Source organism: Lipophrys pholis (assembly GCF_963383615.2).
Source record: "Lipophrys pholis genome assembly, chromosome: 19".
In the NCBI taxonomy this organism is placed as follows: Eukaryota; Metazoa; Chordata; class Actinopteri; order Blenniiformes; family Blenniidae; genus Lipophrys; species Lipophrys pholis.
The window spans coordinates 21,340,846-21,412,934 of NC_137647.1; the positions used below are offsets into that span (position 1 = coordinate 21,340,846).

The window sequence follows — 72,089 nt, forward strand, 5'->3', positions numbered from 1 at the left end:
ACCACTTCAGGAGGATGTCATTTACAAAGTCCAAGGCATTTCTGAATTGTCATTTCAAAATGATAGCCAATTGAAAGTTTGAACATGACCAAACACTCCACATATCTCTTGATTTAAAGTTGGATTATCTTCAAAATTCCTAATTATCATAAAGTTGTTCCTCATCACAGTGGTAGGGGACCATACCAGGATACCGTTCCGTTAATATTAGGATATTCTGACGTGTCATTTCAAAATAAAAGGTATTTGAAAATTGGAATATTGGAACACTTATTGCCTGATTAAAAGTTGGATTATTTGAAATATTTCTAGTTATCATATAATCCTTCCACATCACAGTGAGTTGAAAGGTTTTCCCTTCCACTTCAATGTTAAGAATGATTTAGGAAATTACATTTTTTTATTTTTTTTAAATGTATTTCATTCAAAAGTAAAAAAAAGCAAATAAACAGTCTTCGTTGCAAAACTTCCACTTCACATTTCCAGGGCCAATGAATCCAGTGGTATCAAAATAAATAAGCCACCACAAACTTACTTGACTGATATTTCCCATACTATTGAATGTTTTACAATACTGCAATAGTGATACACTTCTCTCTCAGGCAAGCGTGGAGGTGCTAAAGCTTTTATCTCCTGTTGGCTAGACTATTGTAACGCCCTGCTCTCTGGTCTCCCCAAAAAAACTTTATCAACACTCCAACTACTACTTCTTTTTATTAGTTTTTAAGTGTCTTAAAGGTTTTGCACCCTCCTGTTTATCTGGCCTACTTTTACCGTATCGACCCTCACGGGCCCTGAGGTCCTCCGGCGACGGCCTTTTAATTGTGCCTAAAACCAGGACCAAGACCCCCGGGGGGGGGAGCATTCAGCTCCTATGACCCCCGTCTGTGGAACAGCCTGCCGGGAAGCCTCAGGGCTGCAGAGACCGTTGAGGTTTTTAAAAAAAAAAGTTAAAAACTCACCTTTTTAATCAGGCTTTTTAACTGATTTTTATATATGTGTATATGTATGTATATATGTATATATGCAGATGCGTATCGCCTATTTATTTATCTGCTTTTATCTACTTTATCTATTATCTATTCATCTACTTTTATTAGGTTGTTAACTGAATCTTTTATCTCCAGTGATTCCTGTCAGGGGTTGCTACACTGGTGGTGGCCACGTTCTCCACTGGTGGGGCGGTCCCGTGGGTTCCCCCGTCCCGGACACCTGGTTGGTCCCCCACGTATGTTGTGGGACTTGCCGGTATGCACGGGCTGGGGGGATCTGTGGGGCAGCGCCCCCTGTGGTTAGAGGCTGTGCCACTCCCAATGTGGACGGCCCCCAAATGTGGCCTTTCCTCACCTTAAGTCCTCAGTGCCCTGCCATGTCTCCATACCAGTAGGCATGTCTGCATGTGTGTGTGTGTGTGTGTGTGTGTGTGTGCGTGCGTGCGTGCGTGCGTGCGTGCGTGCGTGCGTGTGTGTGTGTGTGTCTGTGGCTGTGTGTGTGTGTGTGTGTGTGTGTGTGTATCTATTGTACCTTTGCACTGTTTTTCTATCATGTTAAGCACTTTGTTTTACACTAATTGTATAAAAGAGTCCTATACAAATAAAGTTGATTGATTGATTGATATTGATTAGTATGGCCTTAATGACTAATTTGTCTTATTAAATGCCTCAACACATCGGCAACTAGGAGCATTGAATTTATTGGCCCTGAAAATGTTCTGTCAGAAACTTAGCTCTGGGTTATTTAGAAACTGAGATATTGATGAAAACCTTTTTTTTACAGCAGCAATTATGTAAAACCAAAGATGGCTGCCATACAGGACTCAGCAAGGGAAACATTGTTTTTGTGATTGTTCACACTATAAGGTTGTTCACACTATAAGGTTTCCAAAACAATGTATGTGATTAGGTTAGTTAGTTGTTAGTAACGATATTACATCAGTATCAGCTTTAGATTTATTGTCTATCTGATCAAAATGAAAACTAATGTTATTGCACATCTTCTACAGCATCAAAACAGACATTGTCAATGGCATTGATAAAGAAAGGATCACATAAGGCACTCACTAACATTCATCCAAACACATGCAGATGTGCACTTTCTTGCTTTTACATCCAATTATTCAGACTATCTCTGAACAAACCCCGGTAGCCTTGACAAGAGTCACGTGTCAAAACCATCTTCATCATCTGTTGCTCGACAACTCCAAGCTGCTGTGATCTCGCAAGGCACCTAATTGCAATTAAAAGTCCCGGGGGTGTCGAGCTGAGAAGTGAAGGGAAGTAATCAGAGCTGATTGTAGAGCCGGAGCCTGATCAGAGTCAATCACACCACTGAGTGTTCAGCTCCTCTCCAGGACCTGAGTCAGGGAACACACCACAACAGGGTCTGGGATTACGCTCATGGCAGCACTACTGACTCCAGCTCTTTGCCAGATTTGAAGGGATTATGGCACATGTGACACCGTGAGGGTTGACCTAATCATCTCCCGCCCGAAGAAACACACAAAGATGTTTTATGGGTCAAACAGGGATTCGCTCACTGCAGCTGCCAGCCAGCAAATTAATATTTTCACTGCCAACTGCCTCAGTTTCATTGGCCTGCTTTTAGATAAACTGCTTGTTATACCTGAGGTTATGCGCGATTCTTGCACCGTATCCAGTATCTTTGAAGGCGGTGCGTTAATTGATTATTCGTAAGTGCAATGAATCATTTCCCGAATGCAGACTGTTTATGAAGCGTTAAATGATCCATGCTGAGAGACAACCTGGTATTGATCCAGTGCAGGAGCAGAACAGGAGGCGGAGCAGTGTGCTGTCCCAATTGTAGGTGTAGTAACTCCACCAGTTCCCTTCATGGGGCTCTCCTGGCCCTCGATTACACGTTTCGCTTTACCTGGCAAAGCAGAGCTTGAACGCAGGGCCTCCTGTAGCTTCGTCTGTCCACAGCTGCGGTTTAATCCTCTTGATTCATCCTGCCACACCCTGGTGACTGATATCCTGCCCCGGATTGACATATTATTAAGTTTCAAAGCTTTCGTACTGATCTTTTTGTTTGTGGTTTATGGAGATAAAGCAGGAAGTAAATGGTGTAGGCTCTTTAAATAAGAATAATTAAAAAAAAAACACTTTGGAGCACCACTGACAAATCAAGGTTTTACTTTGAATAGCTCATGCAGTGAGAGGACTGAGGCCTCAGTAATCTTATTAAAACATCTGGATTTCACGGTGAAATTCGTGAGTTGTGTGTGTCACCTGGCTCTGTTGTGTGTAATGAATGCCTACAATTTCCTTCTGAAAATCATACTACGATTTGATTGTAATGTGTCATGCAAGTTAATTAATACTTGATTACAGCCACTAGTAACCTCTTCTGGTAAACAGGAACGTAGTGAAACAGTAAATGTTTAGGCAGCAGCTGGCACACTGAGCAGCGAGTTCTACAACTCTATGCAACACCTGACACAGATAATACCTGACTTTACATCCTGTTTTGGTGGGTACAATTTTAAAATTTTCTTTTCTTATCAAAAGTTTTTGGATTCATATTGAACGAGGCAACCACAAAAAGCAGCCAAAACAACAAACCCCTGCACATATGCAAGCGCTTGGTGTTTATTCATGGCGAGTGCTCTTGGCTCACAGTGAGAATTCCCTCAGTTTGTATGTGCAGTTTGCATGTTCTCCCTGTGTGTGCATGTTATTTCAAGGTCTCTTCAGGCTGCGCAGTCTGAATCCTACTGACAAAATGTACCAATGCAGCTGGAAATCTATTGCCGTTCCGTCAACAGGAAGGTTTGCCTGGGATTAATGTGTTGCTTAGTCATTCTTTCCCCTTGTTCAGACTCATTTATGTTACTTCACAAGACGTCAGTGTCCCATAATTGAACAACTGTGCCAACATGGAGCGTTTCCATACTGTTGTATTGCTAAACAACACTGACACCTAGTGGCTTGAGAAATATTTGCAATAGACTGATTTGCCAACTACCTTCATCCATAATCCCACTTTATCCATGAGGTAACCGGTCCATCATAATATATATGCACATTCAGAGTTAGGGGCGGCTTTGGTTAATCTATCAACCTCACAGAAATGCTTTTGGAATTTTGAGGAATTTAAAATATAAAACAGTTTTTGATTTATTTCACACTTTGTTTTTGTTTATTACATAATTCAATGAGTTCATTCATAGTTTTGATGCCGTCAGTGAGCAAATGTCATTAAAACATTTTTTAAAACATTTAAAAACATTGAATGAGAAGGTTTGATTGGTCGTGTTCATATGAACGACAATATTTCTTATCATCACACAATAATATAAAGTTTAAAATAATCTTAATTCTTACAATTCATCTGAGAGAAGAGTTTTGTGCTTGAGTTGCTGACTAAATATGCAACAAGTAACCAGCAAACAAGCTCAAATGAGGCACTTGGTTCCCACACTGGCCTGGCAGAACAATGGAGGAGTCAGCATGTGCACCCCTGTAAAAAGACAGTGTTCATATTTTAACAGCAAGAGTACCATGATTGTTTAAAATGGTTCAAAAGTGACACGCTTGAAAACAAAACAAAAACAAGAGCAGAGAGATCCGACATTGGCGTCTCAATCCAAGAGGTCCGGGAAATGTTCTTGGCAGTACTCTTCGAAGTCGAACTCCTTCACAGCGAAAGGAACTTTCTTCCACTTCTTCACGGTCGTTCGGCCATGAGGAGTCTCCAACAGAAAGTATTTTATAGCGAGGTTGGGCAGCACCGCTCTCTTCTTGTAATTGATCTCGTATCCCCATTCCTGTGAGTTGCCGGGGAGAATAACGGTCAGAGTGCAGGACACGCAGACAGAAGCCGTGTTGATACTGAGCAAGAAGGACCGACGTACCATGTTGCAGTTGTCCTGTTTACATACGATTCTACAGCCGGGATCCCAGTCCCCGAACTCCTTTGGCAGCGTCATCTGTCGGCCAGGTTTGTATTGTTCCCTGAGAGCAGAGACCAGAAGCTTTTAGAGATACAACACATTCCTTTATTCCAGAATTAGGATTGCAGAGGAAGGTCCACTCACTTGAATTTGTTGCTGACGTTGACGTAGTGCGTGTTGTCGATGACTCGGATGTCGTCGCCGTGCGCAACGGGCGTGAAGCAGTTTTGACACAACAGGTGGATGTTGGAAGCAGCGTTGCGACTCTTCTCCTCAGCTGCCAGTTTTTCTTTCAGTTTGCTGGAAAGGAGCGCTTCCTCTTGAAGCCTTGCTAACTGGAGACACGAGAGAAAAAAAAAGGAAAAAGTTGACGTCAGACCAGTTCTTTCTTTTTTGGATCAACTTTTATTGGAGCTTGACCGACGGAGGATCGGATCGTTGTTCTGGAAAGCCAAAGACGGAAGTTTTGCACCTTTTGGCGAAACTTGTGGCGCTCCATAGCCTGGACCACAGCGATGGCTTCACCGGTGAGCTCCTCCAGGCGCTCATTGACGCGCTCCTTGTGAACTTCGCGCCCCCCTTCCTGGGCGACCACCGAGTAGTGGCTGCCCTCAGCGCGGGCCCGTCCGCTGGCCTGCTGCTGGGCGATCTCGTTAGTGAGCAGCCCGTAGCGGACCACCAGGTTGCACTCGGGAATGTCGAGGCCCTCTTCGGCCACGCTGGTGGAGATCAGGAGGTTGAGCTTTTCCCGGCGAAAATTGTCGATCGTGGTTTGCTGCTGGCTCTGCGAGACAAGCGGGCGAATCAGCACGCGCGTCGAGGAGGGGAATAAAGGGGTCGCTGCAGAAGAAGGTTTGACGCCACACCTGAGTCATGTTGTAGGAACCGATTCCCGCCCCGGTGAGGATGGCGGACCTGACGCCCGCTTCCTGCAGGGCTGCGTTCTCCAAGACCCAGTTCTGCAGGCAGTGGGTGCTTTTCCGCGTTTTGGAGAAGAGGATCCCCTTTGACGCCACGCCCGAGCCAAACTTCTTCAGCAGAGTGCTCTCGAGCTTGGCCATCTTTGGGTTCTCAAAGCGAGAGGTGTTTGCCAGTCGCTTCAGCTTCTCGCGACTGTCTGCGTCACAGAGGCAATCAATGGAAATCACCGTGATCTACAACAGTGAATGAAGAAAACGACCGCAAACAATTGTGGCTTCTTACCAACGAATAGCTCCACCAGGAAGACATCGGTTCCGTCAATGACTGAGTCATACTTTGGTTTGTAGAAAACCTCCAGCGAGTGATACGCATCAATCATGCGCAGAGTGTCGTTGATGAGCAGGGCGTCGTTGTACTCTCTGAGGTGCTCGGCACATTGTGCCAACAGCCTGTTCTTGGCACATATTCCTGAAAAGATACACAAGTAATGCACAGAGGCTTCCTCAGAATATTTGATTCACACTCTACTGCAAGTGTGAATGAATTCACATTGTGATCACAAGGAGACACTTTTATAACTGAGGGTGCGTCTGAATAGTCCCTCCTATCTCCTTCCCTATCTCCTTCTCCTTCACCCTCGGAAGTGTTTAAAGTGGCGGCCATGATAAGGAACATTTGAATTCTCAATAAGCTGAGAAAAAGAGGCTCGAAGGAGACCAGATCATGCTGCCCCACAATTCCTTGCGGCGACAATATTTAAAGGGACCCGCACATCCGAGCGTTCAGGGGAACTCAACACAGATCATGTTAAGTTACCAAAGCAACAATCTGCCTTGAATGACTTTAAATAATCTAAAACCCAGATCCCATGTTATGCGAATGTTGTAAAACGAACACGGTAAAGTAAAGTTTTTCGTGCAGCTCATTCTCAGTTTGATTGGTTATTTATTCACCTGGCAGCTTCTTTTCCCCTGATTTCAATTGAAACCTTGTGATAATTGAGATTATATCAGTGGTTCGAGGCACAGGGGAAAGTGGTAGAAATGCGCTTTTTGTAGTTTATTTTCAGAAATTTGTGGTTTTTCCACCACAGCAGATGGTTTAATGTCATTTAGATCACAGTTCAGTTGTATGGGCTGCTGCATCCAACTGTCTTCTAAGGAAATGACAAGTGGCTCAAAACAAGGCTGCAAGACGGGTCCGTGGTTGTTGCAGAAATGCATGAACGTCTCGCTTGGCTGATTGTCAAGTATCTAGTATTAGACTATCTGCTGATATATTAATATACTTTCACAGAATTATTAACACTCAGACTCCTAAATGTCTTTATAATATAATTTACTGCTTAAATACGCATTCACATTACAGCAGAGGGGCGAATCGTCGACAGATCACTATACCCCTCCCTCAGTCTAACTCTATGAAGACGACTGTATTCTATTGGGCAACTGTGCTTTGGAACAATCTTCCAGTTGTGGTTCGTGATATTAAGGGAAAAATTGGTTTTAAAAAGAGACTAAGAAGGTATGTTGTTCTCAACACCATAATACAATCTTGATTATTGGATAGAGGGAGGTTATGTCACGTGATACAAGAAGGGCATGTTGCTTTTCTCTATTTTATTGTTTTTTATTTTGATAAGTGATTTTTGTATTGTTGTTTTTGTTTTTTTGCACTGTGATGATTGTTTTGTATGTTCTGTCTGGACCCCAGGAGAGGAGGGACTATTTGGACACACACAGGACAGAGAACTGTCTTTACCACGCTTCTTCAGATTGACCACGTCGGCTTCATAGTCCTGAGTGCCAAACTCTCTCGGAAGGAAGTCCTGAGGAGGGGTCATGAACTCATGGATCTGCTTCATCATCTTTTTCAAGTGGTCCCCAAATGGATCCTGGAGGACATTAGAGATGAAAACTGTCTTTGTGTTTGTCACACTGAATTGGTTCTTGGGGGTGATTAGGGTGGAGCAGTGGCTGGTGCCCTGCGTGTTTGCCCTGTGATGGACCGGCGCCACGTCCAGGGGGGCTTCCTGGGACGCACAGATGATGGGACCCAAAGGCGGCAGAAGTTTCCGTAGCAGGAGAACCCAGAACAAGAGTGTAGAAACTGTATGTACGTTCATGCTTACCTCAGGCCTCTTCTCCACTATGTCGTATATCTTCACCGGCCTCGGGACCTTCTCCCTCAGTTCAGAGGCGAAGTGTTCAGTGGAAACGATAGCTGAATCCAAGTTGGCGCAAATCTAGCGGAGCAAAGCACCAGCGTTGATAAAGAGTCGTAGAAGTGCGTGTTGGGTAACGGACTGACAGATTGAACACCGACCTCCAGCACATGCTCCACAGCCTCCACCCGGGTCTTTGCGCCCCCCGCGCCTGGTGACGCGGTGAGACCCAGGATCTGTGGCAGCCGCCTTTCTCCTGCCAGCTTTTTCTTTATGTAGCATCTCATGATTTTGTTGTACGCCATCTCCTTATGGGTGTGGTGACACTCGTCGATTACCAGCAGAGTGATGTCTGGAAGCAGAGGACAACCATGACGACGCGCATGACGACACGCATGACCGCACCACCTGCTGCGTTCACCAACCCGAGAGCTCGGCGTGTTTCTCCTCCTCCTGGTTGACCATGGCGTTATACAAGATCTGCGCCGTGCAGATGACCACATCTTTGTCGCGTATCGCCATCCCGAAGAAATCCTTCTCGTCGGTGTCTCCACTCACTGGCAAAACGGCGTATTTCGGTCGCAGGTGATTAAACTCCCCAGCGAAATGTTGATTAACAAGGTGAACCTAGGAGAAGAAAAATGGCATAAAAACTCGATTTTGACCAGTTGTGAGAAAATCGTTCTCTTCTTTGTGCTTTTCTTTACCGTGTTCACGATGACCACCACTTTAGCATTGGGGGTGTCCTCCAGGTGTTTCTGGGTCACATGCACAGCAGCAAGGGTCTTTCCACTGCCAGTCGGGAGCCAAATGATGATATTTTCTCCCTGGAGCGCTCGTTGGACTACTTCCTCTTGGTACTTGTAAAGTTTTAAATCCTTCATCTTGGGTTTTCTTCCAGCGTAATGAAAAAAAAAAAGGTTTGACAAAGTGAGCAGATTAAAGTGACATGTTTCTTTTTTTTAATATATATATATATATATATATATGTGGAAATCAAATTGAGAAAAAGTGACAGCAAACCAAACAGGGGTGGAACTTTTATTTTCTAACTTCTGCACGTGACGTTACGCTCAGCTTGGCTGAGCATCCCAAGGTGTTGCATACTAACGCGTCGCTGTAGCAACGCATAGCGAACAATAGTTATTATTGTTACACGATAAGCCTTCATCCTGCTGGATGCCTGAGTGATGAGAGATAGCAGTCATATTCTGAAACCCTTCAGACCAAAGCAATGGATTTGACTAGATTAGTGTTAGCTCTGCCCACTGACTATGACGGACATCACATCATTAAAGAGTGAAATTTTATATATATATTTTTTTTTCAAATTTGAATTAATGAATTTATTGAAATAATAATAATAATAAATAAATAATTATTGATAATCATAACAGTAATATTATTATCATCCTCATCATTATTAATTATTTAATGGTGTATTTATTTAATTTTGGCATGTTGACAGGTGTGTTTCTTAAACTGACCTAATCACATTTGACTTTTTGTTATATTTTCAGATCCATGTTTTTGCTGCTTACCTGACCCGTTGACTGTAAACACGTTGGAAATATTACATATTACATTTACCATAAAACATTCCACGATTTCTTTCAATATTTTTTTCAAACACACTGTAACCCTGCACTTAATTCAATAACTCAACTACATGGACACACACTGTTCCATCACGCTTTATCACTGTGCAGCATTTATAACAACATATCATGTCAACATCTCGGATTGTAGTAAAAAAGAAGTGGTAACACTGCTGGCAGAAGACGAGCTGACGTGTTCGTAAGTTACCGTGGAGATATTTCTAGGATATCAGCGATCGGTAAAGATTTTAGGCTTTTTAACTCACCTGTCGGCTGTAGAAGAGTTTTCAGAACTTCCCCCTGCCATGTCACTGCACGCAGCCCGCTGCCGAGAGGCTTTAAGAGGAGACGGGAGCAGAGGGAGGGACTGAGAAAGGAAAGGGAAAACGAAAGTACTCAACACTAGGTGGCCTTTATGAAGGAGACTCGGGAGCAACGACCACTGGCGGTGTAATGCAGTGACACTGAAGGACCGGAAACAAACTTGAGTAAAAAGAAATCATTTTACTTACAAATGCATAAGTTGTATATGATTGACCTTCACCGGGAAGTATTCACCAGTTAGTTAGTGAGTTACAGCTAAACTGAACTATTCAACGCAGCCCGGTATGTGCATGCCCCCCCTAACTGGGCCCCTTCCTTCTGTCAGGAAAGCAAAACTTAAAGTGAGTTGTGTTGAGATTTCTCAGAAGAAGCTTCTTCCTGTCAGCTGGTGTTTGTTGTCTTATTAACACGCATGCACATTTAAACTTTGGCCAAGATAGTGTGATTTTATTTATATTTTTTGACACAATCAACATAATCAGAATGTTTGTATTTATATGTTCGGTCAACATTGTTTTGATGCAGTTATGCCAATAAAGTAAAGTAATTGAATAAGCCAAAAAGCACATTTCAATTAGTAATCTATGAATAATGCGTTTTATAATATATATATAAGAGGAATATTTTCTATTAGGTGACACTTATTAAAACAATCCCGTGACAACAACCCAGGTAGTTTTTGATTGTTGGACTTGGTATGTTTTATTACTTTTAATTTTATAATTAAGAATTTACATTTTTTTGTTTACACAATCCGCATAATCAGACAACTCACATATGACTACTTTCTTCAGTAACAAGTAATGTAACACGTTACTATTTCCAAACCAGTAATCAGATTAAAGTTACTTCTCCAAGTCACCGGGCGTTGCTATTGTTGCGTTCAGCAGGACAAGCTTCTTGTCTGTAAAGAAACTATATTGGGATGTGTTGACTCCTGTGGTGTTTTTATGAAGCAGTTAAAGACATTTTTATTTCGGCAGGCCTTTGTCTTGTAGCTGCTCAATGGTGCTCAATTTTACTTTTCTGTATAACCATGTATGTTTTTCTTTTCTTCTTGCTTCTACACTTTCAATAATCATTTAATTTTAATTTTTAATTTAATTTTTTCTATCTTTAGTGCTGTTAAGCACCTCGTGACTCATGTCTGGGAAAGGTGCTCTATAAATAAATTCTATTCTATATTCTATATATTATTGAAAAGAACCGGCAGTTCTGGACACACAGGCAGTCTCGCATGCTCGCATGACCCGCCCCCTTCTCCACTCTCAGCCAATCACAGGCCAACTCATTCAGGCAACACGAAAGAATCGGAAACAACAAACGTCATCGTTAAACCTTAACATTGCAACAACAACACAACTGCAGAGACGCTATTTTGGTCATTTTCCTGAGTAATAAGATACATTGGCAGAAGCTCCGCCCCTCCTTTGGCAAAACCAGTTGTCATTTTTATGTTGAGGCGGTGGAGAGTGTTTTAGTGTAACTAAAAAGTAATTGTAATCTAGCTTAGGTACTTTTAAAAGCATGTAATCAGTAAAGTAACTTAGTTATTTTTTAAGTGAGTGACTATCAATCAGCAATTTGATTATTTTTTCAAGGTAACTGTGGCAACACCGTGTAGAACGAAGCACATTAATGGCCGTCAATGATTTCTGATTGGCTCATGTTTACCTGAACTTTTCACATTAAAACTCCACATTAGCACAACATACCTTTATGTCACTAATTCCACCTGCGAAGACTCAAACACGGGGATGCCTTAGAACAGCTTTACTGGCTTACAAAGTTATTTGGCTCCCAGACCCAGGCAGAAGACTGCGACGAGTAATGGATGCATGGACACGCTGATCTAGGATTAGTCCACCCCCCCGGAGTCTGGACACTGGTGGTGGTCAGAATGAGGATGAGGCCCGAGGCGAGGAGGCGATTCGATTCTTTTTAAACTGAGAGAAACCCACCAGAGCCATGTGAGCACGCGCGAGGGAGTGGAAAGGGGGAAAACTCCCTCTAACAGGAAGAGACCTTTGCAGAACCGAGCTCAGAGGTGGCGGCGTTCTGCTTCACCGGTTGGGTGAGGCGAGATGAGGAGGATGAGACAGACAGTCAGGTTGGGTACGGATGCGGGCTGGATGATGAGCGTCGATGGCGGCGTAGAGGCGAGACCCAGTGGAGGAGGGGTGGAGCCATGCAGCTGTGACAGGCGAGGCTCGAACGTGAGGGCGTATAAGGCAGAACCTGGCTGTCGTGTGGGGGTGTGGGTGGGGGTGTGGCTGGAGACCAGCGGTGGTTGGATGATGGCTGGAGGTTGGTCTTCCAGGTTGAATTACCACTTTAAGTTCCATATAACAGCTGCAGCCTCCTGTCTATGCTGTCACTACCGGAAACATCCTGTTTGGTTCCAGATCAATAGACACAATCACTCTGCACTTGGCTATTTTTCACCTTTTAAACTGCCTTTTGTTTGCGAACAACACACCAAGTGCAGTTCCAAAATAGACCAGCAGGAGGCACTGTGGGGACATGTTTGTTCTGTTTCTGATTTCTTGCTCAGCAGTGTCATGTGTTCTATTCATGTGCTGTAATGATGTAATAGACGCAGATTCTAATAACTTATTAGACCAGTGGTCCCTCTCTTTAAGTCTTCCCCCTGCCCACATACATGCATACAACAGTTCCTACCAATATGCTGCTTATCACAGATGAATAAAACACCATGAGATTTTGCAATCTCGGAAGATCTGAAAAATTTGATTAAAAAAATTTAACTCATTTAGATCATGAATGGGAAGAATTGAGCACGATCACTTATCTACGTCGGTGTCTCGCTTATTTCACCCAAATGCCTTTTCCCCCCACATGCAGTTAGTTCATCACTGAAAAGACACACAAAACTGCTGACATGGTAAAGAAGTTCTCCATGTCTGATTCAATCCCACATATTTTCAGTGTGTTTTTGGCGTCTTCATGAACTCGTTCTGTGACGATCAGCAGTGTGATAGTGAATCCTCTGTGTTTCACTTCTTTCTCTCAACTCTCCAAGACACATATCTTAACTTCATCTGTCATGAACTCTGAATCATTCTCCAGTTTAGTGATTTCTTTCTATCTTTTCTCCAGAGTTTTTTCAACACAACAGGTTGCATGTTTTATCACAGAATGAAAGACTTTGTTTGGAAGATTCCTTTTGAAAGTAGTTTTCAATTTTTTCTGTATTTTTCATGCAGTTTGTAATAACAAGGGTTGAATTGACGACGCAGCCCAACTCTGTGTTTTGGTTTTTGAAAATGACAAAGAATGAATGAATAAATAGTATATTTTGGTTACAGACTACAGTACAACACTTGAACTGTGTGCATTACAGCTTACAAAGAATTATTGTACATACTTGCACTGATGTATCTTCTCCCAGCAATATTGACAAGCTTATTGTTGCCGAACCTGTAGAATCCATAAAATAACCCATAATATTAATAATACAAAACAAGAAAAACCAAACAAAAAACAATGAAAAAGTCATTCTTCTTATCATTTCACATTTCACTCATTTTACTTTGTAATCCTCAATTATCTTTCCTTTCAATGTTTTTTTTTTTTAAACTTAACAGAGATCTACACAATTTCAAATTATCACTGAGTTCATTTCATAATATGACTCCCAAAAATCAAACACATCTGTATTAAACTATTTATTCTCACATTGCCTCTTTCAAAGACACCAGCCCTCTTGAATGATATATTCTTTCTCTTAATTAAAAATAAACAAAACCTGAAATCAATATTTCTAAACAACAACAACAACAAAAAAAACCTTTCGGACCAAACGGCAGCCATAGAAACTCAAAAAGACAAAATGGCGTGATCACTGCAGTCTTGACCACGTCAAGCGGATGAACCGGTACCTAGTGGTAGCCTCTCACCAAATCCACCTTAGAAAAAAGTCTTGGATGTGTGGAATAGGGGTCCGATCATGTGACATTATTGAGGTGCCGAAAATCCCCACAAGGCCCATGGGCTGTCGGAGCGCCGCACGATACCCAGTCTCTCCATAGTGGCAAACTGCTCCTCAGCAATCGCCAGCTTAGCACCATCCAGCCGGCGAGGGCGAGCAAAAACTGGCGGCCCAGCCCTGAGGATTTATGTTCCACTCCATGTTTAACGATGGAGGCTGAGAGGGTAGGGACTGTCACTTCAGGAAACTCAGCCAAACTCATTCCTGATGTTCTCGGTGCTCACAGCTGCTATCGAGTGCCAGGCCTGGCATTTCTCTGCCCAGAGAAGGAGCATGGTGGCGTGCAGCGCTGGGCTCTGTTCCCGAAATGCCGGTAGAAAAAAACACAGCTGGCGCTTCCTCCTCCGGCCGGTGTTCAGGCTGCGCCGGCAGGACAGCACGCACTGCGTACAGCACGCACTCCGTACAACACGCACTGCGTACAGCACGCACTGCGTACAGCACGCACTGCGTACAGCACGCACTGCGTACAGCACGCACTGCGTACAGCACGCACTGCGTACAGCACGCACTGCGTACAGCACGCACTGCGTACAGCACGCACTGCGTACAGCACGCACTACGTACAGCCATGACACGAGCAGATAATCCTCAGTGCGCACGAGCAGAGAGCTCGCCAGAGCCATGCGCACCTGAGCTGGTAGTTTCTGATTCCCAGCAGGAAAAGACCATGATGATGCAGTTCATTAAAGAAAAGTACAATACTACTCAGCCTTTGGACGGTCTGTGGTGTGAACGGGGCGATCGACCCCTTTACAGGACGTTTTCAATCCAGCTGTGAAGAGCAGAGGTTCTTCAGGAACGTCCTGCAGTAACTGCATCATGAGAACTCTGCTATCATTCCAATATTTCATCCATTTCTGGGATTAAAAACTAATCTCTTGATAAAAGGAGCATTTCAGTCTGAAAGAAAACAATGAAGATTTACTGCAGATTTTGTCTTTCTGTGTTTTTATTGTTTCCAATCAGAAACAAACAACGAGAGACAAGATGGTTATTTACCAGAAAGGAAAAGAAAGCAGTGAGAACTCTTTACACACAGTCCTGACAAAACCTTTCAACACGCTTTACACACAGAGAACATCTCCAGCTTGGCTGAGCGCACATTGAGAGTTTCTGTTTCTGTTGCATCAACAGTCCGACCCTGGAAATGTGAGCTGAGTGCTGTGGCCTCGGTCTTCTTCCACACAGGAGCTGCTTCAGGGAGCGACAGCAGGAAGAGAAGCCACAGGAAGCAAGGGCAACAAGATATACAACATAGAATCATTTTATTGTGAAAGAGGAAGATAAGGAAACCAGGAAGAAGAGTATGAGGTTCAGTTTACACAGTAATGGTTGTGCGTCACATCCAGAGAACCCTTGTTCGATGCTGGATTCTCACAGCTCTTCACACTGCACCACTGACACTCAGCAGATCTTCTGGTGGTTCCTCTGTCACTCACTGCTGGATGAGGCTCTGCTCTCCTCAGTGGATCTTCAGGACACACAGCGTCCTCTCTGCTCTCAGTGGATCTTCAGGACACACAGCGTCCTCTCTGCTCTCCTCAGTGGATCTTCAGGACACACAGCGTCCTCTCTGCTCTACCTCCACCTGCAGAGAGATGAGAGGTGATGAGGAGAGTCTCTGTGGAGCAGTCAGGACTTCAGTCCTGTCCACAGCAGCAGCTCAGAGCTCATGAAGGACCACCACTGTCAGACCAACACAACAAGCCTGAGGCTCCTCTGATTGGCTGACTGTGTCCTCTGCTGTCCAACCCTGAAGCTGCTCAGCGTTCTCCTCTCACAGCCTCACAGAGCAGTCAAACTCTGGATCTGCAGCATGGACTCACTCCAACATCTACTGACCAGAGAGTCTGCAGGCTGCAGTCTGGACTCTCCTGAAGACCAACAAGCTGCTTCACATCTGACTCCTGCAGGTTGTTGTAACGCAGGTCAAGCTCCTTCAGGTGGGTGGGGTTGGACTTCAGAGCTGAGACCAGAGAAGAACAGCTGATCTTTGACAAACTGGAGCTCCACAACCTGAATAAAGAGAGAAAGCAGCAGAATGAATGAGGAGAACCAATCAGATGTGTTGATGGAGAAATGAGCAGCTCCACATTACTGTGTCCTGATCAATGAGCTGTTCTGTTGTTGTGGATCTTCATCACACTCATCATCCTCATGTCAGCACAACATTCACACTCCTCATGTGCACACACATCAGTAACAAGCTGCTGAGCTCAGTCCATCTCTCACTGCAGGATCAGAGTCTCACATCACGAATATTTCTCCTTCTACAACAGTAACAGACAGTCAACTGACCACAAAGACTCCAGACTGCAGAGTGGACTCTCCAGAAAACCACACAGCTGATCAACTCCTGAATCCAGCTGCTGGTTGTAACTCAGGTCCAGATGTTTCAGGAGGGAGGGGTTGGACTTCAGAGCTGAGGCCAAAGAAGAACAGCTGATGTCTGACAAACTGCAGAACGCCAACCTGAATAAAGAGAGAAAGAAGTGAGATTAGAGGACACACACACACACACACACACACACACACACACACACACACACACACACACACACACACACACACACACACACACACACACACACACACACACAGAGTGTGACTCTTCATCCAGGAGAGGTCAACATGGACCATGTCAGTGGTTGACAGTGAATTCTCCACCGCAGCACCTTGCTTCTTTTACCAAGCTTTGAAATGTGGAGCTCCACACAGCTCTTCCACAGTCACAGGACTGAACCACAGAGAAGAAGTCTCAGTTTCTCGTGGAGATCCTAGGTGTGGATCATCTCATATCAGCCTGATGTCTGACCTTTAGTGTCAACACAACTTTCACTGCACACAAACTCACACATGGAGTCTGACCTCAGAGTCTCCAGACTGCAGAGTGGACTCTCCAGAAAACCACACAGCTGCTCAACTCCAGAATCCAGCTGCTGGTTCCTACTCAGGTCCAGATGTTTCAGATGTTTCAGGAGGAAGGGGTTGGACTTCAGAGCTGAGGCCACAGAAGAACAGCTGATCTCTGACAACCCGCAGTCCTCCAACCTGAATAAAGAGAGAAAGAAGTGAGATTAGAGGACAAAGTTTGATGTTGAAGTCATTGAGACTGAAGAAGGTTCAGACTGGAAGAGTTTAGAAATGTAAAGTCCAAACAGCTGAAGCCACCAGGAGGAGAAGAGTCTCATCAACATGCTGATCACTAACATGCTGCAGAGCTCCGTCCATCTCTGACCTCCAACATCTGGATCCTCCTAAACTCCTCTCAGTGGTTTGACTTCAACAGAGTCTAACTTCAGACAGTGAACTGACCTCAGAGTCTCCAGCTTGCAGTTTGGACTCTCCAGTCCAGCACACAGAACCTTCACTGATGAATCCTTCAGCTTGTTGTCACTCAGATCCAGATGTTTGAGATGGGAGGGGTCAGACTTCAGAGCTGAGGAGATCACTTCACAGTGAGAATCAGAGAGTTCACAGCCACAAAGTCTGTAATGGGACACAGAGAGGACAGGACATTGTTATGAGGACTTTGTTGGAGCTCAGAGCTTCAGATTGTCTTCTCTGAGTTTGACTTTGGCTTCATGTGGACGTGAAGGAGAGAACATGGAGGTCCACGTCTCTACACTCTCCATCTGGTGCTTTCTGGGATGGGGCGTGGCTCTCTGGGGTGGTTTGCTGGGGCCTCCCTGGGTTTGGGGGGCTGCCGGCCGCCGGGGTGACGGTGTCCGGGCCCAATGGCCTCGGGCCCCGGGGTGTTGCTCAGGCTGGTTTAATCTAGAAACTCATGTTACTGTCTAGATAGAGCTGCTCAGGCTGGTTTAATCTAGGAAATCATGTTACTGTCTAGATAGAGCTGCTCAGGCTGGTTTAATCTAGGAAATCATGTTACTGTCTAGATAGAGCTGCTCAGGCTGGTTTAATCTAGGAAATCATGTTACTGTCTAGATAGAGCTGCTCAGGCTGGTTTAATCTAATAACAGTTGGAAAGTATTTGGATCAGTGTGGTAACTGCAAATAATATATGTAGCAAAAACAAGGGTATTGTATGTTATGAATGAATGAGTGAATGAATGAATGAATGAATGAATGAATGAATGAATATAATTAGTACATCCAAAGTCTGACACATAGTGCTGAGTCACATGTTTCTTCATGACAGATCATTGGGGAACATCTGCACAGAGGAACTACAGGAAGTACTTTCTACAAACATCACTGAGACATGTGATCATGATGACATGTGGACTCACCGAGCTGTCCTGCAGTTCCTCACAGCTGGGATCAGTCTCCATCGTCCCTCCACTGATGTGTTGTATTTCTCCAGGTCCAACTCCTCCAGGACCTGGTCTGACATCTGCAGCATGTAGGCCAGAGCTGAGCAGTGGACCTCAGAGAGTTTCTTCTCTGATCTGTTCTCTGACTTCAGGAACTCTTGGATCTCCTGATGTACTGAGACGTCCTTCATCTCCATCAGACAGTGGAAGATGTTGATGCTTCTGTCAGGAGACATTTCATGGCTGTTGATCTTCTTGAGATTCTCGATGACTCTCTGGAAGGTTTCTGGACTGCTCTCTGTCCGACCCAGCAGACCTTCTAAGAGTCTCTGGTTGGACTCCAGAGAAAGGCCATGAAGGAAGCGGACAAAAAGGTCCAGGTGGCCGTTCTGACTTCTGAGGGATTTCCGCAGGACTGTCTTCATGAAGCTGGCCAAAGATGGGAAAGCATCCGATTTTCTGAAAAACTTTGACATTTTGTCAGCAACAGTCTTTGGTTTTAAATTAATAATCTGTTCCCAGTCCTCTCCAATGAAGGTCTTCAGTACGTCTGTCTTCCTGTTGTTGAAACAGTGGAACAAGTCGACTGCAGCCAGAAACTCCTGAACACTCAGATGGACAAAGCTGAAGACGGGTTTCTGGAAGATCACAGACTCTCTCTTGAAGATCTGAGTACAGACTCCAGAGTACAGCGAGGCCTCAGTCACATCCAGACCACATTCCTCCAGGTCTTCTTGGTAGAACATGATGTTTCCTTTCTCCAGATGTACTAAGGCCAGCCTGCCCAGCTTCAGAAGAACCTCCCTGTCAGCCTGTGTCAGCTCCTGGGGACCCGTCTCATGTCCTTCATGGTACTTGAGCTTCTTCGTGTGTGTCTGAACCAGCACAAAGTGGGAGTACATGTCAGTCAGGGTCTGGGGAAGCACTCCTCTCTGCCCTGTGGTCAACATGTGCTCCAGAACTGTAGCAGTGATCCAGCAGAAGACTGGGATTCCACACATGATGTGGAGGCTCCTGGATGTCTGGATGTGGGAGATGATTCTGCTGCTCAGCTCCTCATCACTCAGTCTCCTCCTGAAGTACTCCTCCTTCTGGGCGTCAGTGAAGCATCGCACTTCTGTCAGTCTGTCCACACAGGATGGAGGGATCTGATTGGCTGCTGCGGGTCGGGAAGTGATCCAGACCTGAGCCGAGGGCAGCAGATTCCCCCGGATGAGGTTTGTGAGCAGCAGGCTGACTGAAGACTCGTGTGAGACGTCGACCACCTGCTGGGAGCTGCTGAAGTCCAGAGAAAGTTTGCTTTCATCCAGGCCGTCAAAGATGAAGAGCAGCCTGCAGACAGCCAGTTCCTCTGCTGTCACCTTCTGTAAGGCTGGATGGAAAACATGGAGCAGCATGAGAAGACTGTAGGGCTGCTCTCTGATCAGGTTCAGCTCCCTGAAGGAGAGCACCACCAGCACACTGACGTCCTGGTTCTCCAGGCCCTCGGCCCAGTCCAGAGTGAACTTGTGCACCGAGAAGGTTTTTCCACTGCCGGCCACGCCACTGGTCAGAACCACTCGGACGTGTCTGTGCTGCTCAGCTGAGGCTCTGAAGATGTCCTGACACCTGATGGCAGTGTCATGGAGGCTCTCCTTCCTGGAAGCTGTCTCCAGCTGCATCAGCTCCGGTTCCCTCTGAAGCTCCTCACTGTGTCCCTCTGTGATGTGGAGCTCAGTGTAGATCCTGTTGAGGAGGGTTCCTCCTCCTGGTTCATCATTTCCTTCAGTCACACGTTCACACCTGCTCCTCAGACTCTTCTTATGTTCCTCGAGAACCTGCTGCAGACCAGCACCTACTCCAAGACAACAACAACAATCAGACTTCACACAAACAGCAAGCTTCCACATCTCTACAACACAACAAGTCCAGTGAAGACAGACGAGTCCCTCAGCAGACACATGTCCACTCTTACTTGGTGCAGCTCTGCTTCTGGATCTTTCTGCACACTGAGGACAGCAGGAGGCTCCTGATGAAGAACCCAGGTCCCAGTGTGAGCTGCTGCACTGTCTGCAGACCTGGTGTCCACAGCTCCACCAGACTGGATCCTTCAGGACGTCCTCACACAAAGCACAGCAGGACGGCTGCTGCTCCTCATCATCACTCCTCTTCTTCTCTCTGTGGCACCAAGCAACATTTACTGAGCAACACAACACACAGCGAAGACACAAAGATCCAGCTTCAACTCTCACACTGCTTCAAAACCCTGGAAGTGAATCTTAGAGTGAGCACAACATCTCTCACTCTGGTTTTGAGGAAATAAAAGAAAACAAAGAGTTTCTTACTTTGTGACTGAAGGTTCAGGTTCAGCACTGAAGTATGGTGTAAATTCTTTGGACTGGTCACTTTTCAAAGACAACCCGCTGGACACTGAAGTCTCTGCTGTGTGTCTCAGCTTCTGACCTCTGCGCGTGCGAACACACACACACACACACACACACACACACACACACACACACACACACACACACACACACACACACACACACACACACACACACACACACACACACACACACACACACACACACACACACACACACACACGCACACACAAAAATGCTCATAAGTGTGTGTGTGGTTTCAAGGCTCCTTAGGTCTCAGGTCAATGATCAAATTAGTTGTTATTCCACCTGAACTGGGTATTGGACTCTTAGGTGAAGAGATACCCGGCAGAACCAAGCAGTGAGGGCTTTTCCAGCGGAAAGAACCAGGGTCTAGCTCGGAGCCAGGGCCAGACTTGGCACCGCTTCTTTGTCTTTCCACCACCAAAGCCCCGGCCAATCAGGGGCTGAACGGGTGCTATGCTGGTCCCACATCGTTGCTCGGTCAGAGCGGAGCCAGACCGGGGCCTGACACGTCATCAGCTGGGGGCGGAGTTATCGCTACCTACGAGGCTGAAGAGACGCTGAACTGGCTTTCTAAAATGTACAGCGAACACGTGGTCCCGGAGTGGTTATAAAGAAAAATAATAATAATAACGCGTGGGAACGAGATCATTTAATCCGCGATCGCAGAGCCGTGGCTCTCGAGAGTCCTGCCATGCTCCAGCTCTGTCCTCTGAGCTGCGTCGGTTTTATAATTGAGCAGTTTTCCATTGTCGTTTTTTTTTTCACGCTTTTCATCGGAACAACATTGTAACTAACTGCACTTCCAGGTTGTTTCGTGTTCTGAGGTCCGCATGCGGACTGATTTACACTCCGCTAAGCCCCATTATTATTTTCTACCACACAGAACTTCTTTATAATGAAGCAATACTTTTGGTTCATCAGCAACTGCAAAACAAATTACATACAAGCTTTTGATTCAGACACGTCCAGAAATAAAGTGAAAGGAGCAGAAATTCACTATGTAACGCCGAAATGTTGAAAAATAAGACCCAAGCTCATACACGCATTGTTATTTTTTTTTTTTCCTCTATGGCCACTCCGGGGCTCCGGACTAAAGCAAGACGGATGTTAAAAAAAACACCAATAGAGCGACGAGGAGACGCAATGTTTTCTCGCTCTTTGGTCTTCATCCCGGACCAAACCGATGATTACAGTCCGTCTCCTTCTACCTGTATGGGCGCTTCATTGGTGAAATCAGTGACGTACGACGCTTTGGAGTGACACAATGACGTGGCTCTCACTTGGCTCCGTTGACAATGGAAAAACAACCAGTTCTTTGGCGGTGCACATTTAAGAACTGGCGCCTGGTTCCTTTTGGTGGAAAAGCCTTAAGTGAGGGTGTTGGGATCTCACAAGACCACAGGAAAGTTGACTATTTTCTAAGGAAAGACAATCTTCATATGTCGTGATATAAGGTCATGACAAGGGAAGACGTATCAGTTTCCCCAGGATGAGACCTGGTAAACGACACCTCACAGAACCTCTTGGTGCTTTTCCTCAACAAACAGGGAAAAGCCACCACAGACCGAGCGACCCGCCTCCTCGGGTTTGGACAAGGGAGCAACCAGGACGCTGCAAAGAAAGACTCCTGAATCATCAGCTTCAGCTTCGTCTTTCTTCCCAGCCTGCTCAACGCAGTCAACCAGAGTTAGCACGGATTTGCTTTCAGTCACAGAAGCCACCAGCTTCCCTGGACAACAACCAAACTCCTTCTTCAGGGACATTAAGGATGTGGCGACAAACAACTGGGCATTACATGAGACGATTAGTTAAACGTGATGCTATGCACCGAACTGTTTAACTTTGATTAAGATGTGTTGATTCTATTACAGTGATTGAGTTCTATTGATAATGATATTAGGAGTAGTTTCTCTCTCTCTCATTATAAATAGATATAATTTTTGGAATCATACTTGCTGTTTTATTGATGAGCACAAAGGTGAATGAAATGTCGACCTCTTCTGTGTCAAGAACTCCAAAATCATTCAAGCTTTACTGTTAATTCTGGTAATTGTAATTAATTTAACTATTAATTCTCATTCAAAATTAATAGTTTAGTATATCCTATGAGACTGATATAACTGAATTGGCTATCATTTCCTGTTGAACAGGTGGTGCTGCTGAGGTATCTGATTACAGATACAATTTTCAATACAATAATTCATAAATATCTTTAATGAATGAATGAATGAATGAATGAATGAATTATCAATTATTAATTATTATCGATAGCCAAACTGCCAAAACCCAACATAATTGGTGCCCTGTGTGCGGACTGCACTAAATAAATAGTGCCATGTAATCCTTATGGGGTAAGAAATCCCTGCAAGGGTATGGTGGGAAGGCAAGCAGACGACATCCACCTCCGTGAGAGTTTCTCCCATGTACCAGAGGAGGGTGGACACATGGAGTCAGAGTGGACTCTGTTCAAGACTTCCACTGAGGAAGTGGTTATGCTCAGCAGTGGCCAGCAGCTTGTTGGTGCCTGTCATGGCGGCAACTCATGGACATGATGGTGAACACCATTCAGGGCCTGGTTGGCACTAAGCAGACAGGTATTGTTGGCTGAAAGTCCTGCAGCTGTAGCAGTTGCTGAAGCAACATCTGTGACATGAGAGGAGTTCAATGAGGCCATGGAGAAAGACTTTCAGGAGGCCTCAAGGAGGCTCTGGAGCACAATCCAGAAAACACTCTCCAGGTGGTTGGAGCACCGTCGCCTGGTGGAGGAGTTTTTGTTCTGTTTGCTGTTTTTGTGGATTCTGTATGTCGACTCTGCAGGAGAATCTGACGTCTCTTACCTGTCCACTGACTGTGATCTGTCCTCCTCTTCATCCACGTCACACATGATGAGTCAGGCAGAGAGAATCAGGACAAACCTGTTCAACACACACACACACACACACACACACACACACACACACACACACACACACACACACACACACACACACACACACACACACACACACACACACACACACACACACACACACACACACACACACACACACACACACACACACACACACACCATTTCGTTTGACTCCCACAGAGAGAAGCTGCCCCACACTTTGACGTTATGATAAAAGGTGGACAAACACTCGCCTGGTTCTTCTTCTCCGACAGTCGTCTGTCAGTTGGAGTCTGCACTCACACAGTGACTTGACACGTCATGATTTCCTGGTTTGACTGGAACTCAGATCACCTGAACACAGCTGCTCCTCCTCCTTTATTTTTTTTTAGCAGAAATCCCACCCTGTCATTTCAGTAAGTGTGTGACTCAGTTCAGTGTTTCAGCTGCAGTGTGAAGAAACAGCTGCTAAACTAAAGAGATTCTCTTCACATCATGTCTCTGTCACTGACACACGTCCTCAGTGAAGAAGAGGAGGTCAGCTCCTCACAGGAGGAGGCAAACAAACACACTGAACCCAGCAGTAGGTGGATGTATCCTCGGGGTGATGAGACTGAGTACAGAGCGAGGGAGGAGAACGTTGTCACTTGGTGTGAGCAGAACTATCTGCAGCTCAATGTGATAAAGACCAAGGAGCTGGTGGTGGACCTGAGGAGGAACAGGGTGTCTGTGTCACCGTCTCCATTCAGGAACTAGTGTGGACGTTACAGAGGAGTATGAGTACCTGGGGTCCATTGTGACAATAAAGTGGACTGGGTGAGGAACACTGAAGACCTTTACAAGAAGAGCCAAAGCGTCTCTATTCCTTTAAGTTGGCTGAGGTCCTTCAACATCTGTCACACCATGTTGAAGGTCTTCTATGAGTCTGTGGTTGTGAGCACGATGCTCTAGGTTGTTGAAGCTGTAGCATCAGGCTGAGGGTGGCCGACACCAACCGGCTCCACAAACTCACCAGAGAGGCCAGTGACGTGGTGGAGGTGGAGGTGGACTGTGTACAGGAGGTCTCAGGGGAGGATCCAGTCTAAACTGAGCTCCATCCTGAACAATGTCTCTCAGTCCTCTGCGATGTCCTGGTCAACAGCAGACACAGCTTCAGTCTCAGACTCATCTCACCAAAGTGCTCCACAAATTCACAGAGATCATTTCCTCCTGTGGATATCAGACTCTGTAACTTTTCTTTTTTAAATTAGTGTTGTTCATACTGTTAAGCCCTTCTCTATACTTATCAACTGTGTTTCGTAGTGTTTTGCATTTAAACCCCAAAAATGCAGAGAACAGTTGAGTCTTTTTAGGTGGTTTATTATCCAAACAAACAAAAGGCATGTGGTGGCTGCAGAGTAGTGATGGGAAGTTCAGCTCTTTTCAGAGAGTCGGTTCTTTTGACTTCCAAACGTCTTGTATTTTAGATTAGTTTGTCGCCTCGCATTTTAGCCTCACCTGGCAAATACGTTTGTTCTGTTACAAAACCCACAGAACAGAATCAGCTGAGTACTGACGTGTCCGTGCAGGTTTGTGGTGGAACCTGCTCTGAATGCTGTTTTATTTATTTTACAGTGAAGGCACTGTCTTCTGCTATTCTCGGTGTGTTCAAATTCGTTTGCGGGTGTCACTCATGGTTACATGTTTTCTCGATGCAACACACTCTCCTCCTCACCGCTGGCTGCTGTCTCACTCACTGAGTGGGCGGAGACAAGACGCCATACCTGCCTGAGTGTCCCTCTCTGCTTTCACATAATGGATTTGATCCTCTATTGGGGCTCTGCAAACGTTACGACCAAAACAGCTGTTGTTGTCACTTTCCACCAAATCAAAGTTAAGTGGAGCTTCAGAATGAAGCTAAAGACCCGCAGCTTGCAGACCCCGTCCTATATCCTCACAAGTGATTGGCTGCATGGTTGCGATGACGTCAATCAAGGCAAAGTTCTGCCGTGAGCAGAGCTGAGCGACTGAGTGAGAGCTGAGCAAGGAAAGGAAAACGAGTTTGTTTATTCACTATTAAAGGAGCCGGCCCTTTACCAGCTACTGAGGGACTATTGACCCCAGTTTGACGTGGCTGACGGGCTGTTTGGTTCTCTGCATGCCACTCGTTTAGCTGTGTGATGTTCGATCCCTTTTTACGTTCATTTCCCCGGATCCCCAAAATCTGGACCTCCTGGCCTTTTTTCCTCTCAGGCTCAGTACCATACATAAGTGCAGGCTTTACGCTGTGCAGCGTCTGTGGTCTTTTCTGGTTCCTCACCACTTCCTGCCCTTTGTGTACTTTTGCTTTGCAGCGACACCTTTTGACAGAATCCAGGTTCTCCTGATGCTCAACTCGCTGCACGTGGAGCGACTCGGAGACGCGGCCAGCGAAGAACACGGCAGCGGCCGTCAGAGTCGTTCTCTGTGACTCAGGTTAACGTTTGTCATTGTAAACAGCAGCGTCCAGCTCCTGTTGAATCTCCTCCTCCCGTTCCCGGGAGGAGCGTCTGTACCTTGTTAAGAGACCGCCATGTTGTGTCACGCGTCGACTTTTCAATAAACCCAGTTAACAAAACAACCTGTGAGCGCAAAGCGGAGGGTTTACGGCCGATGACATATTTAGATATTCGAGAGTGACGATCGTCTCTACCAATCAGCAGACGGCTGCGTTGTCGCTCCTCCTCGCAGACCCGTTCCTTTGTGCTAGGTACCTCAACGGAGGGATAGCAGAAAATCTGAGCCGATGGTCGCGGTTTCTTTCAATCCTTCCTTAACATCCACAACTTTTTTTCAAAAGCCGCCCCGCGACACTCCGGCACAGAAAGTGCGGTGGAACCGCGACTTAACTGATAAAGCATTCAGTACCATGCCAAAAAAAGCCAAATGTCAAAAGAGTGAAGTGGTAGCTCCACTTCCGCTCCTGACAGAACATATCAAGACTTGCCATGTCATGGACGAAGGTGACAATGACCTGAGTAATGTGGATACCAGTGAGCCTGAAGATATAAAATGTAAGGATTCTTAATATTGTGCTTCTCTGAGTATATTGTACATAAACATTGAAAAAAGAATTTTCTTACCTGTAACTTCTCAACATTTCTCAGCAGCAGCTATGCAGGAATGTCCTGTCTGCACAAACATGTTTCCTACTGACTTCATTGAGGTACATGCTTCTTCATGTGTGAAAAGGTAACAACTGGTTTTATGAGGGTAGGGCAGAAAAAGAGGTGATTCATGAAAGCGTTGTAATTGAGGAAGAGCAAGCAGCAGTGCCTGAACCATCCAGATCCTCTGCAGCTGTTACAGATGTAGGTGCTGATCAGGTTGAGCAGTGGCATAGGGATGTCAAGGAAGATGCACTGTTACATTTGAATGTTAGATAATGTTTTGCTGTCTTCACAGTCAAGCATAAATAATGAAACAACCATGTTTCCGTTTTCTTGTCTTATAAGGCTGGTTAACTGTCAGTGACTCCACCAAGGCCATATCTCAGTGTGCTGAAAGTTTTCTACGGAACCATGAAAATGAGAGTCCCTTTACATCTCACCATGGACATCAGAAGGAGCCCTGCTGACCAGGACATGGCACTTATTTCCTTCTACAAGTGACCTAATGCGGAATGGGGACGGCCACCTGAATTGCAAGCTTGAAGGTAGCACCAGCTCGAAGTTACAGCTGTCCAAAATTAAGTGAAGCATTTGCTGTGTCTTTATTCCTCGAACTTTATATTGTGTTACAGGAGACACTGCGGTTGGAGAGGGTGTGACTCTGGGTTGTTGTTTTTTTCTACATGCATGGAAAAGCTGAGGTCAGGGTTGTCCATCAACTTTGGTATGTATATAATCACATCCTTCAAAATGCTATGTTCATTTATCATGCATAGCTCACAAAAGTGAGTACAACCCTGATCTATATTTTTTTTTTCAGCTCTTCACAGGGTCCTCTGCCACGAGGGGCCATGTTGAACATCCAGTGACCAGGTTGAGAGTGTGTGAGAGCGACTACACCAACTTTAACACACTTTACATTGTCTCAAAGTCTCTTCTCTTTGGTCAATATTTACAGAAGTGTCAGCAGTGTACTCGCTTTTGTGAGATACCATATAACCATAATCTTTAAATATTATTATATTTACAAGAGGTTTATGGTATTCTAATAGTTGTTTTTTTATTGTGTGTGTAAAAATGTATAATACCTGTGTGGTTGCGTTGGGTTTCCAGATCATCACAAAACTGAAATGAATTTTATGACAACCATTCATTACTACAATCATACCTAGTAGCAAGTAAGAGTGATAATGACCTGCATGTACTCTGTAGTGAGACTATGACTTTTTTTTAAATTGTTGTTAATTCATGTCTTTAAATATCTTTGACAGCCACCTCAAATCTTGGCCATTTAGTCCCATCAGCTTCTCACTTTCTGGTGGAAAGTGATGTGTTCACGGTGGCAGGTTGAATGGTAGGCCACTTCTTTCTTCATGAAGGACCATGCCTGTCTGGACTCAGCCCTGCTGTTGTTCATGTCCTGCTTGGTGGATGTCCTGAAACTGCAACTGTTCCACTGCAGGACTGTCCAGACCTGGACATCAGAGAAACAATCAGGCTTGTCTGTTTGATTAAAAACTGTTTGTTTTCGCTCCTGAATGTGATCCATGAATTGATCCAGGTTGTGAGTGAAGTTTTGAATTTTTGAATTTTAGATCCAGTGAGTGACGTTTGGTTATAAATGCACATCACAAAGTTCCTAAATAAAAGAAAAAAATGTCTGATGAAATTAGAATTCCTGCACTTTTCCCTCATTGATTCACATAAAATGTATATCTTCCCATGTGACAAGTTATTTTTACAGAAACATAAAACTGTACTCCTGCAAGTCTGCATAACAGTAGTGTATGATTATTTCTTTTTATCAGAGAGATGCAGCATAAATGTATTCAAATGAAATTATTCTACATTTCACTCTTCAAGATTGCTTTTAAATAAAGGAATTCTATGACTTTGATTCTCTCTGCCTTATTACTATTAACGGGTGATAGGACGAGTCACAAGGCAGATTAAAAACAGTAATTGAATAAATAGTTACTTTCCACCTTCGGTTGTACTTGTTGTGTAAAATCTGCTATGAAACAATAATTTACTCGAGAGGAAAACCAAAGTTGGAAACAGATTCTTGGAAGAATGTCAGGGTGGTTTATACAAGGTTGTTGGAAGCTGCACCAAGATCCATTATCTGCAGCACAAATCAAATTACACCTCTATGAGACACTCAAGTATTTATTAATTCTACAAATGGGTACACTTTGTCCAAATGACTGTGCGAACCTTACGGGAAAAACCATCAATTCCTCCAAAGACAATGTTGTAGCTGAAAGAGAAACAATTAATTTGTCAATAATTTGCCGTAGAGGGCTTTTACTGAGAGATCAAACTCAGCTATGCGTCTGTATACTGTGCGTTTGGACATAACCAAAAGTCTCCCTATACATGGGACAGACAGTTTAGTTCCAGAAGTTCGCTAAGGTAATCTGGGGAGACGCCCAGCTGGTCCTTGCTCAAACTGCACAACCGCAATGCGATGGTCCCTTTTCTCTTTTTTTTTTTAAGTTCATGAGACTGTGTCGCTGTGTTAGTGCATCTAATAGAGGTGGACAAACAGTTACTTGACTGGACACAACATTCAAAAACAGAACGAGAACCAAGTCTTTTTTAAAGGACATTGTTTTCGAGGTATATTCTGTTCTTTTAATATTGCCCCTCTCTTCATTCATAACTCGGGACGGGCGTTTTCAGTGATTTTAATATTGGATTACTTTACACCATGAACAAGTACACTTTTCTTCATTTTATTGTGAAAATAAATCGGAGAGGTAAGTGTCCGACCGTTAACATTAGGTGCCTCTAGTGTTTCGAGCCCCACTGTCAATGAGCTGGTCACTGCGCAGATTAGAGTTTTCAGTGGACGTTTAAAAAAAATCCAACCGGAGACAATTTAAATATTTTCTGCATGTAAAACATTGCATTCGGTAAATGTCATTTCTTTGAAAACATTTTCACACATCGTTAAAAGTTTCTCCACCGATGTTGTTTCATAACTTCTGGTGATGTGCAACGTGTGGGGTAACGTCTCCTGCAGAATCTATGGACACAAATGGCAAATACTCACCGAAGCACCGTCACCAGTTGTCCGTTGTACCAACAGAGCGTACCTTGAGTGGAGGTTGGGTGAATGAGACGGGGATCGATTGCATCTTCCTGATGGCACAGATATTCTGGTAATTCTGTTTTGCAGCTGAATCTTTTGCGGCTGAATTCGAAGGCCCCGCGCACGGAGCATGGGGGCAGAAAAAAACGGCCCGCCTCCTCACCACGATATCCCAAATACCAGGCTGCCGAGAATGGAATCTTTTTAAGAACATTTTGTGATACATTTTTCATTGTCGTTTGTTTGAATTGTCTCTCTTTGATTTTAAAATGTTGCTCACTGCCTGATTGTTGAAGAACCCTCTTTAAATTATTATATTTTAACTCACCAACATCTCTTTATCACATTTATTTTCCAAACATCACAGGTTTATCTACAGTTAAGGGGATGCCGTGGTAATTATTTACACAACAATGAACATCCCCTCTCCTCGATCTTGTGAGAGAGGAGGGATGAGAAAGGCCTGGAAATAGTGTGCAGACATTGGATCCTGCTGCAAGGCTGAAACCACCACCGCATTGAAATCTCTGCCTCCCCACCGTTTCTAATTCTTTAGTATGGACATCACTTGCAGGTAATCATAACTGTTGCCCAATCCTGACTGAACAGAGCCAAAACTTACAGAAATGAAACCATTTTACTCTAATTCACGCCGAGGCTCAGGCAGGCTGTGTCCCAACATGTTGCTTCCTTCTCTGGCACTGGACACAGAGCCTTTTATAATCTCTTTAAGCACATACATCTTAGAAACAGTAGACCATATATTTACTGCCTTTGTCTGGAAGATACTGACCTTGAGCCAGAGAAACATTACAACATTCCATATGCTGCATATTATGGTAATCAAACGTTATAATCCATCATGATCCACTACTTACCTTCACTTGCTCAAACAATATGAGCTCAATGTGTTGTGCTGCATTGTTCCTCCCATCGCCACTGGGGGGAGCTGTCGTGAATACACTCTGAGAGGTTGTTGCATCGAGGCCGAAATAACTTTGCACAACATCTCAAACTTTAGTTTCATCTTTATTTCGCTTTTTGCACAAGGAACAAGCACTTTTTTTTTTAAGTGCAGCTTCTTCTGCGTTTGTAGCTCTGGGCGTAGCGGCCAGTAGGTAACATTAGGCGGGTCCGCCCCCTACTGGGTAAACCTTATTACATGTTTACTAACTATTAACAGCCTTAGTGTTCAGTTCACCACATCTCCCCCACCTTTAAGCAAAAACCCATCTATGGTACTTTAAACAAAAAGTGTATTACAACACAGTCTTAATAATAAACTGAAAATGACTCAGGGAAAACTGAACAATACTCTTTAACTGTAAAGTATAGTACTTTAATAAGCAATATTTAAGGTGAACAGGTGTACGTCTCTCTCTAGTAGAACGTCTCATGTATGGCTCACTAGGTAAGATATTTTCCTTCTGACTACCAGGGGTAGGTGGTATCTCAGGAAACTTTCTCTCCACTAGAACTCTCCCGTTCTAACATTTGTGGTTTGTGCATCTCAGGTAATGGAACCACGTTTGGAGTAGAGTCTGGAAACAACACTGAGCTTTTCTCTTTCTCAACTTTTAACTCGGGATCTGGCAGTCTTGCTCCGACCTGACCTGCGCACCTTTTTCCCAACTTGACCAGTACCAACACGAACTGTGTGGGAAAGGAGTCCTGATGAATCTTTTTTGTTCTAGTTGGTCCTTAAAGAATAGTTCCTGGTGAGACTGTCATCTCCAGATGTGAATCCTCTGGGTTCACGGCGTGTGTCATGAGACTCTTTCTGTTTCAGTTGCTTTTGTTGCACTCTGGTTTTCACAACAAACTCATGAATTCTTCGAACTCAGCACTTGTGAAGCAAATTCCATTGTCTGACACCAGCATTGTGGGTGTTCCAAAACTCGTAGAGTTTTTCAATAGTGACTTGGGAGGTGCTTGTTTTTGTTGGGTAAACATCCAGCAACTTTGAACGTGATCAAATCTACACTAGATCTCCCCAGTGACGGAGAGCTCGGCATCGAACGGGCAATTATAAATGAAGCAGATCTGAATGATCCGATATTATAGATGATTATTGACGCCTGTAAAGGCAAATTAAACAAGGTTATCCTGGCCAGGTTCTGCAAAGCCACTGAGGCAAAAAAAAACCCTCCCAAAACACCCAATACATCAAATAGTAATGGGAACAGGAAGGAAATTGTTAAATCTCAAGTGAAGATTGGACTGAAGCATGTAACTTTCCCTGGACCTGAACCAAATCAAATATCTGGAGAGAGTTTGGCTGGAAATGTTTGATGTCTTTTTTTTTTTCATTACACCAAAGCAGAAAAACCCATTTTACATCATGTGAGACGGTGCGGGGCTCGGGAGGCCCACTCCTGGCATATATTTTGGAAATTTTCTGTACTAAACCCATTCTGGGTTAAGATCCACAAGACTTTAAAAGTCATACTAGATATCAATTTGCCTCTTCAATTCCCCACTCTATTCCTAGGAATCACAGCCCCTACCACGAGGCGACACATATCTAATTGGTGTCCTTTTATGCACTTGCAAAAACACCATCACGAGGCGTTGGTTACTCCCTGAGCCGTCCACCATACAGGAATTGATGGATGTTGTCGATGACATGTACAGGATGGAAAGGATAACTTAAATGCTTAATCTCCAAAAGGATAACTTCACCAACATCTGGTCTAAATGGGTAAGATATATGAAAATTGAAAGACGTGACTTTGTCGAAATAATATAACCTCACTGTCGACTTGAAGTGAAACCCCAAAGCCAACTACAAACAACTAACTATGTATCTCCCGATCTGTTCAAGCTTGTTGTGTTCTCACCCTATTTCTTTAATTTTTTATCATTTATTAAATTTTGTCTGAATGCTTTTCTTTGTTCTTGTTTCTTTATTTCTGTTTTGTATGTTTTATTTTGTGGAGTTTTTCTCTCTTTTTTTTTAAAAATTTGTTTTCATTTTCCTCTAATTTGTCCTGTTCACACTCCATGTATTCATGGATGTACAGGATGTGTGTGTGTGTGTGTGTGTGTGTGTGTGTGTGTGTGTGTGTGTGTGTGTATACATGTATGTACATAGTATGTATATATGTGCATATATACATAAATAAAGAATAAATAAAAAAAAGAATTGAAGGGGAAAAGGTGAGAAGAAAGCTTTTAACTTTATTTATATATAGGTATGGCGTTTCATGTTGCTACTGCCTGTTTCCACCAGGGGGCAGCAGAGGTCAAATTAAATCTTAACTGCAAGGCTTCAAATCATCAAGTCATCTTTATTATTCAGAATTCAAATCATCATTAAACTGTTCTGTGTCCATTTCAGTTTTTTAAAAGATAAATCAATCCAAATATTTCCATTAATGGACTTGCAAACATTTATAGAGAAGAAATTATCAAAAAAAAGTTTGTTGCCCTGATCAGGAAATAATAATTATCTTTCTGTCAAGACAATTCTGGTAACGAATTCCAAGGGGGTAAGACCAAGAGACCTCAAATTTGTCTGGTATATCCAACAGGCCTTCCTAATGAACGGTTATATTAAATGTTCCCCAAAGTATAAGACTGTGGCCATGTCGTTCCCCTGAAGGGAAGGCATTGCCATGAAACAGGAAGTGATGTATAACTCTGCTGTACGTGCTGCAGTCTGACTCAAACTTCACATGTGCGATCACAGTCCGGCCCTGATGAATTCCACAGACCAATACACAGTCACAGTGATAGCGCCACCTGGGGGACATGCTTCCAATCGCTGACCAGCAAGGTTGGGGAGGGAGGGAGGACCCCACTGTGCCAAAACTGGTGTCCAATTGTGCCTCCAGGGCCACAATCGGACACATTAATGGTTTTTTTGTATGAATTTCCAGGACATTGCATGGATGTCTTGTCTGGAAGTCATATGAACGTCAATGAAATGTATTTTTTTTTTTAAAAGTGCGACTCCACCGGGAATCCAATCCACACCAAAATGCAAAAAACCGTAACCTCTGAAATAGCTTAATGCATCAACAAACCAATAATTGACACCAATCACGCATGGCTATTAGAATTAGAAAAAAAGAAAGGTCCAGACTACCAGAGATCCAGTCCTCAGCACCATCATATAAAACACAGTGCTGAATATTAATAATACAGTTTATGGACATTACCTTCAGACAGAAGCCTCCACAGACCCGGATCAGTTCCTGTTGCTGCTCCTCAGCGTCCCCCAGCTGATTTCTTTATTAGGAAATCCGAAATTTAGGAGGTTTTCCAGTTTGAAATTGAGCGGCTGTCTGATTTAAAGGGGACATATCATGCAAAATCCACTTTTTTAGCCCTTAAATGCATTTTGTTGTATATTTAGAGTGTTTAGAAGTACAGAAAAGTTCAAAGTAGTCTCTTCAGGTGCTCCGTTGATATCTTTATATTCTGTTTTGGTCATATTTTGCGATCGGTTTCGATTTTTCTATTCTCTATTACGTTTTTTGAACAATGACGTCACAGTATTCTCAGCGGAACTGCCAAATTAGGACATCGACATTTCGAGCAATCCGCCATTTTTGTTTCTCGCTGCGATTTTGTAGTCCAACCTAAGTTACGAGAGGATAAGTTGAAATGTTCGGTTGTTGGATGTAGTAACCCACAAGCTTCGTTACACCGTCTCCCAGCATCAGAACCTTTTCCAAGTGCCTGGTTGAGTTTTATTTTTCACAGAAATGTACCCACATCTGTGGGTAAGGTCATTTTTGTGTGCGCGAATCACTTCAAGAATGACTGCTTCAGCAACCTCCGCCAGTATAAAGAAGGATTTGCCGAAAGACTTGGTCTGATTGAGCGGTCAGTTCCTTCTATCTATGGAGACGACGAACAGAGCACTTCGGTAAGCTGTATATAACGCTAAAAAGTGTGATGATAAGACGTCCCTGTCATTGTTTTGTTAGCATTAGCAGTTGCACCGTCTTCATATGTTAGCGCTGTGTGCTCGTTTTAGATTATAATGTAACTTCTGTGTTAAATAGTCGTTGTAATACAGGCAGTATTGTAGTAGTGGGCATGGATGGAGAAGTTAGTGTAAATATAGTAACACACCATTGCGTTACATCCATATGAAGACGTTGTTCTGCAGGTGCATCATCGTCATTTTCATCTCGCTCCGCCGGGTCCGACTCTGGCTCCAACATGTATGGCTGGATGGACAAATCTTCCATTGTTGACATTTTGTAAATAATGTGTGAATATAAAGTTTCTCCGCCGCTAGATAATTGTATCTGTTCTATCAAACTACAAAGATGGCCGAACAGGGTGTAGTTGAACCGAGTGTCACCTCTGCAACCTGGAGAGGAGGCGGGGTATGAAGTGTCTCATTTGCATTTGAAGAGACCGCCCCAAAACGAGTTGCTCTCAGAAGCACATCAGAAAAGGGGTTGAAAAGGGGCCTGTGGAGCTCTAATAATGAGGAATTCAGACCCAAGCATTGCAGTTCCGCGTTGTATAGACCACAACTGTATGATTTATATGTAAAAAGGAAGGATTTAAAAGCATGATATGTCTCCTTTAAAGTGACGTTTAAGACTAGCGCCCCCACACTTCAATGGTGAGAACAAGAACTGCATGCAGTCTTATTAAAGTGAAAGAGTGAAGATTCACCCTCGTGCACAAATAAAAATAAATGAAAACAGCCTAATTTTACACATGATCATGACAAAACTGAAAACAAGCAAAAAACAAATAGTAAATGCATAGGAAAAAACCTGCATTTTTACCAATACTTTAGAGACCCCCTAAATTTTCACAAGTCATGTTTTAAGGGGGGGCTCCGGTCTCATTGAGGGGGGTTGAGCCCCCCCCCGGCCCCCCCGTAGTTCGCACCCTGCTTATGGTAATGTCCATTCACAGTCATAGCGCCACCTTGTGGTATCAGGAGTTTCACATTTTTGTCACTTAGATGTACTATTGTTATCCCACATTTCCATCACACCCTGAGGTACACCGAACCTCAACATTCACCAACATTCACCAACATTCACCAACATGCACCACGCTCCCACGCTGCTTGCAGCTTTAGTTATCAATTATTTTCTGATTATCGGTTCCATTTTTCATTTGGCCCATGTGAGACATATGTTAGGATTATCCTATGATCGTATTACATATATTTCTCTGGTGTTTATTTTTGCATCTTTCTCCTGCCTTCCTGTTGGTCTCCTTCGGTCTTTGCCTTCTGGCCTCTATCGACCCCGGTGCTCCCATCTATCCTGACCCCTCCTCCACCCAGACTGCTGGCCTGCCGGCTGAAGGGGTCAACAGGGGCATTCACTGTCAGGTGGTGTTTGAAAAACACTACTTCCTTTTGTGATTGGCCGCTGGGGGCTGGGCTCAGACTTTCCACCTGAATTCACCTCGCTCAAAGAGCGATGTCTTCTGGTCAACTTGGGTTCTTGTGTAACTTGAGGAAACATGCAGACTGTGAATGTGCACCTCCTCTGACACCCACTAACCCTTTAATGGGAGACCAAGAGATGACTTATGGGAAAAGAGCTCAGGCGGAGGGGGTGGGGACGTCTGACCCCATCGATCAGTGGCAGAACCCTGCTAGTATGCACATGAGAAGAGAAGCACACAAACACAGAGGATGATGACGGTAGCAGGAGTTCAGTTGTTGAAAGGATGGGTGGAGGATGCCTGTGAAGATATTAAGAAGAACGAAGAATACTTGATGAAGAAATCCACTTAACACCGAAAAATATGTGCAGGAGGTTTATTTTGCATTGCAAAGAATCCAAACACGACCCCATTGGCTGAGAGTGTGACTGAAAGGAGCTGCAGCCTTGCCCCGCCAAGCCTTGTTCTCACTGCACAGTATGTGCCGTTACAGTCCGGTCCGGTACAGGTGGTGTGTGTTTCCACCGGGGTTTTAGGCAGCCAGCCGTCCGGCCGTCATTTTTCGGAAAAGACGGCTGAAAAACTAGCAGGCGTGCTGCTCAGAGCCTCTAAAATATGTGTATAATGGCCATCACTATTTGTCACCGGCTAATTTTGCCTGAATTCATCTATTTCCGTTGAATTATGGGCTCGTGTAGACAACGCACAACTGACTATACCGGTTTTGGTTTACGTCCAGTAACGAGCAACATGATTGGTCAATTGGTGCCAGGTGGTCTATACCTTTTAAAACGTGGCCTCTGATTGGTTCGTAATTCTCTGAGTCATCCTGGTGCGGGAGAAAGATTTTTTTTACTTCCAATGAGAAAGGGAAATGAGAAAAGGAAATATATTACTCTTAAGATGCAAAATTCACTCCACCCTCCCCTCCCCCCACCGCCGGTCAAATACATTTTGGACACCCATAGTTTTTGGATGGACACCCAAAACACCAGTTTCTGCCTAAAACCAGGCTTTCCACAGACAAAGGTTGTGTTTCGTGCCATGAGTACTGTACCCAACCTTTACTTTGTGTTGTAACTCCTCCGTTGAGGATCTTAGCACGTCGGTATTGGCTGCATAAGGAGAAGCGGCAACGCAGCCGTCTGCCGATTGGCTGTGATGATCGTCACTCTTGACAAGCCCGCAATATTCAAATAGCTCATCGGCCATATAAACCCCCTCGCTGTCGTTCGTGTACGCTGCTTGAGAGTCGCAGAGAACGGAGGCTCACGCAAAGTATTTGTGTAGTTTTCAATGAAAGAACAAAACAAAAAAATTTTCATAAAAATGATCACTATTTGATCCAAACGATGGCAGTTTGGATCAAACAGTGATCATTAATAAAAGCGGTATATATAGTCATTATGTATTTATTTGGCACATTTTCTGCCCACAACGTGGACATTTATGATGATATAGGAGCAGAGTAACAGACAAACACACCCAAGGGAGCACAGCTATCCCTTCACAGAACAATGATGCCACTGCTGTGACGTTCAAATACGTGTCAGCATTCATTTAATCCTTCAAGTACACAAACGAGAAATGGGTGGACATGAAGTAACAGTTCAACAAAACATATTCATGATTCTTTTGGCATTGACAATTTATGTATTTTGTGAGCGTGTCTTATTCTCATGACAAACCTTTCTTGGCAGTGATGTCATTTCAAGCCCAGGGGTCTTTAAAGGTCCGAGGGTTCGAATCCCACCAGGAAACTAGATGTGGTTTTGGCATCAAACGCATCCAGCAGACATTAAACAGCTTTGTAAGTATATATGGTATCAAGATGTTAAATCTTTCCCTTCTCATTTATCTTTTCTTTTATTCTTTCATCTTTTTTCTCTCCCCTATCTTTGATGGATGATTGCTCCCCAGCTTGAGTGCTGGCACAGACGGGTTTTTTTCCCGATTTATAATAATATGAACATATAAATAAAACCTTTTGGGATCTAATCATCTTCAAAAATAGCATGCTTAAAAATAAAACATTAAGAAATGCATTGGAATTATAGATTGCAAGTGCAAGTGCAAGTTTTGTCTTAAACTTTCAGCTCCGTGTTTTAAGTGACGGCAGAAACCTCCGGGCAGGAAGTGGTCTGACCTCACACGAACCGCCGTTCTTACTCTGATGGCGTCTGTTCTCAGATGGTTCAGCTTCCTGTGGCTCCTCCACAGCGAAGCACCGAGTTACTTTGTGAATTTTCTCCATTCCCATCTCCTCCCGATCCACGCTCCACTGGGCTACTGCCTCTGACTGTGCATGGTTACAGATATGCATTTTATTCATTTCCTTTGTCATGTATGTTTTTGGTGTTGTCCTCGACCCGGTGGACTCTGTCTTCTGTAGCTGATTTGCTCATGAAGCCGTACATATAAAACGCCACGTGCTGCACCAGCGCAGTACGATATACTGCAAAGTCATTGTCAAGATATTTGAAATCCAGATTTTGCAAAATTACTGACTTAACTGCAATAAATTGTACACTTTCATGCACTCTACATTCATGTCCACGCAGTGTATTTGACCAATCAGATTGTTTTTGCCGGCAGATCGTACTGGACTTCATTATCTCTACACTACATCAGACCAGGTGACGGCCGGACAGGCGTGGAAAGCACAAACACACAAAACAGTTTGAAAACTGCAAACCAGCAGGTTATTCAAGCCTTGGCTCCCGGGGACGAGGCGGGTCTCCCCTCCCCTCCGAGGCCGGTCTGGGTGGGGCCGTGGCTCACCCGGGCTTGTGGGGTCCTAAAGTTCTGGGTCCTGCTGGTCTTCACGGCCTGTATTGGGGTTTGGGGCTCCATGTCCCTCGTCTATCTCCAGGCTCCTCCTGTGGTTATTGTATTTATTCATGCACTTTCCCTGTCTGAGCGTTCCCACCCCGGCCATGTCCTGCAGTCATGGCAGTTTTCATTAAAGAGAGTAACAAGAGGAGAATCCAATCTCCTGTTCTGATACGAAATGGTTCATATAATATTGTTTGCCTCAGCTGTTGAACAGAAACAAACCCTGTATCAACAGTACTGCTGATTGGATGGACCACAGTATGTGTGTGTGTGTGTGTGTGTGTGTGTGTGTGTGTGTGTGTGTGTGTGTGTGTGTGTGTGTGTGTGTGTGTGTGTGTGTGTGTGTGTGTGTGTGTGTGTGTGTGTGTGTGTGTGTTGGGGGTCAATAAGTGCAGCTCCATAATGTCATTGAGTCTTGGAGTGTGAACATGTTGGTGGGCGGCGGCGAGCGGGGGGGGGGGGGGGGGGGGGGGGGGGGATAGAGAAGGAGGGCAGAATCAGAGGAGTGGAGGAGGGGTTTCTGGGAGACGGAGAGATGGAAGAAGGGAGAGATGAAGAGAGGGGAGGAGAGACAAGCCAAGAGAGCACAATATTCATTCAAACTGACAGAGGTTGTGTGTGTCCTGGTTTGCACTTCCCATCGCTCCATGGCCTCTCTCCCTCCTCCCTCCCTCCCCTCCCCCCCCCCCCCCCCGCCCCCCCTCTCTCCCTCTCTCCTTCTCCCTCTCTCTCTGGCCAGACAGTCTGCCGTTTAGAGCAGCAGCAACTCCACGCCGGAGAGGGCCACTGAAGAGGAAGAAAGGAAGATTGACAAACAGCAGACGGGAAATGAAGCGAAGGAAGCAGGAAGAAAGTGTGTGTGTGTGTGTGTGTGTGTGTGTGTGTGTGTGTGTGTGTGTGTGTGTGTGTGTGTGTGTGTGTGTGTGTGTGTGTGTGTGTGTGTGTGTGTGTGTGTGTGCGTGTGGGAATGGGGGGGGGGGGGGGGGGGGGGGTGGGGGGGGTGTTTGGTAAGAAGAAAAGGATGAGAAAAAAACAGAGCATGGTTTCAGCAAAAAGGGCGATGGACGTCTAGACAAGGAGGAATGCAGAGAACGAGGGACGGAGACAGTGTTGTCCCTACGGGAGAAGAAGGTACGTCAGTCTTCACCCTCCTTTCTTCCACTGGTGTTATTGTGCGTCGTGTGCAGCCTGGTCCCGGCTCCTCGCTTCCATTGTCACTCTGTGTGGGTGAGGCTGCCGCCCGCCTGCCTGCCGGCCGGCCAGCCAGCAGACATTAATGTGATATGACAGCGTCTCAGCCAATGTTGGCTGATACTGATGTACGTGCATGATGCAATGCCTGGGAGAAGGAACGCCCAGATAGGCAGGGCGGAAAAGAATTTAAAAAAAAAAAAAAGAGTGCAGAGTTGAGCGTGGAAGTGGATGTAGTAGAAAGCACAACAAGGCTGCATGCTAAACCAGGAAGCCACTGCCAGGCGGTTCATTCATAATTTCTTCGTATGAAGAGGGTGTGTGTGTGTGTGTGTGTGTGTGTGTGTGTGTGTGTGTGTGTGTGTGTGTGTGTGTGTGTGTGTGTTGCAGAGAGGTTATACAGGGAGAGGAGGGAATGACAATTAGATTCACGCATTGATCCAGTCTGGGTCAGGTATCGAGATGCAGACTCAGGCGCACTCCCAGCAGAGCGTGGACGGAAGGGGGGGGGGTCACCACTAACCCCATCACTTACTTCCAGCATCACACTCAAACACACACACACACAATCAATGGCTCAGAATCACATTGACTACATGGCAACCCACACTCATGTGCACACACACACACACACACACACACGCACACAAACCGATCAGCGGTTTCCCCAGTAATGGTGGTGCCTCCCTTGAACTCATTCACCGGGGCAAAGAATGAGAGTGATCAAGGAGGAAGGGAGGGGAGGAGGATCACCACTTACTCACTCGCACGCCGCCTCCCCACTCCCACCTCATGTCTCTCTCTCTCTCTCTCTCTCTCTACCCTCCCCCTCCTTTTTTCCATATCTCAACAGTCTGTCTTTCCTTTCAGACAACACAAACGCTCACATGCAGCCACGCATGAACTCACCGTCAGGGTGATCCACCTCAACCTGGAATAAACCCAACGTGCTTGTGAATGATGACACGAGTTGAAATTATACACTTGCTAGTGTGTGTGTGTGTGTGTGTGTGTGTGTGTGTGTGTGTGTGTGTGTGTGTGTGTGTGTGTGTGTGTGTGTGTGTGTGTGTGTGTGTGTGTGTGTGTGTGTGTGTGTGTGTGTGTGTGTGTGTGTGTGTGTGTGTGTGTGTGTATTAAATGTATATTGTAGCTGCTTGCTGTTTTCTGAGCTCAGGCTTTAAGGATGTTTTGGCCCATTTACAGGATATTTTCAAGTGAAAACCGTGCATGAGCTCTTGTTGGCTCTTTGAGCAGAACCACCATCAGCAGGTTTTTGATAACGGCTCCCCGAATGCAAAGATGTTCAAACTTCTCCAGCTCAACCTGTAAGAGGACTTCTGTGAAACAAGAAACACAGTCAGTAGTGTGTGTGTGTGTGTGTGTGTGTGTGTGTGTGTGTGTGTGTGTGTGTGTGTGTGTGTGTGTGTGTGTGTGTGTGTGTGTGTGTGTGTGTGTGTGTGTGTGTGTGTGTGTGTGTGTGTGTGTGTGTGTGTGTGTGAACTAGAACAATGGAGGACTCGGAGTGTTTGCTTGAATCTATCAGCTCTTCTCCACCATCTTTTCCTCCATCCAGAGACGGAGCGGTCCGAGACCATGAAAAGGGACAGAGAGAACGAGCTGACATGTTTACACCCTGTCGTTACTTGACTAAAAACACACCATCAACTACAATATCTTATCACTCTCATGTGTACACCAAATGTTTTCTGATTCAAAAATGGGGGGAAAAAAAAACAAAAAACAATTTGCCTAATGTGACCGTTTCCACCCGTCTTGATTCACGTGTTCAGGCTCATGTGTTCATAAACTAAAGTACAGTGACACGTTAAAACTTCTGTAAAACGCCTGATTGTCACATGGCAAAGAAACAAATACTTAGGTTTGCATCATGTTAATATACTACTGTGACACGGGCTCGTGTGTTGGTGGGGGTTTTCTTGGTTGGTTTTTTTTTTACTGAAAAATAATAAAATATATATATTTGGCTGTGGTGAGTCAGTGTTTTGAACTTACAAGTCTTTCTGTCAATTTAATTATTTTACATGAGTGAAGTTGTTTAAAAAGACGACACTTCACTTTCAACATGATGTTAAGGAAGTGGACACACACACACACACACACACACACACACACACACACCATGTCTTTCATAGAAAACAAGACTGTGGACCTTTGACCTTTACCCTTCAGCCTGTCTGAAAAACACAGAGCCTGGAATCGATCAAGACTCCTCCGTCCAGACAGCCCCCCCGCCCCCCACCTCCACCCCCACCCTCTCCTCCACTTACCCTTAGACTGCATCCCACTATTGACTGGGGGAGCACTTGCTGAGACAAACGCAGACGTACACACACGTATGCAGACTTAGATACAAACACACACACACTCATACATAAATATGTAACCTGCCAAAAGAGGGATTAAAAAACTGCTTTAATATAATTCTGATTATTATTTTGTTTAGAAGCACTGTGCATTTTATTTTGAAAAAAACTGACGTTTATTTTGTTTAAACCTGGAAGTAGTGTCCAAAGCTATGTGAAGTAGGCTTTTGTCATTTAAAAAGGGTGTATTTCATTTATTTTATTTAAAATCTAAAATGCCTGTGTTAAAAAAAGATTAAAAAGAGAGAATATACATAGATAAATACAAGGTACGATTTACTTCAAAGGATAATGTGAATTCATTGGTAAACGGGAACACATAATTGCAAATTAGTTGTAATCAAACTTTGTTAAAATTGTATATTTTGACAATTTGAAATGACTTATGGAGATTCTATGGTCATCTAAAGTGAAATATAAAAAAAAAAACTGAAGATCCAGCCTTTATGTCTAATGAGGCTGACCGGTGATCCGGTTGATGGCGAGCCTCCCAGTTGACCTCTGACCTTCCAGTCGTCCCTGTGAGCCTCCACCGCACCATTCAACGGATCCTGTGGTAGGATTATGTCAGTCCCACTGACGGACACCAACGAGAGGCAACATTGGATATTTTCCTCAGTCTTGAATTTTCCCCTTGACTTTAGTGACTTGAAATTGTCTGTTGTGGATCCAATTAATTTCAAGAGGAACATTTTATTCCATTTCTTTAGTTTTTCTTAGTTATTGGCCTCGTGGGTTTTATATTTATGGTTCTATTGTTCATTGTTTATGTTTTTAACTTATTCAATCTGTGTCATAAGCTACTAGTTTTGGACAATGACATTGTTAATATAGAAAAATATACGAAGGAAGAAGGAAAATTCTAAAATGTGATTATTGAATATTGGAGGGGATAGGATGAAATAAGTTTTACTTCCGCCTCCCCATTTTCCTACTTGTGGAATTAGATACGAGTTATGTGTGTACGTGTATCTTTGTGCATATGTCATATGTATGTTTTCATGTCTGGAATTCATTAATTAAAAAAAGACGCACACACGCAGAGAGAGAGAGAGAGAGAGAGAGAGAGAGAGAGAGAGAGAGAGAGAGAGAGAGAGAGAGAGAGAGAGAGAGAGAGAGAGAGAGAGAGAGAGAGAGAGAGAGAGAGAGAGAGAGCAGTGGGATGTAAACCTGTCAGCTCCTTTATTTCTTCGTCTTCATGGTGAAGGTCCACGCCGTATCTGTACGGAACAAATGTTCTCCATGTATGCAGATGATGGTTTAGTAAATGGAAAGAAACGTTCACTTTGTTTAGGAAGAGCTGCTCGTTTCTAACAAAAACACTGAATCCTCCATTGTCATCGTTGGACTCCCACCTGAGGTGGAACCATAGAGCTCACGAGCAACTTGTTTCAGAAAAGTTCCACTTTCTCTTTTTACTTTCTGTCGGATAAAAGGAAATTTTTGAAAACAAATTCCAGACTTGCAACACATTTGTGGTGGACTCATGGTTAGCACTCCAGCTCCATGTTTGAGATGGTACTAGGATTTCTGTCTGTGGAGTTCACATGTTCTCCCTGGGTTGAAGGTGAGCTGGTATAAAGTAGAAATGTGCGTGTGACTGGTCAGACGTGTTTCTGCTGGTCCGACACATGGGAGGAAGGCCGTTAAAAGCTTGGCTCTATCTTACGTTTCTGGCTAACCTGTTGAGTTCAGATTGTGTTGCTTCAGTACAGACTGCGTCTGTGTCACTTGGACGGTGTCCTCCACCCAGGCCGCAATCAGGCCCTGTGTCTCTGGAGTCCTCCAGGCTCGGACGTCCATGTTCTTATCCATGGTTTCTTTGGAAAGGTGAAAAGCCTCTATAACTCTGACCAGTGCTGACCAGCGCTACGTCTGAACGGACCCCGATGGTCCTGTAGGGGTGTGTGTGTGTGTGTGTGTGTGTGTGTGTGTGTGTGTGTCCTGTGATGGACTGCTTCACCTGTAGAACCCGAGAGCCTGAGCAGGAAGCGGTGTACAAACCAAATTAATTAATGTGTTTGTGTTTAATGCTTGTGTGAATGCAGAATTTTTAAGCCATGATTATCTGCAGAACTTCTATTTTGTGACCTCACACTACCAACGTAATTTATTTAAAAGAATGTGAGCGGATGTGGAGCTTCTATTGAGATCACCTGGAATTTACTTTTCTTGCAATATCACAACAGAAACGAAATCGCAACGTACGTTTGTACAAATTATTTCTGCATGGAGCCGAGTGAAGAAAAACAATCATTTATTAATGAAGTCGGCTCTGGAGAAGATTGAAAGTTTCATGCTTGAATCATTCTTGGGGTGTTTCTGTCTTTACTGATATTTATATGTTTTTTGTGTTTCAGCTGCATCGAAGGGACGGATGGGCAGAGCGTGTAAGTTGTTTTGATAAATGACTTGTAATATAGTAAAACAATGATTAAATAAATGGATCAAATTTGTTTGACAGTTTTTTCTTTTCGGTCCACAGCCTCGTTTTCTTCCTGAAACATTGGACGTTTGTTCACCGTCGGCTTCTGGGAGATTTTCTTTTTCAAGTATTGGGGAACATTCAACGCTGTCGGTGAGTTTGTGACAGATGAAACAAAAACCATCGAGTGTTGAATGTACCTGAACGCTGGAGCTCACGTCAAACAGAAAAACCCACTGCGTAGAAAACACACAGCAGTGGGTCGTACCAAGACGTCCAGAACATCACTGTTAAGTATTTCATTCTCTTGACAAGGTATATATAGTATGTCGTTAATAAAAGTATTTTAAATGTTGTCCTAATTTCTAAAGCATGTTTTCTATGGATGGATATTAAATTATTTGGAGTCGATGATGAATCATCAGTGTGTGAAAACGGGAGCCGCCTTTCTTTCAGTGTGTGTTTCCTCTGGGATGGGACACCCCGGGGTCAAAACTCACGTTGATAATAGACAAAGAAGGATGTGTAATAACAAATGGCTTCCAGTGTACAACCATATAATAATCATTAGAACAATTTTATACTATTTTGATATGAAGTGCTATGGAAGCCTTAAGAGGACACTTTGAAATTTACTCACTATCAGGGCAAAACTAAGAAAAGAAAATATATTTCAGTGGTTTTCTCGACATGATAGAATAAATTATCTCGTTCTCTCATGAATGAAGCTCAAATTCACTGCAGTATTTTATTTTCTGTGTCATTTTCCAATGCTGAGTTAGCACATCCAGTTAAGAAGTATTCAGTGGGGGGGAAAAAATGCACAAGGTTGCAAAGCACCGATTAGATAAAGAAAAAAACAATAAGAGTGAGAAGGAATATGCTTAAATCTGTCCAATGTGATGATGTGGAAAAAACTAAATTAGTTTATTCAGGATAATACGAAAAATTACTTCAAAACCACTGAAATTAAATTATCACTGCAAAATAGAGAAAAATATTTTTATTGGAAAATGTTCTTTAACAGTTTCTGTGAAATACTGCCGTGTTCAACATTAATGGGATAATTCTGAAGTATTTGACCAAATTAACTTTTCCAGAGAAACAAAAGATTTTTCAACATTTTCAAAAAATTAAAAGGTTCACAGTGTATTTTCTTTCATCTTTAAAATCATATGAAAAATGTATTTCAGCAGTCTTGTTTGTCATGTGCACATAAAAGAAAAGTCAAAAAATGAACATCTTACTGAAATATTAGATAAGTGTTCACTGTTGGCGCATCACTTGTGTCGCAACAAGGCAATTAAAAAAAAGAAACTGACAGAGAAGAAGATTAAAAAGGATAAAATTGAAGTAGAAGCTAAAACCGATGAAGAGTTAAAACAACAGCGCAGAATAAAACTCATAATTGCAAAATGCTGCAATAATCATTAATTTTGGAGGAGTTCATATAAAATATTTGGCGCATAAAAACTTACAACATGGTCTGATTTAACTATTAATCATCTTACATTCTGATGTAGAGTCCTGCTCTTCTTCTGTCTAAACAAAATCTCATTAAAACATATATATATCGGTATGTTTAAAAGACTATTTCCAACAAAGTTTTACCTGCATTTCAACTTTCAGTAGATTCATCAGTGTGGGTAGAAATCAGAAGGGTAGTTTAAAATCGTGTACAAGCATGTGTTTGCTGCTTTATTTATTCATTTATTTGTTTTCTCATTCTAAAATGATCCGTTTTCCTCCTGTGCAGAGATTTTGGACCCATGTGTAAAGACGTCTTCCTCCTGCAGGAGTCCGGTTCACATTCATCGCTGTCGGTGGGTTCACCATGTGGAAACTCGCCGCTCGATGAATGAAAACTGTGCCTCTCCACAGGCAGCGCCGTGAACAGCGGAACCATTTACACCTGTGCAGTTAATATAGGGGTTTTTTTGGGGGGGAAATTATCAAATTGTTGAATGATAACACAATAAAGAAGTTGGGACAACCTAATATAATTATCCGGTCATTATTTCTGCCATAATTTTATCTCAATACCAGAAATATGGGCAATGAAAAGTCTTTATATCTGTACACTGTAAATTTAATTGCATAAAGAGCCGATGAAGAAGAAGAAGAAGAAACCCGGCCCACGTAAATATCCACTAAGTCGCATTCGGTGTTTGGTTGCTTCCATGTAATCTCAGTACCAGATGCTTTTTGAAGACTCCATCATCAGAGGAGTTCTTACAAATGTGATAAAGGGACGATTCTGACATGTTCGTAGGAACTTGATCTGTTTTTATTGAGATGAGCAGGTTTTGTGGAGAATGTATGAGTTTGGCTCAATCCCATGCCAGGACCATGTGAGCTGGCCTGGCTGTACGGGGATTACTGCTGGAGTGTTACGATTGTACTTCATCAGCAGACCACTCGACGGAGTACTGCCAACACGTACTATGAGGACCTTTTCAACCTCCATAAAAACCGTAGAAGTTTGGTGCATTCCACCGCTCAAGCAATCTAGGAAAACCTAAAGATGCGGAAAAACTGCCATGCAACTTGAACACGGTGTCGGGAGGTGAAAAGCAGATCCACGGAGGAAGGAGGAGGATGACGAGCTGCTGAATAGCTGTCAGAGTGGATCTGAAGGTCAACCGTTAAGGCTGTTTTGTGCGCCTCCAAATTTGTCTGACGACATGGATGGAGACGGGCAGGAAAGAAAAAAAGTGGAGCTGAAGAGGAGGACTGAAGAATTGGTTCTAAAGTCACAAAAAGCATAAAGCTGCACATCCACACTGAAAACACAAGATGTGACTCATGGATGCCAGGTTGCTTCAGTCTCAGACTTCAACAGAGGGAATATTTCATTTGAACCGATAGTTGCATGCTCAGGTCTGCTCTCTACTGCTGTGGCTTGTTGTTCTTCTTCTTTTTGGTTTTACGGCAGTTTGCATTCATGAGTGTTGCATTACCGCCACCTGCTGGTTCTATTACTCTATGATACTCCCACTGCTCCATATTTCCCCCCAATAATCCTGTTGCCTTTAAGAACCTGTTTAGACATTTTCTGCCCTTTCCTCTTTCTCCCCACATCAGTATCTCTTTTACTCCTCCTCCTCCCATTCCTTCTCCCCTCAATCCCTCCATCATATTCCTTCTTTCACCCTCATACTCTCTGCAGTTCACCAGCACACGCTCCACTGCTTGTGGCTCCTGACAGAGCTACAATGGCTACATGCTGGTGTCAACGAGAAGAAGTCTCGAGAAGAAAGCATATCGCTTGCGGCTGGAGTGTAGGAGGAGCATGCGCAGTGAGTAGTTCGAGTGTGACGTCATCGAGTGCAATCCAACATGGCGGCACCCAGCTTGTAATACAAACTTTTCCGTCCGACGGGAAGAAAAAACAAAACAAAACAAAGAAACAAAAGGGAAATTAAGCTGGAAGAAGAACCCATCAAAGATCTTCAAGCCTACTTGGTCGAGTGCTACGACCCGTCTCGTAATGCCGAAGACTCCGCAGGCTACATCTTCAAAAAGAAGTCGTCCTGAGTCATCGCCACCCATGAGTTCCTCGCCGTCGAAACAGTTCAAGGACATCCTGGACAGCATTAACACCAAGCTGTCCAGCTTCGATGCCCAACTCGCTCTGGTCGAGGTGCTCCACCGCGAGTTTCAGGCTCTCTAGGACTCGCTGGAGTTCAGCCAGGCAGGTGGTGGAACTGACCACTGAGAACCAGGGACTTCGGGACGAGGTGAAGTCGCTTAACAAAGGACTGACCGGGCTGACGCAGGACAACAAGAAGATGAAGGAGTCCATCCTCGATCTCCAGAGTCGGAGCATGCGGGACAACCTCGTCTTCACGGGACTGCCAGAGCGGGCGGAAGAGGACGCCGAGACGTCGCTGAGGGACTTCATGCAGGTGAGCCTGAAGCTGCCAGCCGACACTGTGAGTAAGATCACCTTCGCCCACGTCCACCGCCTGGGAGCAAGACGACAGGACAACCAGCGCCCGCGGCCCATCGTCGCCAAATTTGAACATTTTAAACAGAAAGAGCAGATGAAGAGTCGCGGCAGGGAACAGCGAGGGACGGACTTCAGCGTCAACGACTAGTTCCCGAAGGAGATCCTGGACCGCCGCCGCCTGCTGCTTTTTCCGGTAAGAAGGAAGTTCATCGCTGAGGGATCCCGAGCCGTCATCACAGTGGACAGGCTCTATGTCAACAGCCAGCTGTTCCGGGACCCCGCCGTCACCCCCTGGCTCTACTGATGGTCCTCACAAACTGAGTATAACCACTCTAAATCACACACACATCATAGGTTTACTCAGGTCCAGGTAAGTATTTAACAGTAACATCAGTAAACATCATGAACAACGTATATTAAAGCAAAGCTAATTAATATTACATCATTAATGTACACGATGTTTGCTATATTGTTATAGTAATAATTATCTTGGACTTGCACCGTCAGCGCTGGGATATAAAAAAGGGAAGAAAAAAAAAAAGCACTCGTTACGTCACCACTAAATGTCCCCTCTGGGTTTGAATTGGTCCTTTTTCTGTTTTTGGTTTCCCACTTTTCTTTTCTATTTCCACACCCCCTCCCTTGTTTCAATAACAATACATTTCCACTGTTTTCACCCCATTAAAACCACAACATCACAATCCAACTGTCATGATTTCACACACTCATATATTGGCAGACACACACTCCTATGTTTGAATAGCCAGTCAGACTTAGGGATCTTAAAAACACACGCTCAGACATGCGCACCCACCCACACACACTCACACACACATGCAGACACACACATACAAACACACAGCATTAGAAAACCCACCTAGAAGATGAGTGAAGCTAGGAACACGCTCAGGTTTGTCACCTGGAATGTACGAGGAATGGGCACGCAAATAAAAAGACAAAAAGTTTTCAAACACTTGTAACAAGACAATGTCTGCCTGTAGTTTGTTCAAGAGACACACACCTACAACAGGACATCACAAATTGATATCTCCACAACTCCCTCACACATACTCAGCTTGTTATAACTCCAAACAGAGAGGCGTAGCTATATGAATTGTATTTTATTGTGATTCTCTTGCAAAGACACAATCACAGACCCAGAGGGAAGATTTATAATTATTCCCATCTCTCTTCCGAAAATAGAGATGTGTATCTCAAACATCTATGGCCCAAATGTTGATGACCCTCCTATCACAACTTCTTCACCACCCTCTCACCACACTCTGACAAAACACTGATAGTGGGAGGAGACCTCAACATCGCCCTCAATCCACAAGTAGACAGAGTTAGTAAAGCAGCAAACACCGACACTGGGAACTCCTCCTCCCGCCTCTCCTCCTCACGTCTCTCCTCCTCCTCGCGTTTCTCCTGCTCATGGCTGTCCTCCTCTGCGCTCTCCTCGTCTAAAGCCTGGAGCCTTCTCTGCAAAACAGCCTGTCTCTGTTTTGCAAGGAAGCAAAAGGCCAGAAGAAAACACACGACGATCTCATAGTCCTCCATGTTTGTTCCTCGAGTTCTCCCGCGTTGACCGCTGCGTAATGGTGTCACATCCTGCGTGATTACGCTGCCATTCATAACCTCGCCTACATTTCAAACCGTTCCCCGTGTAATGGAAACGCGGCACTGATACGGGTCTGGTTACGGATAGTCAACCCCCACCTGACCGGCACCGGTACCAAGGGGCACTGTGGAAACGGGGATAAAGTGGCACTGAGCCAGAGCAGTAGTCAATAACTGCCAATAAAGAAATTTTGTCCTTTAGCTGACTTTCTGAATCACTGATTAGGCCATAGCTTCACCAGAAACATGATTATCAATGATAGCGCCATGATATTTAGTTTTTGGCAGAATTTGAGTACCATTGCATTGGATATATTCAAATTTTGAGTTTTATTGATTTTTGGTTTTGAGATGAATAGGATTGATTCCATATTACCCAGATAGAGAGACAATTTGCTATCAACTAGCCATTCGTACTGTTGGGATTTATGGTTGGTTATTAGCATTAAATTACTGTAAGTAATAGATTACTGGAAGTAAGAAATCACTGGAAGTAATTTATGAAAAATTTAAATTATTAATGGAAGTAAACGGTCATTTACTCATTAACAACTCCTAAAGTAATCGAGTAATTACTTAAAAGTTAATAAATTATCAAAAATTATTTATCAATGAAAAATTATTAATTTGCATAAATTTGTTATTTATGTATTAATAATAAAAAAGGGGGGCACCACCAGATAAACTGGAAATAGCTAATACCAAAATATCAGTCTCGTTTGTAAAAGATTTATTTAAGTTTGTTATATTTTACGCAGAAATATTAACTAACTTAAATAAAAGGGAAGGTGTGAGATCCAAGCACAGACTGTTACAAACCAGTGAATTGTCCTCAATAAATACACAATAATCACCAAGAATCATTCATTTCAGCTAACAGGCGTTTATTAACAAAATGTATTAATTCAGAAATAATTCAGAAATCATTCCATAAATCAACACATTCAAGTAGCAAACAACATCTAACACGGACATCTAATCTATTAAACAGCAAACACTATGTACAAAGAGTGTGTGTGTGTGTGTGTGTGTGTGTGTGTGTGTGTGTGTGTGTGTGTGTGTGTGTGTGTGTGTGTGTGTGTGTGTGTGTGATGATGAGGGTGATGGCCGTAAGGACCTCGAACGTCCACCAGGTGGAGGCAGACGTTGACGGGTCAGTGTGGTGACCGTGACGACCACTAGGGGTGTGCAGCGGCACGCAGAGGGAGAGCGCAATGACTTGATGTGTCCACCAGGTGGATGTCAAGAGGGATTGCGATGACCCACGCAACCACTAGAAGCGTTTGACTCGCTCTCTCTGGGGACGCGGCGGTTGCTTAGCGGCCAGATAAACAAGACGTCCATTGAGCGCGCATGCACGAGGGCGGTCTCGGAGCGAGGCAGTCTACCAAGGGCGTAACGAACGGGCGGTTCCGTTGATCCGGTTCTGAGCACCGGAGTTCTAAGTGGATGTCGGGACATGCAGTTAGAACTCTGGTGATCGAGGCAGATGTGGTCTTGTAGAAACAACTGCTATCTGTTGCTGCATGTAGCCGTGTGTGTCTGTGAGCTTATCTGATCAGATAACAGGAGCGCAGGGCTGCTCAGACCCGGGTTAGTGGAAGAGGGGAGATGAGAGAGGGGTGAGAGAAGAGAAAGATAGAGGATTCTGGCGAGGTTTGGTTCTGTCCCTGGTTCCTCCACACAGAGCTCCAAGTGGGGCCTGGAGCTCACTTGGACCTCGGGTTTTCCACCTCAGAACCAGTGTCCCGGACTTGGTTGGTGCGTGTGAACGCGCATACACAAACATATGGGCCGCGAGGGCTTCATCAGCGCACATTGAAACACATTGCATGTTAGCTTCACGCTAACCTAACAATATCTCTGCCCAGATAAAAACTCTCTTACTGTCCGGTTGTGCTGGACCGCACTATGTGCGGTTCTGTGAGGCTGCGGTAACTGGTTGTTACCGGGTCTGAATTCAGCGTCCTGAATTCAGAGGCCTGGTTTCAGCTGCAGGAGTGGACAGCGAGGCAGCTGATGGAGGAGAGGAGACGCCGGCTCGCGTCTCCAGAATCCCCCAAAAAAGGGAACTAGAAGAAGTAGTCCAAACTGTGTCCTGCTCATCCAGCGGGCTGGCGTTGGTTCTGGGGGCCTGCGTGGTGCTCTCTTTACCGTCCCGAGGTAGCAGAGACATGTGTCTCTCTCGGAGGTCGGATTGAGAAGCAGAGAGAGTTGGTAGGAAAAGCTTCACCACGCTTGAATTTCGGACCCTTGTGGTGTTCGGGTTCGACCATTATCATTGGTTGCCAACCTGGGGGGTTGGAAACTTCCTGGGGTCTTTGGCTTGCTCCCCTGCTGTTTTATGGCCTGTTCATTTTTCCTGGTGTTTCTCTTCTGGGGGAGAGACTTCTGGAGGAGTTCAATGGAATCTTCAGCCCAACAGTACACATTGGACAACTCAGAACACGGTGTTTGTTCTATGACCTGCATATCTTTGTCAAGACACCTTTAAGTGATGCGTAAAGAAATATGAAAAGGAGTATTGAAAAATCTACTTTTTAACCTGAAAAGTCCAGCTGCAGTGGAGATCTGGATAAACTCTATCCGTATACCCCCCTTTAGATGCAACCAGAGACACAATTATGTTACAATTTGTGATTGGGTTTTTTTCCAGCTACCTGGCTAGCTCAGTTGGTAGAGCATGAGGCTACATCTCGGTAGGGGAGACGTGAGCCAGCAGGAGAGGGCTCCTTTTAGATGCGATGGCAGCTGTCACTACTGCTCAACTAGTTTTGCCTGACACCAGGTCCCGGATGTGCGGTGGGAAAAAATTTTGTTTTCAAAAACCTGAATTTGAAAGGAGAGAAGTGAAACTGAAGTGAGAATGAATTAGGGAGCTGAATTCTCCAAATAAATAAAATAGTTTCAATGTTATTGTGATACACATTCAAACCAATTAATTCACTTTCACATGAGACCATTCACATTAAGATTTCAAAAGTCGTTATTCAAACCGATCAATTCAGGTTCAAATGGAATGATTCACATTCAGATGTGAATCATTCTGGCATAAGATTGATCCTATATTCTCTGATCAACTGTCTGTGAGCTGCATCTCGTCTCCATGACAACACAGACACCTGGAGTGTTACTGCTTCTTAAATTATACTTTTTAACCATCACTGTTGTTAACTACACATACATATTACCTATATTTTTTTTAAATATATAGTTTTGAGGAGCTGTTTGTCTGCAGTGGATGTGACCACTGAAAACTTCTTTTGGTTTTAGCAGCAGTTTGCGTCCATAAAGTGGCATTACCGCCGTCTGCTGGTTCAATCTATCCACATTGTTTCCCACCGCTCTAGTCATCCACGGGGTTAAGGAAAAGTGGAGGAGAAAGGAGGGACTATTCAGATGTACCCACAGACTTCCTCCGCCACTCTAACAACTTATATACAGCTTGGTGTGTGTGTAGAGAGAGAAAGAATCTGTGTTTCTTTTTCATTGTCAATAAATATATTTGTAATCATACTTGCAGTCTTATTAATGTGCAAAAAGGTGAATGAAATATCGACCACTTCTGCGTCAAGAACTCCAAAATCATTCAAGCTTTACTGTTATTTCTGGTAAATGTAATTAATTCAACTTTTTATTCAAATTCCAAATAAATAGTTTCGTATATCTTATGAGACTGATAGCCAAAGATAGTTGACCTGTTTAACAGGAAATGATATAACTGAATTGGCTGTCTCTAATGATTAATAATTATCAAACTGCCAAAACCCAACATTATTGGTACCCTGTGCGTTGACTCCCAACATAAATGGTACCACGTGAACCTTATGAGGTAAGAAATCCCTACATAAATGGTGCCCCGTGCCAGGACTCACTACAGAGGTGAGTTTAACCGTGAAGCTGGCCCCCCACACCCCTCGCAAAAAATCTGTGAAAATAGTCCCAATCGTTTGTGCTGCTTTCGTTTGTAAGCTATTAAACAATATTTTAAAAGGTCAATCTAACCTCACGCAGCCCCCCCTTCAACGTCCAAATTAAACAAAATGTTGTCAGTCGTTGCTGCTGTGTTTGTGCTGGTTTATGCTGAAAGAATTAGTGTTTGTGCAGCTTTCATTTCTAAGATATAAAATAAATATCAGTTTAAATTGTTAGGACTACTTTGTGCTACAGGGTTGGGAGAAAATAATTTTTTAAAAATACAAGGAAATACGTTCTGTGACAATTAAAAAAAAAAACATTTCATTCAAGGCCCATCTGTGAATATGATTTCAAGGCAAGTAAATTACTCAATTAATACAATAAAGACTTTATAAAACTACATTTCGGACATGTGGGAACACATCTCTTCTAATTTAGATGATGCTGTAACTTGAAACAATATAAAAATGGCAAATCTAATTAATGCAAATAAACCAATTAGATTTATATATACTTTGAATGTATGTACTTGTTTTACAAACATTACCAGCCTGCAGCTCACCCCCAGTGCTATTCAAGTAAATTGGGATGGGTCTATGGGAAAAAAACCCAAAAAAACATAAAACATGAACTCTTTCATTTGACTGCACTAGATCCATAACAGCTATTGAGAATAGTTGGTAATAACTATTTAAATTGGTTGACACAAACCAACACTAGTCAGTCACACACACAGGAAGTGAGAACAGGAGAAAACAGATGACGGAGAATTCAAAATTAAACAGGAAGAGACAAACAGGAAAAGTGACGCGGACTTGACAGACACAAGAGGGACCCTTACATGTTTGATTTATATTTCTGCAGGAAAGGTAGAAATAACCTTAATGTTTTATATTTTAAACCAGCGGTCCCCAACCCCCAGGCCGGTCCTGGCCTGTGGGTCATTTGGTAAAGAATATATAAGCTACATTATTTTGGTTTTATTCATTATCCGTGTCTGAACAATGTTTTATTTTGAAAAATGACCAAATTCTCTCCGTTACATCCGTCTATGACTCACTCGATGCATGTCAAGATGCTTGTCTCGGTCACGCGATACATTAACAGTAATATTAAACCCACAAGCTAGTAAAATGAGTAAAACACAGACGTCTTTGGAAGGTTTCTTTGCAAAGGGGGAAAAGGCCCGCTGAGGATACAGAAGAAGAGCCATGACCACTAAGAAAAAGAAAGCTGCATTTAACAGACAACACCAGGAGATCTACTTAAAATATGGGTTTATGGCGACAGGTGATTCCCACGCACCAAGCCCGCTCTGCTTAATAGGCGGCGACCGGCTCTCCAATGAGGCAATGAAGCCTTCAAAACTGCTTTGCCACTTAGTAATTCCAAGTGATCTCTGAGGGCCTCCACATCAACAAATGCAATGGCACTGAGAGCATCATACTTGGTGGCTAACCGTATCGCCAAGGCTAAAAAGTCATTCACAAGTCGTGGGAAGGATCAATTCTTCACCCATAAAGACATTTGCTGTGAACTTTTCGGAGAGGCTGCGTTTAAAAAGATGGCACAGGTGCCTCCGTCTGCGAGCACCGTCACATTGAGGAAATAGAGGACATCGAGACACAGTTGTTGGAGAGGATTAATCCATCACGGTGGTACGCACTGCAGGTTGACGAGTCTACAGATGTTGACAACAAGGCAGCACTACTATGATTTTGTATCAGGAAAACTTAAATGGTCTTTTTGTGTCGGTATATGCACAGACGGAGGTGCTGTCATGACCGGATGGCTGTCTGGTTTAACTGCTCGGATTAAGGAGGTTGCACCTGAATGTGAATCTACACATTGTGTCATTCACAGAGAAATGCTGGCTCGCCGAAAAAATGCCACTGGAACTTTACAGCGTGTTGAATGATGTTAAAGTTATTAACCACATCAAAGCACAAGCCCTTAACTCGCATCTATTCAAGCAACTTTGTGGGGAGATGAACATGGAGCACAGACGCCTTCTCTTGTACAAAGCCTCCTTCTCAAACCATGTAGAGATTCTCTTTGAAGGGTGCGTTGATTCAGAAATCAATTTCTAGCCGACGCGGGCATCGACCCCTAGAGCCGCATAACAATCGCATCCGCCTGCATGAAAGTTTTCCTCACAAATTTTCTGCTTCCAAACACGCTCGCCATTCCATCACCTGACGACAGATATCAAATAGAAAATTACTCCAATGCCTCCAGCCAGTGGTTAGAGTGGGTAGCCAAACCTTTAACATTTTCATCCAACATGCTCTGAACAGAGGTGAGAAGCAGACAAGTCCGTACTTTGTCGACGGTTATGCACGGATTGACAAAGTTTGGACTACTTCTTTTTTCCTTTTTCTGGGGGATTCTAGAGACCCGAGCCAGCGTCTCCTCTCCCCCTTTCAGCTGCCTCGCTGTTCACTCCTGCAGCTGAAGCCAGACCTCTGAATTTAGGACGCTGAATTCAGACCCGGTGTTCCATATTAACAGGTGACCATTTTAACTGGTGACCGAGCTGCTTTAGCGTCAGTTATTACTGCTAGCAACAGCAGATGTTGAAAAGTCGACGGAGGCTCATAGCTGTCCTGGCGAACGCCTGTTAAGCGCATTCACAATAAAGTTTCATAGTATATTACCTTCTGTGCGTGTATATCTTTGTTTGATGAACATGTGGGACCGTGTGTGTCATTCAGCTGCTGCAGCACCCGCTCATTTCAGAGTTACTGATAATACTGAGACCAACATCGGGTCTTGAGACGTCACGAAAGGGGCGGGGCTATAACGCTGGTCACATCTTAACATGAAGTGTGTGAAAACAGACGGTCACATTCCATTATTATTGGCCTGGCATGGCGACACTATTCATGTTCACACTGGCTCGTTCAATAAACATTACTGCAACTCGTATCCATTGTCGGTTGCTTGATTATTTCTCTTTTTTAAGCACTTTGAATAAAAAATAAACTGGCGAAGCTAACATCGGCAGCCGCTGACTGACGTCACGAAAGAGGCGGGGCTATAACGCTGGTCACATCTTAACATGGGGTGTGTACACAGACACATCTGCCCTGAAGTTGCCCCTGCCCCTGTCAGGTTGTTGATCTGTTAGATCAAGCATCAGTGGGAAGTCATACAGATGTTCAACACATGTTGGTCAATGTAACACAGCAGCTTTTTGAAAAAAGTGCATTCAATTCACATTCAATTCAATATTATTTATATAATAGATTTATACATATAGTGCCATATACTCAATTCAGGGTACTTTTACAGAGTAAACCCAACAACTTCGCATACATGAACAAGCATAAGCAACTACTGTGGAAAGGAACAATATATATATATATATATATATATATATATGTGTGTGTGTAGGGCATTGCAAGTGTACAGTCGGCTGTGACAATGGTTAACAATATATGGAAAAGGCAAAATACAGAATAATATCAAAAACAGAAATACACGTAAATGACAATGAAAGGCTGGAGTTCGTGACCCCCTAAAATATGGTGAAGCAATTTCTATCATTGAAGACACATGTGTGTGTGTGACACTGTGTGACACCTAATTAACCCTTGTATTATGTTGGAAAAAAATTACATTGGTTATGTTGCGGGTCATTTTGACCCGGACCGTGTAAATCCACTCAAACAGTCAAATAAAGTTGGTTTTGGTTGAACCTTGTTTATTAAGATTATATAAACATTTAGAAAAGTGACATACAATACATTTTCAATTTCAACACTATATTTAGGAACTATTTTAAGTTTTTCCCTTTTCACAAACACCTTTCTCTTTTTTTTATTTAACTTGCCGTGTTTCATCAGATTTTTTTCTGTCCAACATTTTCAATGTTGTCCACATGATGGACAGAATGTAACTGTGCTTTCTGCAGATGTAATTCTTGCATTTCACACAGCAGGTACTTGTTTTGCTGTCCTCTCGAGCGGGACAGACCTGGCATCTTATTCGTTTCTTTACACCTTTATCAACTCGATCCACAGTAGGTTTGTTAGATGACCTGGGAAGTTCTGGCTTATTTCTTCTGACTGTTCCCAACATAGTCAGCTTTCTCTTCTGAAGTTCATCTCCAAGGCCGTAGGATGTAAAGAAGTTGTCACATGTGATGTTATGACCTTGCAACACTTCACTCATCTCCAGCAGCACACGCATCCCCTGATTCTTTTCAGATGCTTCTCCAGGGAGTTTTCCAGTATACACTTACATATTCCATGCATATTTTGATTTTGCGTCACAGGCTGCCCATATCTTAATGCCATACTTGGCAGGCTTGTTGGGCATGTACTGTCAGAAAGGACAGCGCCCCCTGAATGGGACAAGGTGCTCATCTACAGTCACATGAGGACCAGGATTGTACAACAAAGGTAGAATTTCGACCCACTTATCCCATACATCTCTGATTGCAGTTAGTTTGTCTTTTTCGCGTCGACCAGCTCTGGTGTCACGGTTGTCAAATTGGATCACATCGTATGAAAATTGACTATCACAGATTTTGAACTGGGATAGTGATGCATAGGAAGAGATTTCAGAGACAGAGGATCTTTCAGAGACTCGGGACAATGTTATTGATGATCCTGATTAAGCTTCTTCAGCAGTAAATCTCCTGGCGCTCATTGTTGGTGTGTTCGTCAAAGTAATGACATGAGAAAAGTGAGAAGGATAATGGAAAGAAAGTTCCTCCCCTACACACACCTGCATCTTTGGTCTCTAAATGGCTATTTTGACTGCCTCTGAATAAAGTACATCAAAGAGACAGGTGTATGTTGGATGTGAACAGCTCCTTACCCACATTAAAGTGTCCGGGTCAAATTGACCCTTAACATAATACAAGGGTTAAGCTGGAGTGCTTTCACCTGTGTCATCAACTGGCCCCTATTTAAGGGCCACAAAAATCGTCCGAAAACATAGCGAGTATTGGTTGGTATTAGAGAAACATGAACAGCGAGCACTACAGAGAGATTGTGGAGTGGAAACTCTATAATCGTCTACCTGATGGCCTCACAAAACATCAGAGATTCATCATCAAAAGACGAGCAGAGAGCTTTGTGTTGCAAGGTAAGATATGTCATAGATTAAGAGTTTCTCCAAATTGTGTAACTTCATGATTCTAACATATTTTTGTCTTTCTCAGGTGATTCTTTATGGTACATTTGCGGAAGAAGGCAAGACCGACAAGAACACCTGGCAAAGGTCGTCACCACAGCGGCAGAGGCGAATACCATATTTGAGGAGTTTCATTGTAGTGCCCTCGGGGCACACTGTGGAGTTGAAAAAACTCATCATGCCGTCATTGTCCGCTATTATTGGCCTGGCATGGAGGCTGACAGCCGCCAATGGGTAAGTAAACTGCCATTACATGGGTGATGTGTCCGTGTGTCCAGGGGCGACTGCTCATTAGGGGCAGGTGTGGCTGAGCCCCACCTGGTGTAATCAGAAAAGACTCCATGCAAAGTATGCTATTAATTCTTTAAGATTATTTACAATATTTTCTTGTCTGTGAATAAAACTTCCCCCTATAAAGCACCTAATTACTGTGTAAAGACAGTACTCCCTGGTTATTGGTCTCCTCTTGATGCTTCAGGCTGTGTTTTCTGTTCTTCACAAAACAGGTGCGAGTCGTCACAAATACCAACTCGTTAGCAGCGACAGCTTACAAACATTTAAAGGAGACATATCATGCTTTTAAATCCTTCCTTTTTACATATAAATCATACAGTTGTGGTCTATATAAAGCGGAACTGCAATGCTTGGGTCTGAATTCCTCATTATTAGAGCTCCACAGGCCCCTTTTCTACAACTTTTCTGATGTGCTTCTGAGAGCAACTCGTTTTGGGGCGGTCTCTTCAAATGCAAATGAGACACTTCATACCCCGCCTCCTCTCCAGGTTGCAGAGGTCACACTCGGTTCAACGCCACCCTGTTCGGCCATCTTTGTAGTTTGATAGAACAGATACAATTATCTAGCGGCGCAGAAACTTTATATTCACACATTATTTACAAAATGTCAACAACGGAAGATTTGTCCATCCAGCCATACATGTTGGAGCCAGAGTCGGACCCGGCGGAGCGAGATGAAAATGACGATGATGCACCTACAGAACAACGTCTTCATATGGATGTAACGCAATGGTGTGTTACTATATTTACACTAACTTCTCCATCCATGCCCACTACTACAATACTGCCTGTATTACAACGACTATTTAACACAGAAGTTACATTATAATCTAAAACGAGCACACAGCGCTAACATATGAAGACGGTGCAACTGCTAATGCTAACAAAACAATGACAGGGACGTCTTATCATCACACTTTTTTAGCGTTATATACAGCTTACCGAAGTGCTCTGTTCGTCGTCTCCATAGATAGAAGGAACTGACCGCTCAATCAGACCAAGTCTTTCGGCAAATCCTTCTTTATACTGGCGGAGGTTGCTGAAGCAGTCGTCCTTAAAGTGCTTCGCGCACACAAAAATGACCTTACCCACAGATGTGGGTACATTTCTGTGAAAAATAAAACTCAACCAGGCACTTCGAAAAGGTTCTGATGCTGGGAGACGGTGTAACGAAGCTTGTGGGTTACTACATCCAACAACCGAACATTTCGACTTATCCTCTCGTAACTTCGGCACCCTTAGGTTGGACTACAAAATCGCAGCGAGAAACAAAAATGGCGGATTGCTCGAAATGTCGATGTCCTAATTTGGCAGTTCCGCCGGGAATACTGTGACGTCATTGTTCAAAAAACGTAATAGAGAATAGAAAAATCGAAACGGATCGCAAAATATGACCAAAACAGAATATAAAGATATCAACGGAGCACCTGAAGAGACTACTTTGAACTTTTCTGTACTTCTAAACACTCTAAATATACGACAACATGCATTTAAGGGCTAAAAAAGTGGATTTAGCATGATATGTCCCCTTTAAGAATATATAGTAATTAGGTGGATAAATTCTGAGTACGACTTTGAAACCCTTACTTTAGAAGAATAACGTAACTTGTGGTAAACACTATGACACAGTGTGTAAATCTTTACAAATCAGCACGAGTGACGCTTACACTGACAGTTGAGTGTCTGAACTGCTTCACATATGTCAACCCAGAACCTGGTTCGATTCCCATTATTACTGTTTTTTTTTTTATCTATCGCCAAGGCTCAACATTTTATGGGATCAGTGCCTATTTAGTTGTTATGTTGTGGATAAACGTGTAACCAATTATCCCAATAACTTGTATGTAATGTATTGTACAAGTGAAAGTAAATGTTCTTTACTTTGTTTTTTGTCTCCCAGATCACTCAGTGTCCACACTGCCAGGCCAAACAGGTCAGTTTGAAGGAGAAATGTCAGTACAACCCGATGCAGGTGAGTTCCAGCCCTATTTTGATCTGCAGACAAATGTTGGCCACGAATGTCTTGCAACAAACTCCTTTAATGTCCATAAAAACTTTCAGGTCACTGAGCCATTTGAGATGGTCGGCATGGACCTAATGCGGCTGACAAAAACCGAGGGAGGCCACCAATACATTTGTGTCATGGTGGACTACTTCACCAAGTGGGCCGAGGCCTACCCACTCAAAACTAAGACGGCTGATGAAGTAACAATGTGCATTTTGGATTTCATCTACAAATTTGGTGCGCCGCAGAGACTGCTCACTGATCAGGGCAGGAAATTCAAAAACCAGGTGGTCATTCTTTAATAAACATGAAAATTTGTTGTGGTCGTAGAGCACATGAACCAACTACGTTTTACCTATAATTTTGTTCCCAAGATGAACCTCAACCTGTGTAAAAAACTGGGTATAGAGCGGGTTTTCTGTGCCCCATACCATCCACAAAGGAATGGCTTGGTTGAAAAGCTCAAGGGCACCATACAGAGGTAAGTTAACTCAATGGCCTAGTATCACACAAGAAAAGCTATTTTGTGAGTGTAATTACTGTGCATGTTCAGGTCTCTCAACAAACTGGCCAGAGACAAACCCACTGACTGGGACAAATTTCTGCAGTCAACGATGTTTGCTCTGCGACCCAAAAAACAGTTGACCACAAAATACAGTCCATATTTTCTTCTGTTTGGACGAGAGGCACGATACCCATCCCAGGTGCCTCTGGAGTATGAAGTAAGACCCTAACTTTACTTCACTAAAGTGTTTCTGTGCGAAATAGGCAGAAAACGTCTAACTTTATTTCTTCTTCAGGTGACAACTGAAAGGGCAGAGACGTTGGTGGGCAGTGACGAACAATTCCAGGGGCTGGCCATCCAGCCAATTATCCACAAAGCTGCCAGGGATAATGTGGTGAAGACTCAGCAGAGGGTCGCTAAAAGGAAGGCAAGGGAGGGAGTGGATGATGAATTTATGGTTGGGGACCTCGTTTTGAAAAAAAATGTAAAAGAACAGGAAAGGAAAGGAGGAAAATTGGCGAGGGACATGCTGGGGCCCTATAGAATAACTAAGATCCAAGAGAAGGTGGTCAGCCTATCTGCAAAAGGTGAAACATCTATTGCAAATGTTGACCACTTGAAAAAATACATTGAGCCACAGGAGCGGGTCCCAGCAAGGCTCAAAAAGGTGTCCAACTCAGCACCCACAGGAAGAAACCATCCCCATGAGAAGCCCTCCGTCCCTCACCTTCTGTCAACAGTGATTCCCCCCAAGGTAATAGTACATTACAGAATGCGATGTAATTGTTAAAAGTATTTCTTTTGAAATGAAGAAATTTGATGACCCAAACTTCTAGCTCTGGACAAAATCTCCTCCATCTGTGGTGAAATTATATGGTCCAAAATTGGACCATATAAGCTTTTCACAGAAGATGTTCGCGGGTTGGGACCAGGGAGAGAGCTGGAGAGTGAGGTGGGTGTCTTCAGTCTCAGAGGGGCTTGAGGTATTGTTTTATCATTATTGCACAAATGGCTCATACTTCACGCACACTATGTCCTCTTCTTTGAAGGTAATGAATGCGTACCTACAAATGCTGAGCAGGAGGGCACCGCATCCAACTGCAGTAATTGACACATTTGAGATGACTGCTATATGGAAGGGGACCTCCAAGGGCTTGCGAAAGGTAGGGCAGATACTTTTGATTGAATTGATTGAAATGTTTATTTCGAATAAGGTAAGAAAAAAAAGAAAAGAATTAAAGTTTTCCTCTCAAATAAATGAATAACAGTAATAATAATGTCAAATAAATCAAGAAAAACATTGTCAGATGAGTATTCGAAAAGGAGTGAGAAGTAGTAAAAACTTATTTACTCTCACCCCTTGTCACAAGTAAATAATATAATTACTTCCTTCCATCTCTTACACACACACACCCCACACCCACATCCTGTGCAGTACATAGAATATATATACATACACGTCCATTCATACATATCTACAGACATAAACACCTATACCCACACACAAGCCCACAGTGCAAGGAAAGAAACGAACAATATAAAATATACTTGCAGTGGTTGTTGTGGTACGACTGTGAATTACAGGTAAAAGTCTGTGGTTCATTTGTTTTTGTTTTTTAGTTGGATGTGGCAGATACAGTGGTTCTGTTGGGGGCGGTATGTGAAGAATGACACTGGACTTTAGTGGTAAGTGCATTGTTCTGTGACTAAATGTTCCACTATTTAATCCTCACACTGTGTACGACATGTAATTTCTGTAAAAGGTGATGTATCCAAATGATGGCAAAGCCATCTTAATCGACCCATTTGGTGCCACGACAGCCCAGCTAAAACAATGCTGTGATTCCACAAGGTAAAAATCTCTGACAAGTGCAGTTGAACTGTTTGACATTCAATGTAATAAAACTATTGTCTTTAGAGCTTTCCTCAGAAAGAAGAAGCCAAATATTGGGCGGTGGACAGCACAAACCATGACCCATCCCCGGCAGCAAGACAGCACCTCATGTGGCATGATTGTCTGCAAAGTAAGACTGTGTTCATGGAGAAGTATGCCATGTTTCCAAAGAAGAAATGTAACTTCCTTTCTTTTTAGGCCGCAGAAGCACTGCTTCTCAAAGGGGACATGGAATTTGGTGTTGATGAGTCCAGCATTCTTGAACACCGAAGAGAAATGGCCCAAAGCCTTATTGAAAATTCTGGTTGGTATAATGATGTGCTCAATAATTCATTATATGCTGTTTTTGGAATGTTTCTTTTTTTCTCATAGATGATCTGACGGACTTGTGCCGCAGTTGTGGGTAGAGGGACATTTCAGAGGGTCCTGTGACAGAATGGGTAGGTCACTTTAAACTAAGAATTACTTGAGATGTTTGACTCTAACTACATATGTTTCCATCCCTAGGTTGAATGTTCCAACTGCGAAAAATGGTTCCATTGCCTTTGTGTGGGGGAACCAAACACAGGAGAGGACTTTTTCTGTCCAGCATGCTAGTTTAAAACCAGGGTGTGTTTGCAAGGTTTCTATCTACCTCTGTCTTTCCTATCCCTTCCTCTCCTCTATCCCTTCACTCCAACCGGCCAGCAGAAAGCCTCCACCTCTGAGTCTGGTTTCTGCAAAGGTTTCTTCCTGTTAGAGGGAGTTTTTCCTTTCCACAGTCGCAAATGTGCTTGCTCATGTGGATTTGTTGGGCTTTTCTCTTTTCTCTGTTAAATCTCCTAAAAATGACTGTGTTGTATGTGCTGCTATATAAATAAAATTGAATTGAATTGAATGTGACCATCTGTTAACACACACTCCATGTTAAGACGTGACCGAAGTTGCTTTTTGTCTATCCAGAGTGCTATAACAGCTAAATAATCAACCTACAATGGACAGTTTATTGAAACAGCCCATGCCTATGTTACACCACTCAGACGGCATCGACGTGGCGTGAAGATCAGTTGACTTTATTTACTACTGGCAGGACAGGTACAGAATCAAGTCACCATCAAGCCAAACGGGATCACACACAGCTTCGCCTTCAACACCGGAAACCAAAACCAAAGCCACTCTTCTTCTCCCACTTGACTGGCTCTGTTTATCTTATACAGTCTTCACTCGGCCCCCTGCTGGCCAATATGATTAACTACATGAACACAAGAACAGAAAATAACCAACTAAAGTTGAATACAATATTAACTGTAAACACAGAAATACATTATATACAAGCATTCGCTTTCAGGTGCTACAATCCTCCCCTGTTAAATAAATGTTGTCCTCAACATTAGCAGCAATTAAAAAGTATCTTTCACACCCAATGTTATTAATCATAACTCAAACATGAAAAATAACTAGTTTCCACATTCCTACAATGGCAACAGCTTCCTTTTGGAACCTAAAAGACATTACTACGGGTTTTACCCAGTAAGTACATTACTATGTGACCTCATCACATTTTACTTTCCAATGACACTACAGTGTTTAAACCTAGGAAAAATCTAGTTCTTAGTAGTTTTCTTTTTTTTTTTTATTATTATTAGTGCAGTACTCATTTAAATGCTCTAAAATCCAAATTTCTGTCATTTCTCTATACATTCCGTGGAAGCTTCAACTTAACTGACATACCTTTACCAAATTGCCATTTACATAATTTCAATGTCATAACTCATTCCAAATTTTCTAGATGACCACGGGAACCTTTGTTACATAACCCATAGCAGATATCATCCTTTAAAAGAAAAATCTTTTTTTTTCTTTAAACCAGACAAGTGTAAGAATCACAGTAGGTAATTTGACATCACATTCAAATCACGTTTTGTTATTTTCTTTCTTCATATTTTCACATTATACAGTAACCACTCAGTTAAACAGTCCATGTTACTGTCTCGATCCCACACAGAGTAATCACAACAGTCCACAGTGACATAAAAATTTCCTTTTTTTTTTAGTAATATCCTGTGGGAACGAGGGTGGGATATACCAGATGTTGACCAAACATCTGTACAGGTATCCAAGGCACACTGTATTGTCCATGTACTGATGCCAACGTGTTCACATACAGTGGGTTAATGTAAGGCCCTATCACACGGTGAGTAGGTTGGCCCAATGAGTCATACGTCAGCGTCTCTTTGGGTCGTCTTTCTCTCTGTGACTTACGTGGCTGTGTGTCAGTGAACTCGGGTCCTAGACAACTTGGCAGGTCTGCTGCCTGACCAGTTTGAGAGTCCTCTGGAGCATCATGTTCGGTTGTATCATTCCTGGAGAAGTCATCATTCAACAGCATTTGAACCGGAGTCTCAACCCTGAACTCCTCTGCTTCCACATTAAGTTCGGGCTGCGGTGCCGTTTCAGGAATGATAGGGGGTGCAACATTTTGATCTGTGGGCTGGTGGTGATGGTTCCTCAATCTATGAGCCCAGTAATGTTGTTCCTCATCTGAACTTTCTGATGTTTCATTTTGTTTATTGCTCCTGAGTGTCTTTTTGTGTTGGCCATCAGGTTTTTGTCCTCTTACAGTGCTTTGGGCGGGTTCTTGAAGTGGTAAAGCATTACATGGCATTAACATGTTACGATGGAGGATTCTGCCTCTCCCTGTGCCACATTCAGGTTTTATTTCATAAACCGGGCTGTCCTTCCCTTTTTGTGAGATGACAATGTGTATTTGATTCTCCCAGTATGAACGTAGTTTTCCCGGTCCCCCACGCTCTGACATATTTCTCACAAGGACCCTGTCACCGGGGGACAGCACTGAACTTTGTCTCTTTTGATCATAATACACTTTTCCCCTTATTGTAGTCTTTTTGATGGTTTTAGATGCGATGTCATACGCTTCCTTCATTTGTTGCTGCCATTTCTGAGCATACTCCTGGTGTGAATTACATCCTTTTTCCTCATTAATTCCAAAGATCAGATCGATTGGTAGGCGGGGATTTCTACCAAAAAGTAAGTAGAAAGGAGAATATCCTGTTGCCTCACTGATGGTGCAGTTATACGCATGTACAACTTTACTCACGTATTCACTCCACTTTTCCTTCTTCTCTTCATCCAAGGTCCGCAGCATTGATAGTAAGGTACGATTAAACCTTTCAGCTGGGTTTCCTTGCGGGTGGTAAGGAGTTGTTTTTGAGTTGGTCATACCAGTGTATTTTTGCAGCCGTCTGAATAACTGATTCTCAAACTCCTTGCCTTGATCGTGATGTATTTTAGCAGGGAAACCGAATTTAAGAGAGAAATCATTAAAGATTTTGTCAGCCGCTGTTTTGCCTGATTTGTTGCGGGTTGGGTAGGCTTGTGCAAACTTAGTGAAGTTGTCAATGATCACTAAAATATACTCATACCCTCCCCTGCTTTTTTCAAGATGAAGATAGTCTATTGAGACCATTTCGAATGGTGCTGTTGCAGGCACATGGCACATTGGGGCTCTGCTCTGCACTGGGGGTTTTTTCTGGGTGTTGCATTTACATATTTCTGATATGAAAAAGTTAATATCTTTTTGCATCCCAGGCCAATAAAACCTCTGCCTCGCAAGGTGTAAAACTCGTTCTACACCTAAATGTCCCATCTCACAATGCAGGTACTTGTACACCAGTTCTTTGTACTGTTCCGGAAGCACAATTTGAGTACATGTTGCCGTTTTACGTTTTAACAGACCATCTTGCGAAACATGTAGTCTTTTCCATTCATGTAACAGCTGTTTAGTTTTTGGCGTGTCCATCTTTATAGCTCTCCTGTCTGGTTTTTCCCCTGATGTTTTCAACTGGAGTATGTGGGATATGTGTGGGTCTTGCAACTGAGCTTGTAGTAACTCCTGTAGTGTTACCTTTATGTCAAGCTGATCATGTGCAGCCAAGTCCTGTACCTTTGGGTTGCAGGTAATGGCTGAGACCCAATCCACTTCTTGACGGTTTTGCATTTCAACAGCACAGAATATTGCGTTTAACATGTCAGGGGTGTACTGCTCTGTACACTCGCTCATATAAGAGTCCATACTCACAGGAGTACGAGACAGAAAATCTGCGTCTGCGTTTGTTTTTCCTGGACGATACTTCAGTGTTATGTTGAAGTCTGCGAGCTCAGACACCCAGTGATGTCCGGTTGCGTTCAGTTTAGCTGTGCTCAAGACATAAGTAACAGGGTTGTTATCACTGTAGACTGTTACAGAGGGAGCATAAAACAAATAATCTCTGAACCTGTCTGTAACAGCCCATTTGAGCGCTAAAAACTCGAGCTTCCCTGAATGCAATCGGTAGTTTTTTTCCTGCTGGTGTCAAAGTCCGTGAGCCGTACCCAATAACTCTGAGTTTTCCTTCCTGCCTCTGGTATAAGACCGCTCCCAGTCCTTGTTCTGATGCATCCACGTGAAGAATGAATGGATCCTCAAACCTTGGATAGGCCATCACAGGTGGATTAGTCAGGACATCAACTAAATAGTTCAGAGCTTGCTGGTGGGTGTCATTCCAGACTATTTTCTGATGTGGGGGGAGTTGTCCAGCCCCAATTGACCGGGAGGTAGGCTTTGACTCAGTGTTTGGGGTTACGTCTGTCGAGAGCAAGTCATAGAGACATTTTGCATGGCGAGAAAAATCTTGCACGAAGCTTCTATAGTACCCTAGAAAACCTAGAAGTTTACGCAGTTCTTTTATGTTCATTGGGGGTTTGGTTTTCAGCGCTTGAACAACTGCTATTTCTTTGTTGTCCATCCTGTAGCCTTCAGCTGAGATCACTTTGCCAAGATAGCGGACTTCATTTTTGAACAGGTCGCACTTATCTGGCCTCAGTTTAATTCCCCAGTCTTCTTGTCGTTTTAGGACAGCTCGCACATCCTCAACATGCTGTGTGAATGTTTTACTGTACACCAAAATATCATCTAAATATGGAATGCATATTTTGTCTCTCAGGCCTTCTAGACTCTCTTCCATACTACGCTGGAAAGTTGCTGGTGCATTTGTGAGCCCAAATGGAATTCTGTTCCATTCGTACAGCCCCCATGGGGTAGTAAAGGCAGTGAATTTCTTTGAATCCTCACTAACGCTCCCTTGATGATACGCTTTGCCTTGGTCCAGGACACTGAACCAAACGTTTCCACCAAGACCATCAAGTATCTCCTGTATGCGTGGTATAGGATGCCTATCTGGGATTGTCTTTTTATTGAGCCCCCTGTAGTCAATGCAGAGTCTCAGGCTCCCGTCTCTTTTTCTCACGCAAACGACTGCAGCTGCATATGGAGAAGTGGATTTGCGGATAAAATCTTTGTTCAACAAGTCCTGAATGTGATTCTTGACCTCATCATACAATGGACGTGGTATTGCATTGTATGTTTTGGCTACTGGGACACCGTCAGTTAACTTAATGTCCATTTTTAAGTTTTTGATGTAACCTACATCATCTGAATTTCTGGCGAATGCTCCGGATTCCTCCCTGAGCATTTGTTTCACCACGACTTGTTGTTCACTGGTCAAATGGTCCAGGTTGACGGGTGGATCATATGGTTTCTCTTGAGAGCCGCCTTGAGGAGATCCGTTGGTGGAGCACGATAGGCTCTGTGAACTTTCTGTAACAACGGGAGTAACAACGTTTTCCTCTGGTTGCACCAAGTTATAATCACTTATTCTCTGTATGCTCCCTATCACCGTTTTACTTGGTATTGTGATGTCATGTTGAAGGGTATTCCTCACATAAATGTTAACTTTACGAGAGGAACAGGAAACACTTATTAGTTGACAGGTGATTTTAAGTCCTTCCTCCAATGATAAGTTCCCCTCTGGTTCAAAAAGCATTTCCGTCCTTACTTTGCCATCTGTTTTAACAGGACAAGTAATACATTTCATTTGTCCCCCTGGGACCACAATGGATGTGCGTCCTGTTCGAACAAGGTAAGTGACATTCTCATTTGTAGCGTTCTGAATGGCATTTAGCAATGCTTCTGCCTTTCCTGATCCTAGTTTTAATGCACTTCTAAGCAAGGAAATACTTTCACTGGGCTGAATCTGGTCTTCCTTGTTTGTTAGAACTTCCTCAATGGCATTAAATCCTATTATAGGCCTCTGCAATATGTCTCTACTCACGAGAACTGGAACTAATATCTCCTCAGCCTTTGCCTGTTTTGCATTTGGATCACACAGACTGAAACTAACTGGAACCCAGCCCTCAAAGGGAATTGCTGAGCCATTCGCAGCTCTTAAGTCCAGTAGTTCATCACTATTTAACAGGTCGCTGATTGGACGGGTTATCGTATCAGGTAAGTTTTGAGATTTCCATGCCTCACTCATAATGGACACTTGGGCTCCTGTGTCCCACAAGGCTTGTGTCTTAACATTGTTCATTTTGCACCAGACAAGACACTTTTTGCCAACTAGTTGTGCCACTTGTTTGCATTTTGTACTAGGCTTGTTTGAGTGAGAGGGTTGGTAATCTTTGAGGTTCACATTTACTTTTGAAGATGTTGAGGGATGATAAGCTGGAAGTTTTTTTCTTTCCACCTTAACTTTGCACAAGTCTACACACCCTGTTTGAGGTTTCAGCTTTGAGTTATTCTGGGACTTTACTTCAGAGGCTATGGGTCGTCCCCCAGTCACAGCCTCTACACGTTTCCCGAATATTTCTGTCTGCCCCCCACTTTGCAACCCCTTGCCCAATGTGTGTCACTGCCACACTTGAAACAATGGGTGCAATCCTTTTTCTCTTGCTGACATGCCACACATTGTCTCTTCGGTCTTTTAAAAGTATCTACTTGAGCCTGGGTTGTTTTGTAGTCGACAATTTTGCCCCTGTGCTGGACAGTTTGTACAAGGGACGCTACTTGACCTGTGAGCTCCCTAATTGCTGTGTTGTTCTCCTCCATTTTTGTAAATAGAGAGTTATCTTTAATTGGCTTTTTGGGCTTAGTACAAACCGGGGTTGGTGAAGGGCCATCCTCATCCTCACTTCTCTCAACTGCACTCAAACCTGCCCTGTAAGCTGCTTTAGTTGTGGCTTTACTCTTTTGAGCTCTTTCATTTTCATTGTATTCGGCAGTTTGCATTTTCTGTAAAAGCGACTCATCACTACTTGTCTCATCCTGGAGATAGATTCTCATTTCTGTTCTGATGTTATCATTTGACAAGCCTGTCATGATGGATTGAGAACACTGGCTATATACTAGTTCTTTGTTATACTTCAGGCCAGACTGAGCACGTTCAGATGCAAACAGGACCTTTTGCCGCAAATCCAGAACTCGCACTAGAAAGTCAAGTGCACTTTCACCAGCCCCCTGTACAGCTTTGGTCAGTTGTTGGTACAGTACAGTTGCATCTTTTTCTGCATAGTGGGCTCCTAAGATTTGCCTGAGAGTAGCTAGGGTGAGGTCTATTTTACCCTCTAAATAACTTCTCAGTTTCAAGCGAGGATTTACAGCACGAATTACAGCCTCCACGACTTCCACTTCTGGGTAACCTTTCCTTAATCCACTTTCAATCTGGTGTTCAAGGCTGCTGAAGCTCAGACTGTCCTTCGAGATTGACTCACCGATTTGTCCATTTATCTTGAAGTCCTTTCTGACAGCACTGGAAGGCCAGCCGTTGTTGCTCATGGACTCTCTACCTCTGCTTTGAGTTTCCTCCTCCCGCGATGTCTCGTGCATGACTTGTGTCTTAGAAGATGGCGGTGTAAAGTAGCCATGTTGTCGTCCCAACGCCCCTTGAGCTTGGCCCACCGTCTCCTCCTCCTTGTCGCCAGCTGCAGGCGATGAGTAAGATGGCGCCGCTC

At 43.6% G+C, this 72,089-nt stretch overlaps 2 protein-coding genes across 8 annotated transcripts; both read right to left on the bottom strand.

Moving 5' to 3' along the window:
- Nucleotides 1-3,136: 3,136 nt before the first annotated feature.
- On the bottom strand, nucleotides 3,137-9,956 carry dhx58 (DEXH (Asp-Glu-X-His) box polypeptide 58). Its single transcript, XM_080488328.1, has 12 exons — nucleotides 9,862-9,956; nucleotides 8,705-8,891; nucleotides 8,423-8,624; nucleotides 8,159-8,349; nucleotides 7,965-8,078; nucleotides 7,595-7,727; nucleotides 6,116-6,301; nucleotides 5,779-6,029; nucleotides 5,385-5,696; nucleotides 5,057-5,247; nucleotides 4,874-4,973; nucleotides 3,137-4,786 (listed from the first exon to the last, which is right to left on the bottom strand). The coding sequence occupies exons 1-12, from the start codon at nucleotides 9,900-9,902 to the stop codon at nucleotides 4,601-4,603; spliced, it is 2,094 nt and encodes a 697-aa protein (XP_080344454.1). The 5' UTR covers nucleotides 9,903-9,956; the 3' UTR covers nucleotides 3,137-4,600.
- Nucleotides 9,957-14,857: 4,901 nt separating this feature from the next.
- On the bottom strand, nucleotides 14,858-26,710 carry LOC308124928 (NACHT, LRR and PYD domains-containing protein 3-like). 7 transcript variants are annotated; one of them, XM_080488326.1, is made up of 11 exons: nucleotides 26,593-26,710; nucleotides 23,746-23,867; nucleotides 23,439-23,516; nucleotides 20,536-20,655; nucleotides 20,166-20,368; nucleotides 18,188-20,045; nucleotides 17,250-17,423; nucleotides 16,803-16,985; nucleotides 16,233-16,406; nucleotides 15,777-15,950; nucleotides 14,858-15,522 (listed from the first exon to the last, which is right to left on the bottom strand). In XM_080488326.1, exons 3-11 carry the CDS (start codon nucleotides 23,483-23,485, stop codon nucleotides 15,513-15,515), a joined length of 2,943 nt encoding a protein of 980 aa, XP_080344452.1. In that variant the 5' UTR covers nucleotides 23,486-23,516; nucleotides 23,746-23,867; nucleotides 26,593-26,710; the 3' UTR covers nucleotides 14,858-15,512. The 7 variants fall into 7 exon arrangements, 5 of the variants coding, with proteins under 5 accessions (XP_080344452.1, XP_080344449.1, XP_080344453.1 ...); XM_080488323.1 differs by having other exon boundaries at nucleotides 14,858-15,474; nucleotides 15,773-15,950; nucleotides 26,593-26,695; XM_080488327.1 differs by having other exon boundaries at nucleotides 23,746-23,855; nucleotides 26,593-26,677.
- Between the last annotated feature and the right edge of the window lie 45,379 nt (nucleotides 26,711-72,089).

Excerpts from the sequence above, each read along its gene's own strand:
- LOC308124928 (XM_080488323.1), bottom strand. The coding sequence starts at position 23,485 with ATGTGTGACGTGGATGAAGAGGAGGACAGATCACAGTCAGTGGACAG. Across the intron at positions 17,424-18,187 it reads AGGAACTGCAGGACAGCTCG|ACTTTGTGGCTGTGAACTCT; the intron begins GTGAGTCCACAT and ends GTCCCATTACAG. Across the intron at positions 16,407-16,802 it reads TGCAGTCTGGAGACTCTGAG|GTTGGCGTTCTGCAGTTTGT; the intron begins GTCAGACTCCAT and ends CTCTTTATTCAG.
- dhx58 (XM_080488328.1), bottom strand. The coding sequence starts at position 9,902 with ATGGCAGGGGGAAGTTCTGAAAACTCTTCTACAGCCGACAG. Across the intron at positions 5,697-5,778 it reads GTTCCTACAACATGACTCAG|AGCCAGCAGCAAACCACGAT; the intron begins GTGTGGCGTCAA and ends CTTGTCTCGCAG. Across the intron at positions 4,974-5,056 it reads AACGTCAGCAACAAATTCAA|GGAACAATACAAACCTGGCC; the intron begins GTGAGTGGACCT and ends CTCTGCTCTCAG.